Below are 65,427 nucleotides of genomic sequence, written 5' to 3'. Positions count from 1 at the left end.
TGTGCTTCATGTAAACATCGATGCGTGATTGCTATGGTAACTCCATCAATACTAATGTTATCGTGCAGACTAGTACTTCTGTTTGACGGGTCATTTTGTATTTTTCTTGCTGGTGCAGTGTGATTTATTATACTTGTATTTTTTTCAGACATTTTAAAGCACATGCACCTTGACATTTCATTGATTGTTATTTATATGGCGTACTATGTGAAGTTTGAAGAGGATACAATTGCCTGCCTGAGGACTTCATCAATGCCACACAAAACCAATGACTGTACTTCCTAGATCTCAGCTCTTTGCTAAAACTAATGAAGGTTTTGTCTTTGTCTTGCAAAGGCAGATATACATCATGTTTTTATATGTCAAATCTGTATATATGTACATGCCACACTTTAGAGTCATACTGACTGATGTCACACTTTCATTTCAACGTATAGGCAGAGAACCACTCGTCCACTCATCTTAATTAGTTTCTGTTTTCTGTGTCTACTGTATTCAGTTTTTTGGAAGTGTAAAGGCTTTTTGTAGAAAGGTATACAGACACACAAACAGGGTCCCTCCATATACTCTGAGACTCCTAGTAAGCCTCTGAGTTTTAGACTCTGGTGGAAAATGAAGGTGTCAGTATTTGTGCGTGTGTACACCGTGGTCTAGTTTTTCATGTTGCTGATGTTGCTCTAATTTTGTTAATTTACAGCTGTGACAGAGTCTGAATGTTATTGACATGCTTGTTTGCTAAGCAACATTATTTTAATTTACCACCTATATTGCTAGGAGAGAAAGAACATCCAAATTCATGCAAATAAAGCTGGCACTAAATCATTAGATTATTATGAGTCAGAAAAACATGTTACTGCTACTATTTCGTGTATTATGTTACTATCATGTATTCTGCACTTTCCACTGTATTTAATGTACTGTTTCGTGTATTCTGCACTTTCCACTGTATTTAATGTACTGTTTCATGTATTCTGCTCTTTCCACTGTATTTAATGTACTGTTTCGTGTATTCTGCACTTTCCACTGTATTTAATGTACTGTTTCATGTATTCTGCTCTTTCCACTGTATTTAATGTACTGTTTCATGTATTCTGCTCTTTCCACTGTATTTAATGTACTGTTTCATGTATTCTGCACTTTCCACTGTATTTAATGTACTGTTTCATGTATTCTGCACTTTCCACTGTATTTAATGTACTGTTTCGTGTATTCTGCACTTTCCACTGTATTTAATGTACTGTTTCATGTATTCTGCACTTTCCACTGTATTTAATATTCACCACTTTCCATGTAGACGATGAAAAGGTGACGTAAATTACTGCTCAAAAAGCTGTATTTAATGTACTGTTTCATGTATTCTGCTTTTTCCAAGCTGTTCTTAAGTACGAGAAAGGTGACACTATTATTCTGCTCTTTCCACTGTATTTGTATGTATACTTTTCATGTATTTCTGCTCTTTCCCACTGTATTTAATGTTTCATGTTTCAGTATTCTTTCCATTGTATTTAATGTACTGTTTCATGTATTCTGCACTTCCCATTGTATTTAATGTACTGTTTCATGTATTCTGCTCTTTCCACTGTATTTAATGTACTGTTTCATGTATTCTGCACTTTCCACTGTATTTAATGTACTGTTTCATGTATTATGCACTTTCCACTGTATTTAATGGATTATACTTTTTTTTTTTTTTTTTTTTACTGTATATCATGTAGTATGCATTTCTCTGAATTTGAAGTATTATGGAGTTTCTTGTATTTATTGCATCTTGTAAAGCGCTTTGTGATGGTGGTCCACTATGAAAGGCGCTATATAAAATAAAAATTGATTGATTGAAGCGTGTGCTTAGAGCATATATACAGAAATAAAGAGTATGTGTGAATCCTGACAAATGTAACATTACTTCATTTAACTTTGGAGTTAATTTTGCTTTTATTGTTTTTAAAATGCATTTTGCGATACTTTTCAAAACTCAAAAAATGCCACAATAAAGAATAGAGTGCACAAGGATAGATGGTTTCAACTCTTACAGCACGCTGTGTCTCAACAGGAACAGGCAATTGCTGCTGTGCTACAAAAACAACACAAAAAACCCCAGCTGTTTAAACAAGGCCAGTACCATGCAAATTATCAACTGACAATTGTCAGACTAGCAAATAAAGGGTCATTTAGAATGTTCTGGATGATCTGAGAAACAGAATACAAATTCAAATTGAATACATGTTCTGTTTAGCTCATACCATTGTACCTGCCCTAGTGGTAACATTGCTGGTTAATGCAGAACACTCAATGTGTGTGCTAAGAAATATATTTTGGTGGTTCCCCATTGTCAAACCAGTGTTTTTTTTTGTTTGTTTTTTTACATTGCTCCAAATCTTTGGCACACTCTTCCACTTATTATACCTCCAGATGATAGACTCTGCAGTACCTCCTGGCAAGCAAAGACCAGCCAAACTGAACACTGCCTTTAGCCTGGCGTACAGTAGGTCTGTTTAAAAACGAAAATGCAGGTCAGCTGTAATTTGTGTTTCTTTTAAACTGCGTATCTGAGACCTATGAGGCCAATGGAAGTGTAAAATGGGAACGATTTGTGGAAATGTTTTGTCAGCTATCATTACTTCCAACATATTTAACACCCTATATAAACATGTGCTGTGTGTGTGTGTGTGTGTGTGTGTGTGTGTGTGTGTGTGTGTGTGTGTGTGTGTGTGTGTGTGTGTGTGTGTGTGTGTGTGTGTGTGTGTGTGTGTGTGTGTGTGGGGGGGTGTGTGTGTCTGTGTGTGTGTGTGTGTGTGTGTCTGTGTGTGTGTGTGTGTGTGTGTGTGTGTGTGTGGGTGTGTGTGTGTGTGTGTGTGTGTGTGTGTGTGTGTGTTTGTGTGTGTGTGTGTGTGTGTGAGAGAGTGTGTGTGTGTGTGTGTGTGTGTGTGTGTGGTGTGTGTGTGTGTGTGTGTGTGTGTGGGTGTGTCTGTGTGTGTGTGTGTGTGTGTGTGTGTGTGTGTGTGTGTGTGTGTGTGTGTGGGTGTGTGTGTGTGTGTGTGTGTGTGGGGGGGCGGGCGGGGCCACAACACACAATGTACAGACACCCACACACACCCCCAAGAACCCTGTACACCCACCCACACACACCTGGTGTGGTGTACACCACACAACTTGTGGGGTGTGTGTGTCTGTGTGTGGGGGGGGGGGGGGTGGGGGGGGGGGGGGTGGTCTGTGGTTCTGTGTCCACAGCCATATGAAATAATGTCTTTATTCTCTGGATATTCTGTATTGATGTTCGCTATGAAATGTGGTTCTTTTAAACCTGGACCTAATGATATACATCCGCTTGAAGCACTGGGTGTGTGCTTTCCTTCTTATTTGTCATAGGAGGAGGAAATGCAATCTATTATTTTAGTTACACACATATGACTAGAGATTTAGGGTGTTTTGCTTTGACAGGCTGAGGGACTTTTATTTGTGAAATGTCGATTGCATCACTTTATCTCAACATTGTATGGTTGTCATTGAAGAAACAGCTAGGAAAGCCAACTAAGAAACAATAAACACTTTTCTCTCACCATCTGTCAGTAGGGCCATATCTTACTACCACTATTAAAAAGCACACAATTGCACAGACATAAGTAAATAAACATACATGCTTGCAAAAATCTAAAAGTAATCAACTTGATAAATGTTAGACTTTATTTAACGATTTGTTTTAAAAACTCTCATTTGAATGAGCATATGGACATTTATGATTAGAGAATCTTTGGTGTACAAGAGAAACAACAGACACTCATTTTTTATTGATCATGAATATTTCCTAGCTTATGATCATCTCTTCAACACTTTTGTTTATGGGTTGGAATTGTATAGCTATTGTTTTTCATGAGTTTAATTGTGTTTAGCATCTTCATTATTATTACTTCAATTTAGAGTGCCCAATTATTTTATCTCTGATTTTCTGCCCAATTTAGAAGGTCCAATTTTTTTCCCTTGAGCGCAGCAATTCCCCACAGGGCTCAAGAGACCCGAAGGTTCAGCGGGCGTGCTCCGATCCCATGACCAAGCTAGCTTCCTCTTCTACACCCACCAACTCAAGAGCGCATGTCAGCGAGCTACTGACCTCAGGACGACAAAGGCCAGCCCTGCAAGTGTCTGCTGTGCTTACTAGGTGCCTGGTCAGTAGGGGGCGCTGTAGCACGGAACGAGAAACAGTCCCTGTCAGTATTAGCTCCCTAACCTGCAGGAGTGTAAAGCCAATGAATCTCCAGCGAAGAGCGGACCACAAACCACGTGGAGCTACGCTACTCCCCTGACAGGAACTAGTCCCCCTTCTTCCCCTGGACAGCTACTGCTTCCTGTGTTTCCCCCGCCCCCTCCTCCCTGAACCCCCCCATGACTGTTCTACCACCCCCCCCTCCCTTGTTTGAACCAGCTGGAACACAGGACTCCCCCCTCTCTTTCACTACTGCTTGGGTTGCAGTGGAAGCAGTCTGGCACAGCAGCTGTGAGGAGCTGTGCCCAGAGCAGTCTGCCAGGCTGTGGATGCTGTTAGTTGAGTTTGAGAGCTCCATCAGAAAAGACAGGATGTACACATCTGGTTCAACATGAAATTGAAACGCTGGAAATTGACGCGCTGGAAAATCTGAGAGAGGTATTGCGCAGACTCCACGCAGCCGGTCTCAAACTGCATCCTGGGAAGTGTAGGCCGATGCAGAGGGAAGTCGCCTTCTTCGGACACTGTGTGGGGAAAGAGTACGATTTCACCGGGTGGGAGCAGCAACAGTCGGACGCAGCACGAGCAGCACAGCCCGGGGGGCTGGTTTTCATCATCAGGGAGCCCATGTAGGGGCATTCCGATTTACGCCGACCCCCAGCACTACACCTGGCTGGTGTTTCCATCGACCCCCAGTCACTACACCTGGCTGGTGTTTCCATCGACCCCCAGCCACTACACCTGGCTGGTGTTTCCATCGACCCCCAGCCACTACACCTGGCTGGTGTTTCCATCGACCCCCAGCCACTACACCTGGCTGGTGTTTCCATCGACCCCCAGCCACTACACCTGGCTGGTGTTTCTGTCGGCTGTCTCCAGGACTCGCTGACTTTAAGTGTTGGGCCGGCAGGACTTTCGGCCCTGAGATATCTGCCAGTAGTGGAGTAGCGGAGGGGAAGGGAGGGGGTCTAGGGAGAAATGATAGTCTGGAAATAGGAGGGAGCAGAAAGGTCAAGATAGCGAGGAGAGTACAAGAGTTTTGAATTGGATGCGAGCAGCAATAGGTAGCCAGTGCAGAGAGCAGAGCAGCGGTGTAGCATTGGAGAAACGAGGAAGGGAAAAGACAAGGCATTGATACATTGATGTTTGAAACTAACAAACCAGACCAAGTTTGAAACGGACTCAGTGTGAATGCAAAAATACATTTCCTAATCATTAACACATAATTGCAAAGTGATATTATTATTACTATTATAATTATTATTATTGATGTTGTTTATATGCCATGCTTAGTAATGATTACATTAGTTGTAGTGATTGTGCGAGTAATGATTGGAAACAGAACCAGCACAACAGATTTGTGAGCTAGTTTTTCTCCTAGTTTAGGTCTGTATTTCAGACAGGTTTATTTGTATCTGTTGTTGTTGCTGTGGACTGTTTGGCTGTCAGTGTAGTTGCTGTTCTGTCTCGAATGAAGCACGCTGTGTTTATTTATTTAAATAGAAACGGTGATGCAATTTGATTGCACTTTTCTAATGTCAGTATAGGTGTTGTGAAACATGCAGCACTCTGATTGGCTGAAACACTTTGCAGCATGTTGATGCAGAGTCGTTATTGGCATGAAGTGGGATGTCGACGTGGTTCAATTTTACTTAACATGTGGAACATTTCTGGGGGCGTTGCTAGATTAATGTATGCCATTAGGAACTCTTTATTTCATTTTTGATTAAAAAAAAATTCTGGAGATGGATGTGATAGAAAGCAGTTTATTACTGGCCATGATTTGCAGCCGGAGGGATGCCAGAGCCCGTTGTTTTTTCTTTTTATCAACTGGTCATTAATAAAGCACTTGCAAAGCATGAATCTGTTTACTACACCCCACTCTGACCCCTGCTAATATGATATGACATCTGACACAACATTGCACATTAGCATGATTATACAGGTCAGGTGTTTCTGATCATGGCAGTGCAGTTTTTCTATTAACCCATATACCACGTTTTTACTGAGTGTTACATATAGTGCCACCTAGTGCCTCAAATTATTTTGCACAAATGCAGTGCTGCCTGGTTTTCTTGGGAATGAATGGTGCAGCTCTATGACCTGGTGTGAGGAATTAGCAGTCAGTCAGCTCATGCTGTAAAGCTCATGGTCTCGATCACTTTCCAGTTTGTCGAACACATTGTTAGAACATGACTGTGGAATTGATGCTGGCTGAAAAGGGATCATCACTCCCTGATTGTTCTTTTCTTGCAAAACTATTCCAAAGGATATGTTATTATTTCAGTTTTTTATAATGAACACAAAGGAGTTCAATTGTTTGTAAACTTGCATTTCTGTGTATTCCTTTCATTTTAAAACAGAATAGCATTCACAGAGACCACTTTTAAAGAGTTTTTTTTATTTTTTTTATTGCATTTATATAGTACTTTTTATACAGAAGTATCGCAAAGCACGGTACAGTACATAGCAGAAAAAAAGAAGAAACCACAATACATTTGTATAGCATGTAACACATCCACCCCCACGATCAGACCATTTAAATAATAGTATACACAGAATAATACAAAAGCAGTAATTTTAAAGTTACATTAAAACCCACTAAGATAATAAAGCCCTTTTATAAAAGTGCATTTTTAGCTTTGACTTGAAAACTGTAACGGTCCCAGCTCCCCTGACAAGCGAAGGCAGAGCATTCCATAATTTAGGAGCTCTACAAGAAAAAGCCCTCTCACCCGTGTTGCTTTTGTTGGCCCTGGATTAACCAGCAGCCCTGCATCCTGTGATCTCAGAGTGCGGTTTGGAAGATACAGGGTCAGTAACTCCTGCAAATAACTAGGTGCTAATCCATTCAGAGCCTTGCAAGTTAACAGCAAAATCTTAAAATCAATTCTAAAGAGGCCAAAACAAGGGTAATATGTTCACTTTTCCTGGTTTTAGTCAGAATTCTAGCAGCGGTATTCTGAACAAGCTGCACGTTTTGGAACACCAGAACAAAGTGCATTACAATAATCAATTCTAGATTAAACAAAGGCATGCATTAGTCCCTGTGGCAAAGTGCCTGCCCCTGTATGTATTTTGTGTTGTGTGTTAATGTTGGTGTATAGTCATTGGTACACCGGATATAAACAGGTCTGTGGAACACGAGTGTTTAAAATGTATATTTGTATTTAGGCACGAGGATTGCACAGCACTTCACGTGCAAGTAAAAAGTAATAATATGTGAGCACAGGGAATTGCACTTTATTAATTCACGTGCAGCTGTACAGAGACTCCAACTGAATGATTGATTAGCAATCGAGTCTCGGTACAGCTGCATAAAAGCAGCATGTTTTCAGGGGTTGTGTGTTCAGGGCGAAGGAAAGGTAGAGAGACGGAGAGAAAAAGTAAGCAATTGCTATGTTGTGCTGGAGGACCAGCACGGTGTTTGTTTGTTTAGTGTTCGTGCCCTGTTTATTAGTGTCTGTTCGTTTTGTTTGTCTGTTTATTTTGGCCTCAAATGCCATGTTCTGTTTTGCTCAGCATCTTTATTTTCTGTTTGTTCATTTATTAAATGCTGAGCGCAACCAAGTGCTCAGCTTCACCAAAACTCCATGTCTCTGTCCTGTGTGTTATTGCTCCAGGTCTGACGTCACCACTCAGCCAGCCTTGTGACATTCTCAAATGGTAATAAGATACTTTAGTAACTTCCCTAATAGAGTCTCAAATGAGAGATCAGGATCAAAGATGACCCTCAAACTCTTCATTTCTAGTTTAAGTTTTGATGAGAGACTGCAAGGGTCGAGCTCATGTGATCCCATATTTTCTTTTAGTTGGGTCTGTGAGCCCACTGGCATAACTTATGTTTATATGAATTCAACATTAGAAAATTCTGTAACATCCTTTGCTTGATGTCTGTAAGGCAAGTAGCTAATAACACCCAGGCAGAAGAAATTCCTGGCTTTAGGGACAAATACAGCTGGGTATCATCAGCATAACAATGGAATTTCACTCTGTGTCTGCGGATAATGTCACCTAACGGTTGCAAATATAATGAAAACAACAAGGCACCTAGAATGGAGCCCTGTGGAATACCACAGACAGATGAACTGAAATAGAGATGAACTGAAACCCATCGGAAAGATAAGATTTGAACCAGGATAGAACAAGGCCAGACAGTCCCACTGTGCTTTCAAGATGATTCAGTGGGATGGAATGGTTTACTGTATCAAAGGCAGCACTTAGATCTAGAAGAATTACTACTGATGGAAAGCCTGAGTCAGAGCTTATCAGCAGATCATTCACGACTCTGACAAGGACCGTCTCGGCGCTGTGTGCAGCATGAAAACCAGACTGAAACTTCTCGAATATACCATTAAGAGTTAGAAATGTTTGTAATTGAATTGCTACAACTCTCTGTAGAACCTTATCTAAGAATCCTAGGTTGGAGATTGGCCTATAGTTATTGAGGACTTTAGGGTCCTGTGACGGGTAATGATTTATTAATTTCATTTGTATTATCATTATTGTTATATTGTGCTTATGTGCGGGCGGAAGAAGACTGTCATCATTATGATGATCTAGCTAATGCCATAGCCTTCCTATATCTAACCAGGTTAAAATTCCATGAGATGTAATGAACATGCAATTTAGGTTCCTGCCATCTCTGTTCTAGTTTACGACCCTAATATTTCATCTTACGAGTTGCATCATTAAACCAAGGTGAGCTTTTTTGTAAAAGGCACTCTTTGAGTTTTGATTGGTGCTACAGTATCTAAGACACCAGTCCAGGTGATGTTGTCGGTATTAACCAGCTCATCTACTGATGAGGACTCAGAGAGAGGTAATGAGCTCAATACATCAGAAGGCTTATCAGCAGTTGAAGAATTAATTACCCAAGATTTAAATGGACAGTCCACAGTCTTTGTAGATACTGGCAGATTCACCATGGCCATGATTATGTGTATGACATGCAGAATATAATCTAAGGAATCCAGTAGAAAAATTACAAGGAGTTATAATCAGAATCAATGTCAACATGAAGGTTAAAATCACCCAATAAAAGAATCCTATCATATTTGACTGTCAATATAGACAGCAGATCCCCAGATTAGACAAACTTGCACAGAATGTGTTTTTACTGTTGCCGTCAGAGTGATGTATGTTGTTCAGTCCTTATGTCTTGTGAACAGACTGGCTGGTGTTGACGTCAGGCCAGGCAATGCAGGACACAGACAGGAATGGTGAGTGAGTGTGCTGTTGTGCCGGTTCATTATAAATTAACAAAATAAAAGGTTTAAACACAAAACACTTGAACCAAACAAAATGGCACGTTGGCCAAAATAGACATACACTAAACAAACACGTGAGACAAACCCAGAAACAAGTTAGTTCAGCACGAGTAGCGATTGTAATTTCTTATTTAATTCTCCTCCCGACTCTTGTTCTCTCCTCACAAACACACTATCCCAGAGTGAGTGATTCATGCCTCTATATATAAAGCTGTGCCGGGATTGAATTACTAATGAATCATTCACTTGAATTCCAGCACATGGGAAGAAGCCCAGAGTCTTGCCGAAGAGCTGGAAGAACAGCGGGAGCCCACAGAGACCCGTCGCTCCTACAACAACAAAGAGCAGCCGATACTGGGAAGACTGACCCCCGCCTCGCCATGGTCAGTCGCGGCGATCCAACAGGAGATAGGGCAGCTGATGGAAGACGAAGGGGGCCACTGCGAGCCTGCCGAGGCCGAGGGCTGGAGGCTGGCAGAGACATCCCTGCATGTTTTGCCTGGCGGGGTAAGCTCCAAAGCCACCCGACCCATGACCGAGGCCTCAGCGGGCGAGCAAACTGATGCCTGGAGGCCGACAAGGAAGACGGTCAAGGCAGCAACATTTGATGGCAGTGCAGCCTGGGAGACGTACCAAGCACAGTTCCAGCTCGCCACCTGGGTGAATGACTGGAGTGCAGAAGGAATGGCTGGCCAGCTCGCTATGGCTCTGGAAGGGAAATTGCTTCACTCTCTATGAGACATTTCCCCCGACCAAGGCCGAAGTTATGACGCCCTGGTGGCAGCTCTGGAACGCCGTTTCAGGTTGGAAAAGACTGACTCCAGAGAACCTACAGCAACATGTGCGACCCGGACCTACAGGGCAGGAGCCTCAACTGAGGAAGACAGTGAGGACGAGACAGCCCCAGACCCAAACTACTGGGCCAGGCGCAGCACCTGCTGCTGGCGCTGTAGGAGGCTAGGGCACCTGGAGCACAACTGCCGTACCCCACCGGGGATCACTGTCCTGTGCACCTGCTCTCCCCCTTTCCGACGAAGCCATTGCTGCTGTGGACTGCATCGGCCAGGGCCGGAGCCTGTACCTTCCGTGCACCTTGGAGGGAGTGGCTTGTCGGGCTCTGAGCGATACAGGGTCCATCATCTCCATCTCCCGAAACCTTGCCATCTACCAATGGACTGGACCAGCTATCCTGGGCACCCACCAGAGTCTGCCTGCAGACAGTGATGGGCCAGCACACACCCATGCTGGGGGTGACCCTCGACCTGCGACACAGCCATCACACCGTCAGCCCAGAGAGCAGCCAGCAGGGGAGGCCCAACAGCAGCGCTGGAGGGATGGTGGCCAGTCCCCCCTTGAAGCAGATAACAACACCCCACCGACCGGAACGCAACCTCTGTGTGACGCGGAGAGAGCTCCTGGCAGTGGTGCAGGCAGTCCGCCACTTCCACCGATACCTCTACAGCTGCCCCTTCAAGCTCCAGACCAATCATGCATCCTTCACCTGGCTTCTACACTTCCAAGAGCCGGAGGGGCAGATGGCTTGCTGGATCGAGGTACTGCAGGGCTAGCACTTCATCATTGAGCATCATGCTGGCCGACTCCACTCCAATCATGCTGTAGGACACTTCGGCATCCTCCAGGACAAGTTCTACTGGCTGGCTGTCGGCAGGATGTGGAGCTACACTGCTACTGCTATGACACTTGCACCGCAGAGAAGGGACCCACGGACCGCACACATGCACCTCTTCATCAGTACAAGGTGGGGGCTCTGATGGAGCGGTTACGGGTCGATGTCCTGGACCCCTTCCCCCCGACTGAGGCTGCGAACTGCTTGGTACTCGTGGCCATGGAGTACTTTACCAAGTGGCCCGAGGCATATGCGCTTCCCGACTAAAACACCATCACCGTGGCTAACTGCTTTGGTCAACAAAATGTTCAGCCATTTCGGGGGCCCCCGAGGAACTCAACAGCGACCAGGGGTGGAATTTCAACCCGGGAGGACCTCCTCTCCTCCTCTGAAACAAGACCCAGTGGCTGTGCCAGAGTCCAGACTCTGGAAGACATTTGCTACGCTGATGGGGGCGCACTAGAAGGTTCCTAGCGGGCTTTAGAGACCTATTTGAATCTTGAAGCCAACGGGACGTTCGGCTGCTAGGTAGGGGCAATGTAGAGCGCCTGGTGCTGTCGTCTTCAGGACTGAGACAGGGCTGCTGCAGCGGTATCCCAGCATAGTAAGTGGGACTGTGACCTGTTTGTGTTTCTGTTATTAGTGTTTATTAGTTATCGTATGTGTTTCTCTTACCTGCTGTTGCAGTAATTGTTTTTGTCTCTCGTGCCCCAAACCTTTTCCGTGTATTTTCCCAGTGTCGTGCATGGTCACCCTCAGCTGCTTGGTTCTGTCCAGAGATGACTTTCTTACCCCCTTTCTCCCTGTGTGTGTCTCTGTCACTGCCTGGTCCTGTCCAGAGATGACCTTCCTTCCTCCGCCCCCCTTTCTCCTTGTGCGTCTGTGTCACTGCCTGGTTCTGTCCAGAGATTACTTTCCTCCCCTCCCCCCTTTCTCCCTGTGTGTGTCTCTGTCACTGCCCGGCTCTGTCCAGAGATGACCTCCCCCCTTTCACCCTGTGTGTGTCTGTGTCACTGCCTGGCTCTGTCCTGAGATGACCTCCCCCCTTTCACCCCGTGTGTGTCTCTCTCACTGCCCGGCTCTGTCCAGAGATGACCTCCCCCTTTCTCCCTGTGTGTGTCTGTGTCACTGTCTGGCTGTGTCCTGAGATGACCTCCCCCCTTTCTCCCAGTGTGTGTCTCTGTCACTGCCTGGCTCTGTCCAGAGATGACCTCCCCCCTTTCTCCCTGTGTGTGTCTGTGTCCTGCCTGACTCTGTCCTGAGATGACCTCCCCCCTTTCACCCTGTGTGTGTCTCTGTCACAATTTACTATGCCAGCGCATTGGGCGCTACAATATATATATATAAATTTGTATTATGTATAAATATACAGGGTGATTAGGACATAAGTTTACCACATTGATGTGGTAAACTTACTTTCTAATCACCCTGTATTTAACATGCTGCTCACTGTATACAACACTTTACTGCAGTCTGCAACACATCCCTAGTATACATTCTTGGATTTATTATAGAATATGGCACTTAATGTCAATATGTTTATAAGGGGAACTAAAACAGAATTCTAGTAAAATATGTAGCAGCAGCTATAATAGCATCACATGATAACCAAGCTACCCATTTTAAGGAGATTTGAAAGTGTTTACCCAGAACACACACACAAAAATGTACTAGTTGATTAAGTCTGACAACATCTTCACATACAAGAGCTGATACATTTTTATTTCATCTAGCAAAGCAAAACGTTTCAGGATGTATTCAAGATTTGTTACTACATTTACCAAGAACTGTTTTCCAAAACTGCACTAAGACCCATGCAAAGACGAGTTACAGTCAGACTCATAGCAGCACAGGTCTTTGTGGCTTTTCTACAGAACAGCAGGGTGGCGATACAATCCAGTTAACAGGAACACAAAGACACTGAAGCTCAGCTGGTACAGCTCTCACTGTCTTTGGAGTGGCTGTTCCCAGTGTAAGTTTGAGTAGCATCTCGGCTGGAAAGCAAGAGCTGCCATTGAGTTTCGGAGCTGCTTTATCACCAGGACGAGCAGCAGCACAAGCAGCAGCAGCAGGGCAGTGAAAATCGCTGTGTAGATGACGATGTTCAGATCCCAGTCCACCTTTATGGGCAACGAAGTTGAATCCACAACAAACCTCCGTGGAGAAGGCATAGAGACAGAGCCAGGCTGCACTCGAGGAAAGCTCTGAGAGTTGTCAAAGGATATCCTGATCGTAACCCACCATTCAGGTTAAACCAAGAACAGCCCAAACCTGTCCTCTTTCACTTCTTCCACACGCTGCTTTCTGGTTTCATTCCTCTCACAAACAGTCCAGCCTGACGCCCAAGAGTTACACTAAAGTGACACCCCTTTACCCTGGTTAGCTTGCAACCCGTTTTGTTTTTCTAAGGTGTAATCTCCTGGAAACTGTTTCCTTGTCTTCGCTCACATTGTTCTCTCGGTAAGGTTCCTAACAGGGAGAAATATATCCCATTTATCACATCACACACACACACACACACACCCCGGATTGGATTGGTCGGGTTGGTCACCAGACACATCCTATTTCCAAAGCAAATCTTTTTTAGATAAGCTGCAGGGGGCTGTTTTTATGAGTTTTTAATTCTTTGACAGAGACAGAGCCCTATTTTTTCTTTAAGAATATATTTTTCTTATTCTTTTGCGCTCTCAATGCCTGAATATAGCTGCTGTGGTTGATTACAGAGGATGCACGCTTTCCTGAAAACGGGTCTTTGTTATTACATATGAAAAATGTATAAAGCTGTGACTGTGGCTTATGGCAGCAGGTTAACATTGCATCTGTTCTCTGTTTGCTGATGTCAGAAATCACAGGAGCGAGAAATAAGAGTTTAATCCTGCATGTTAAACTGTAATGGAGGTGTTATCTTAAAAACTAATCAAAAACCTTCTCTGGCAAAGATTCCACTCCTACAGCAGAAAGGTTGAGTTTCTAGACAGAAGTAGATTACCGGTTTACAAAAACTTTATACTGGGAGAAGGTTGCAGACTGGAATATTAACAGAAGGTTCTTAATTCACCTTTCACGTCAGCATAAAAGAGACGGTTCTAGGCACATCTTTACACTATCTAAAAGCTCAAGTGGCATTGTTTATTATTTTTGTATTGTCAGTAATGTTAGTCTAGGGGTATTGTGTGTTTTCAGTAATGTTAGTCTAGGGGTATTGTGTGTTTTCAGTAATGTTAGTCCAGGGGTATTGTTTGTTTTCAGTAATGTTAGTCTAGGGGTATTGTTTGTTTTCAGTAATGTTAGTCCAGGGGTATTGTTTGTTTTCAGTAATGTTAGTCCAGGGGTATTGTTTGTTTTCAGTAATGTTAGTCCAGGGGTATTGTTTGTTTTCAGTAATGTTAGTCCAGGGGTATTGTTTGTTTTCAGTAATGTTAGTCCAGGGGTATTGTTTGTTTTCAGTAATGTTAGTCCAGGGGTATTGTTTGTTTTCAGTAATGTTAGTCCAGGGGTATTGTTTGTTTTCAGTAATGTTAGCTCAGGGGTTTTGTTTGTTTTCAGTAATGTTAGTCCAGGGGTATTGTTTGTTTTCAGTAATGTTAGTCCAGGGGTATTGTTTGTTTTCAGTAATGCTAGTCCAGGGGTATTGTTTGTTTTCAGTAATGTTAGACCAGGGGTATTGTTTGTTTTCAGTAATGTTAGTCCAGGGGTATTGTTTGTTTTCAGTAATGTTAGTCCAGGGGTATTGTTTGTTTTCAGTAATGTTAGTCCAGGGGTATTGTTTGTTTTCAGTAATGTTAGTCCAGGGGTATTGTTTGTTTTCAGTAATGTTAGTCCAGGGGTATTGTTTGTTTTCAGTAATGTTAGTCCAGGGGTATTGTTTGTTTTCAGTAATGTTAGTCCAGGGGTATTGTTTGTTTTCAGTAATGTTAGTCCAGGGGTATTGATTGTTTTCAGTAATGTTAGTCCAGGGGTATTGTTTGTTTTCAGAAATGTTAGACCAGGGGTTCCCAAGTTTTCTTGGCTTGAGTTCCCCCATAACATTAGACTTCCTGATTTAGAAGCCCCATCTTATGAATACTGTATAATGGTACATCCTTCTAGTGGGGCATTGGAAATGAAGATTATACATTTACGACAGACTGGTTATCCAGCTATGTCACATCTATTCTACTGTAGCTGAGACCGCTCACTCAGTGAGTTAGCCGAGTCCCATACATGGGGGTGATCAAAGCTCCGCTATACCTGCTTGTGTAATGAATCATCACTAGGGCCCTGCTGTCCATCACTCCTTGATACACGTCTTTGCCTTCAAGACTCTGCTGAAAGCCAGTTCTCACGCAGATGATCTGTCAAACAGTTTGACTAATGTGAGTTGTAAGTGATTAGGAAATGAAAGCTGCCGGCAAGCAGGGAGGCAAGGTCATACTCATAACTGTGCCACAGGAAGCAGTCAGCGATTACCTCCTTCCCCACAACTCGCATCCACAAACTGGGTGAGATGGTGACAGCCACATACCTTCACCTCTGTAGAGGTTCACGTCCCATCTGTTCAATATTTAGAGCCCTGGGCCTTAACTTGTATGCAGCCTGCTGGGTGCTGTCTTCACCTTTAATATTTAGAATATATGCAGCCTGCTGGGTGCTATACCTATATATATATATATATATATATATATATATATATATATATATATATATATATATATATATATTGATAAAAACAAAATCAAATCCCCCATCTCTTTTACATGAGAAATCTTTGCCTTGCTCTCAGTATATGCAACATGACTAGAATAGGTATCCATATCTGAGTTCAACCCCATTTTAAAATACCACCCTATTCCTTTCTGCTGAAATGCTTTCGTTTAAACACTTTGTAAACACAGTACAATGTATTGCAGGTGCATTTAATATTATTAAATTCCTTATAATTGCACATTCTTTTAGGCACATCAGTCTTGAACAAAGAAGACTACGTGGCGACCTAATTCAAGCATTCAAAATTCTAAAAGGTATTGACAGTGTCGACGCAAGGGACTTTTTCAGCCTGAAAAAAGAAACAAGGACCAGGGGTCACAAATGGAGTTTAGAAAAAGGGGCATTCAGAACAGAAAATAGGAGACACTTTTTTACACAGAGAATTGTGAGGGTCTGGAATCAACTCCCCAGTAATGTTGTTGAAGCTGACACCCTGGGATCCTTCAAGAAGCTGCTTGATGAGATTTTGGGATCAATAAGCTACTAACAACCAAACGAGCAAGATGGGCCGAATGGCCTCCTCTCGTTTGTAAACTTTCTTATGTTCTTATGTTCTTATGTTCTTATGATATGCAATTAACAAGAACCTACTGTATGTGCATTTTCGTAAGAAATGTGCTTCACTTTTTTAAAGTTAACAGGAATATGCCATCAACTGGAATACACTGTACTTATTTCATTGTTAACCCTGTAAATTAACACAATATATTGGCATACCATGGCTAAACTGTAAAATCATTGATACAAAAACAAGCTAGAGAACAATACGGACAAGTTACCTCTCATCAGCAAAATAACTTTCAAGCAAGTTCAATATGGACAGTTACCGTTTTATCAATAAAGTTATACTATTATATATATCATATATATATATATATATATATATATATATATATATATATATATATATATATATATATATACATACACACACACACACACACACACACACACACTTTTTTCATTTTCCAGAATGTGTATTCATTGACCAGCACCACACTGTCGTCAAAACTACGTTCTCGCCCTCAGATTGCCCTGACGAAGAAACATGACACTACATCGAGAGAAAACACTGACACTGTCGCTGGTTGATGTCATCGTGCTACAGCGAATAGCCATGCTGTGAGTGGAAAGGGGAGTTTGAGTGTGTTTTCAGCTGCAAAAAGAAAAATAAAGATTATTTAAAAATGAGGCAAACGCCGCTATCAAACTGCGAGAGACAGTTTTTGTTACAGGCCATCTCTGAGAAAAGGGTAGGTATTCGTATAACGCGCGAGTGTGCACATTTTCTAAACGCCATTACCATGTAATTGTTTCTGTATTTTTAAAATAAATCATTCAAAATCACTAGCCAAGCACAATGAAGCTTCACAGAAAAAACAATTCTGTACATTACATTTCATTTTGTTCACAATATGTCCCTTCAATCTATGGATGCTCACGACTGCAAATATACTGTACTCGGTGATTTATCTGTGCAAAAACAATGTATACATTATGTTGTATTGGACACTCGAAAACAAACCGTGTTTCGTAATGTGTTGTTTATGCTGTTGTGTAGTTTCTATGTCATGTTAATTATCATTTAAAACTCTTTTCCAAATACCGGTGTAACTTCAATTGTTGCAACTTTGTCAAAATTTGCTACCCGTGTAGTGTTATAAAGTGGTACATCGTCACAGTGTGGTACGCGTACCAAAACTTGACCTGTGTAATGTTAGAAAGTGGTACGCTGTGAGATTTTGGTACAGGTGCGTTCAATTGCAATGTGACGTGTTTTCCTATTGTCAAACAGAGGCACATTTGCCATTAATTATACATATTATTATTATTATTATTATTATTATTATTATTATTATTATTATTTGCAAACTTAAATTGGAAAAAGACAATCAATTTCTCTAAAAAGAAAAAAAAAAACAATTCATGACGAACAAGACAAAATGAAAAGCCCACTGCAAAGTTGCAGGAGTAAAAAAAATGTTCAAAATGTGATAAATAGTCGCATACTGGTTTTTTTTAATGGTGGAAAAAATTGATACATTCAATTAAAAAAGACGAAGACGGAAAGCAGCATAAGGTCCCAGATTTGATCGGACACTAAGGTGTTTTCTAAGTGGAAGTTGTTTAGGCATGGGCGTGCAAGCGCAGTGCACTAGGTACCACTTTTTAACCGCATATCTGAAAATAATACTACACTGGTAGCAAAAAATGGCATGTATAAGCGTCAAATTTTGCCACCTTGTCAAAATCTGCCACCTGTACCAACATTTCATCTGTAGCTATAAACGTTTTTTTTTTTTTTTTTTTTTTTTTTTGGTCAAGCTAAAACCATCCAACCATTCATCTTGGTGGTTATATAGAGCGCAGTTGGAAAAGATTCTAGAAAATATATAGCCAATCTAAAATAATGTAATAGAATTAACATGACTTATTTTTAAACTAATATCAACAACATGATTGGAATTCACACCAAGATATGTCTCTAATAATAGTAATTATAGGAGGCTGTGTGGGCAAGTGGTTAAAGAAACATCCCTGTACCCAGTTCAAATATGTACTTTATCATCCAAAAAAAAAAAAATAAGTATCAGTTTTTGATGAGCATCTTCAGTCATAGGAAAAGAAAATCTGGACATGTGCATTGCAGGGTGAAAATAGTCTGGACATGCCCAGTACGCAAAGTTTGATAGGTTGCATAAATTGCCATAACACCCAAATGTTTTGTGCAGGTTGGTAGAGTCTCACTGTTGACCCTACATCACCTATTATGTCACCCAAGGAAATCAGAGCATTTACATTAAACGTTTCTGGTGAGACCGTGCGTATTAAGTGATCTGTTTCTGTTTGTGTCACAGCGCCTTGACGGAAGACAGACGTATGACTACAGGAATATCAAGATTACATGTGGTACAGATTGTGGTTGCTGTATTGTTGATCTTGGGAAAACGAGGTAGCAACAAATCACTTTTACAGTAGCTTAAGCTTTTATCATTTTTCTAGTGAATTGTACAAAAAAAGATATGTAGAGTTTTATACAGATGGAAAAGCAAATTGCTCGGTGATTTAAAAATGCTACTGGTATCTGGTTACCCTTTTCTGTATAAATGTTGTGTTCTAAAAATAACACCCAAGTGCCAGTTTAAAATAAAAAACAAAGACTAGGAGACAAATGTACAAGAGAGTGAGAATCTTAATGTTGAGGCGGACAGTGGAGCTTCAGGATCAGGGTTTTCTGTATGTGAACTCAGGACAATGGGATGCATGTTTCAGACAAGACGCATCAACATGTGAAGCAGATGTGCCCTGGAGAACATGTAGTACAGACATACCCATCTTAAAGAGGACCCTTTTGAGGGAAAAGTAAAGAACAGGCGACAGTTTAAATTGAGACAGTAGTTTAACATCTGCTGCTTAGGGTTGAGAAGGTTTCTCAATGATAGTTCTAGCTACCTGTATAGGCTCAGTGATGTTGGTAATAGTGTCACCTCATTCATTTGATTACCTGTAATTACTTGGTTTATTTTTTCTCTAAAAGGGTGTTGGCACAAATTTTGTGTGAGCTTGTAGCCCCTAAAATGAATAGGCCTACAGAAGGAATTCTCTTTTTTAACCTCGAACTTTGACGGATGGCTTCTCCAGCATTTGAACCTGGCAGGTACAGTTAACTGTTTTTCTTTTTTTTTTATCCCAGACTAGAATTTTAGTGAGACACTTATTATAATGGCATCCGTCATCCTTCCACCTCTTCTCCAGTGATGAAGCTTGCTAAGAGACCTTGTTTACTGCAGGCTCTTGAGGCTGTGAGGTTATCCACAGACACCCTTACATTTTGACAGATGTGAAGAGAACTGAATGTCCAATTGGGTGGAAACTTGCTAAGGATGTTCTCCTGCACAAGCTGTTGACAGTGTCTTAATCTGGTGGCATTTAAAGGAACTGTCTATTTACACTAATAGCTGTAATTTTGTATTTATAGCAGTGGCTTGTCACTGGCATTCTTGTTAAATTGTGGAAAGAGTTTGATTTCTCCAGCAATTTCCCTCTGTTATGTAGTCCTGTATTTTAATTTCATATTATGTTTGCTACAACAAATTTCAATTTTACTAAAAATAGCAACAGAGATGACTTAAAATGAAGATCATAAAATGAATACAAATACTTCAGTGTTAATAAACAGTACATCATAGAGCAGGGGTGAACAGTCGTGGTCCTGGAGGGCCGTTCCACTCCAGGTTTAACAGGTCAAATTATATACTTAACTACTTCATGGTCTGGATGGAGGCTTAATGAGTTCAATTAAACAAATTAGAATAGGGTTGGAAAAAAGACTGGGAGTGGGAGGGGCAGCTTTGAACACCCTGTCTGAGAGACACTGCTTTTCTTTAGGCATAATCCATTCCATATACCCTGGAAGGGTCCTTTCATAAATGAATTATTTGTTTTCTGTATGTATGTATGTATTATTGCATGTATTAACTCTGAGATGATGCATTTTGATTTTCAGGCAGTCAGAGCTGGTAGTAAAGTTAAATCGACTATTGGAAAAATGTCTATGGAATTCAAAGTGTATAGACACTGAGTCTGTTTGTGTTGCTTCTGGTGAAAAGGTGAGAGAGTATCAAAAGAAAAGTTTTCTCAAATGAACTTCCCCTGTCCCCCTTGGGTCCAGTTCATTGCAGGTACGATCAAGTCATTCTTTTCTACTGTGGAGTGTGCATCTCTTTACTTGGCATACTTTCCAGCAGATCTTGTGGAATTTTTTCAGTGTTCGTATCAAAACCACCACCAGTTTGTGAGGCTGTTCGTCAGGATTTCAATTTGGTAATGGCTTTCATACAGTAATGCAGGGATAAACATGAGCATGTCCAGTCCCGGGATTTGTTACAACCATGTCCTTAATTATTAAACTGAACCAATAATAGGTCATGTTAGTCCTGTACAGGGCAGCAGCTTCAGGACCGGAGTTGCATCCCACAGACTGGGGCTTTCCAAGAGTTAGGCTGACAGTTTGACCTTGTAACCAGCATATGGGCGAATCATGAAGCCACCATTCCATTCCACACTGCACTCAGTCGTTTGATCACGTGTATGGTGTAGTACTAGATTTGCTCGATAGATGGCAGTGAAGAGGGGTGTGTACACATGCAAATAGTAAAGGATTTTTCACAATTCATTTTGCATTGATGAATTGTGATTCTTCCTTCACACAATGTGTCATATTGGAACGGAGGTGTCTCTTGTGATACAAGACCAGACACTACAAAGCTACTTTACAGGCGGTTCTTGAGTGGTTGGTAATGTGGTGATGTCTGTTGCAGACATTTTGTGATTAGTGTCGTTCCACCCATAGCTATATCATTTGAACAATGTCATGCTTTTAATACTTAAACTAGGGTGTGCAGTTGTGTAGTCTGCTGTAAATACACTACAAAATACAAATTGATGAGAAGAGTTTTCAACAGTCAACTGTAAGCAAACCATGTCCTATTAATGACTGGAATTTAAACTGTTCTTTCCCTCCATGGTTGAATGGTTTTAATGTGTTTATTACAGCACTGTTCCCTTGCTCCGCATGACTGCACGCTAATGGAAATGTGAAACTTCAACAGTTGCCTTGCTCTAGAACCTACAGTATTGCTGAACTATATCTTCTGCTTCTAAAAGATAGCATTTCAGTGTTCTCTTTCTGGGAGAGAACAGCAGTCTGAAAAGTTATCAGTTTTGGACACAACTACAGTAAATGTCTGTTTTTTTTAGCTTGCTGTAAAGAAAAGACAGGCCATTTTGAGAATACGTAACATTTTAATGTGATGATTGATTGATTTTAGGTGTGGCAAATCCGTGTGGACTTGCATTTGTTAAACCATGATGGCAATATCATGGGTGCTGCCAGTATAGCTGCGATAACTGCGCTGTGCCACTTCAGGCGCCCAGATGTGTCTATCCAAGGGGAAGATGTCACTGTGGTATGTGTTACTTCATTGAGTTCTACTTCAAGATGAAATGGGATTAAGGAGGTTGCCTTTCTACAATATTAAGTAGACACTTTCAAATAGAGGTGTGCTGTATTTAAAGGAATCCTGTGAACGGAAGAGCGTGGCAACATGATGCACCAGATGGCAAAATGACACTGTTCTCAGACAATATAAACTATGAGAAACGACATTAAATTACAATTACAAGTACTTACTTGGTTGATTTGTGACCCAGGACTTTCTGGATTGTAGTATTTAAACAATGTGCTTTTGTTGAAAAATATATACCATATTACTTCAATTTGGCGCCGCCCTCGTATTGACACCACAGTCATATATCAGCTTTATAATAGAGGCCGCCCTCGAATAAACGCCGCTATCAATAAAGACACAGTAAGGTATTTTTTTCTCCCCCTACTAAAAAAAACACACACGGTAAACAAATAAACACACAACACTGACCATGTACATGTAACACACCGAAGAGACGGGAGCCTCAATCTAGCACGTACATTACAAACTAATGACTAATGTACACAAACATATTGTAGGGTGCATGGGGGAAGGCAGCAGCAGGGCTGGTAGGTGACATAATCACATACAGAGACAAAAACCCGATATATGCTCCTTGGCTATATAAGGAACGTGGGACAAAAACCCGATATATGCTCCTTGCAAAGGTGCCGGCTCTTTTGTACAGCGGTATCGGAGAGGTCCCGGGTTCACGCCCGCCCTCTGCCTGTGTGTGGATTGCCTCGCCCTGTGTGATGCACCTGCCTGCGGGAACTGAGATCGGGCACATTTTATTTTATGGTAGTACTGTTCTGAAAGAAAATGCAAGATAAACTACATACAGAACAGCGGTCCTTCTGAAGCTCTTATAGGTGGTTTTGTTTTTAGTTCTGTTGTAATTCCCGTAAACAATGTGCTTACTATCTATGAGAAGATTTAGTTTCAGTTTCTCTTGCAGAGAAATTGCAAACATCAAGTTACAGTGATTAAAAAAAAAAACTGAGTAGGATACATTGTAGTTTTTACAGAAATCGAGATGATATTCTGAGGTCATTTTTGGTGCAGAAAAACATCTATGTCACACTCTTGGATTTAACTGCCACACCAGCATTGTCCCGCCCCTTAACAACCAATACACACTCCTGATTTGCTGGAACAGTACCCCCTGACCTTTCAACTCCCACTTAATAGGCTCTCGGTAACTGTCACCGATAAATGTACTGTAGTCAAAGTAGGTTAGCCACACACGCTGCTACATACAGGTAGGCTACCGTATTACAGAAAATAAGCAACCGCGATACTTCTAAAATGTCACACATCATGTCATAAAATATTGCAGCGTTTGAAAATCGTAGTATTATTAATAAAGGTCGTCCTCGTATAATCACCACCCTCTTTTAAGCACAGCAGTCATTTTGATCAATTTACAATAAACGATGCCGTGCCAGATTGAAGTAATACGGTATGATTAATATATGGTATATATATATATATATATATATATTAAGAGAGAGAGAGAGAGAGAGAGAGAGAGAGAGAGAGAGAGAGAGAGAGAAGAGAGAGAGAGAGAGAGAGAGTAAAATCAGCTACAGTAAGTAACATGGATTGAAAAAAATTGGGGAGGAGGGATGGATTATGTTTTTGTTTTGTTTAAGAAAAGAAAAAGAAGTATAATGAACTATTTGTTGTGTAAAAATCCAGTTCCAAGATTAATTATTGATCAAATTAGCTCCTGGCTTTCATTCTTTGATGACTAAAGCTGAAACTAATAACGGCTGCAGCAATGAATCAACAAGCTGTATTACACAGCTCTGAAGGCCTAGTGATGTCAATAACTGAACTTAGGCAAGGCCCCCGGCCAAGCTCAGACATTCTTCTAAAAACTCATGGAGATATGTCACTATGGAAACCGTTTTTGTACCCCCATGTGTTTTAATAGCTATTGATAATGGCTGTGCCTGCAGATATTCGTTGCTTCAACTTTCTTTCAATTATTTACCATATGACAAAATAAACGAAGTAAAAGGTTGATTAGCATTGGTAAATGCGTCACCCTGTTCAAACAGTGGGTCAGCAATAAACCCTGCTAGATTGTTTCCTCTAGTTTGGGAGTATTTTACCACTTCAGTTGTGAATACACTGGAGGTACCAGCAGACTAGTTGAAGTGATACTGTTTTCTCATTACACTGCAAGTACACAAACCCAGTTTGTTTATGGTTTGTGTAATAAATTATTTGAATTCAAAATTGAAAGAAAAATCTTGAATTAATAATTTATTTGATTTTGTTTTTTAAAGAAAACTTTTCTTCAACTTTGCAGGATGACCCATAAGGGCCTAGCTGCAAAAGACATGTTGGGGTTTAAAATCTCAGATTTTCATCAGTAATTCCAAAATGAAACCGATAATAATATTAAAAAAAGGTGTCGGTTCACATGCAATGTTAAACAGGCTACAACATTAGGAACGTTCAGTACAGTATGCCGTTTCCTCAGAATTCAAAGCTTGCTATTGAAGTCTATAATGAAACTGGCTGTAGGTTTTTAAAAGTTCTCTGTAGATGCGCTGAGGAGCCAGTAGTCAAGTGTATTCTAAATGTTTTTACATTACAATGGCAAATTATCATTTGTGATTTAATTATAACTCAGCATGTTACAGTATATTAACATTATTTTATGTTCACAACGTGAACTGTAATATAATTTCTCACTAAATAAGTGACTTTAGAGTTGCACGCAAGAAACATAGTTTACACATAGTATATGGGCCAATCAAAGGCAGGTTTACAGGAGGGTCTTTGACCCCCTATTTTAGATTATATGAAGTGGGGCGGCCAGGTTTTTATGGATTAGTAAAGATTGATATTAATGAAACTCGGTTGTTGCTGGATTATTTAACACGTTCAGGCTTGTGAAAGGGGTCCAGTACATCCTAGTTCCTATGTTTGATAAGATCATTTTCTGGTGTTTGAGTTGCTGTTAATTATAGTATTCATGTTAAGGAGGAAATGTCAGTTTTTAAGAAGTTCCAGCAGTCATACAGAATGAAGTCAGTAATTTATTTTATAAATTAAAAGAACTGCCAAGAAGGTTAATGCACTGTAGTCTGACTCAGTGAACGCCTCCAGCAGCATTTGAATATTTAATGCATTGCTTTATGATTCTGTAAAGGTCCTTGTAACACTGCATTTGAAATTGGTTGAATGAGTACTAAAAAAAATATTGTACGTGGTATTAATTCCATAGAGTATACAAAATCACCTAGAAATTTAGGTTCGAAACGTAGTGAGAAAAAAATAAATATATGAACATAATTTTGATATTTTATTTAAAGTCATGTAATCAAAGACATTACAAAATCATTTCACAAAAGTTTACGAGAAGCCGTAATAGTGAAACAGCATTTCATGTTAGATTTTGAAATGTCACATTTTTTAATTTGTCAGTTTTCAGTTAAGTATATGGAACACTACAAGCGGTATTATTCAGCAGGTTTCATTCAGCTTTATTAAGGAAAGTTAGTTCATTCTGTAGGGTGATGCAAAGTGTTTGGCCACAGCTGTACTATCAGTTATTATTTTCTGCAGAGGCGACATTACTTAATTACACCCCGGGGAATTACGCAATTACGCTTAAAATGTATTAAATAATACCGTCGTTAACAGAGATGGGTGGAGAAACATCTTGTATCACACTGAGGACAAAGGGAACATTGGTTGATTTTGTCATGACAAGGTCCCACGTTGCAAATGTGTCAGCAAAAGAGAGCGAGTAAAAGATTTTCTTTGCTTTGCTTTGTACACTGTGAAGGTGACACCTGATGTGTTCCAGAGCTCTCTACCGCCAGGGGAAATTGACATCGACAGCTGACCGTCTTCCTAATTTGAAAACATTAGCTTTCAGATACATAAATGCAGTAAATGCAGCTGATCCTGAGTGCAGCAACTCGCTGTATAATCTTGTCCTGTCCAATCAGAGGCATTCTCTTTCGGAAGACAAACTGAAAGAACCAGTGTTTTTATTTTTTAACTTATACTAGTATTTTAATATCCAGTATGAGAGAAGAACCCAATACAACTGGACAATACTTTTTTTGCTTTGTACATACTTGTACAGAGATACCGCATCATTTTGCATAGTTTTGATTTTGTTCTGTGCAGAATTCCCTGGGGTGTAATTAATTAACAAACTGTGTGTAATTTAACAAAAACAATAGGTAACCCTTCCATCGATTGTTTCTCGGATTATTGACCATGTTGCTTTGTTGACAGTACACTCCAGAAGAGCGGGATCCAATTCCATTAAGCATTCATCACATGCCTATCTGTGTCAGCTTCTCTTTCTTCCAGCAAGGGTAAGTGTGTGCTTTTGATGCAATGGAACTGCAACCAAACAATACAAAAAAATGTATCCCTTAAGGCATTATTTGCAAGTACGCCATCTAAATTCGGAAAAACTGCATGCATTCAGCTCCATTAAAAGATCTGCATTGTTAAAAGGTTTGATTGTTGTCCCTGTCCGACACACACGTTTAGATAGACTTAAGTGTAATTTATTTGAAAAAACAAAACAAAACACTGACTGCAAATCTTAAAAAACTGAAATGTCTTTTTCTGAAGGACATTTCTGTTGGTGGAGTGTGAGGAGTGGGTGATGGATGGGCTGCTGGTGATTGCAATGAACAAGCACAGGCAGGTTTGCACCATTCAGTCCAGTGGAGGGATAATTCTTCTGAAAGACCAAGTTAGAGCTTCACAGTTGCCACTTGTATGTTTTGGTATGGTAAGTTTTCAGTGACAAAAAAAAAAAATCTGGACTCTCAAGACCCCCCTGTTTAGATCTCTTGATCTACCCCTCCTACTATGAACTAGACTCGCCAGACCTCAGCACCACGTTACTGGATCCTCAGCTAATTCCCTACCTTACTAATATGTCATTGTAGATCTAACTTCTCGGAATCCTAACTTGTTGCATCCTAGTTTATTTTGTATTTTAGTAGTATTGTTTGCCCTTACTGTAAACTATACTATATTTAAATATGAAACTTGCATTGTAACCCTGTGCTGCCCTGTAACACCTGCAAGTCACCTTGGATAAAGGCAGCTGACAAATAAATAAATAATAATAATCTGTCGCATGGCTGATGAATTAGCCTTAATTGCTCCCCGTTCTGATTAATACGCCGTGCCATGTAAGAGTGATGTTTGAACGTGAAAGGACGGAACGTAACATCCTGATGCTGTACTTAATCAAGTACTAAATGATATCCTCCATGTAGGCTAAACCTGGGTTGACAGTGAGCCAGCTGATTTTTTCATACCCACAATAGCCACTCAGAACACTTTTTTTAACACATTGTTTGTTATGTTGTTTTTTGCAAGTTCTGAGGTGCAGTAAGATTGCCAGTGTGAAAGTGACAGAAATTTCAGAGCTGATCCAAAAAATTCTTAAAAATAACATGAATGTCAGGTAAGAACTTGGTGTTGATCAGAAAGGAACTGGGTCTGAAAAAAAACCCAGTGAAATAAGGTTTTATTCATTCATATCAGTTAGTCCTATTTGTTTATAACTAGGCTTGCTACTTTTCAATATTAATCGGTAAAGCTCGTTAAACATCGAAGTCCGAAAAATATGAGTTCAATTAAAATACATTTACATAGGATAAATGTTGTTTTTTTATTTTCTTACCAAAAATAATCATTTAGAAATTATCTCTAGTTTGTGTTGTTTATAGTTGCTGTCTGTCCCGTCTCCGTTCAGCTCTGAATGGCTAGGGGTCGCTGCAGTCATCTCAGTGGTCCTTTAGTAGGCTACTGTAGTTTCACTGTCAGTAATTGCATCCTGTTCTGACAGATGTCATTGACTGAAGCAGCGCTACAATGCTCTCATTCATTTAAATGACAGTCAATCATCAAGACCTGCACTGACTGCACTTTCATTTGTCAGCTACAGCGCCTGTCATTCTAAGCACCTACTTTGAATTTAGCAGGTTAAGGTATTACTGGTTTGATTTGAAAATTGGGCACAAGAGCAAAAACACTTATTGAGTATTGTGCACAATACCCTGGCCGATGGCTGAAGTATCCGTGGCAGGGTGAAGTGGGCCTGTCTGCCTTGCCTTCCAGTGACTCCTAAGTCCAGCTGTGCAGAAGCAGGAGTGGAGCTCAGACTCCTAATAAAAAGTCCATGTTACTTCTGTTCAACTATCTAATGTTTTGTTCTGTGCATATTATTTTTACCTGTAAATATATGCTATAAAAGTCTGTGTAATACACTTTTATATGCTGCAGTTTATTTGAGACCATTTTTTAATGTGTGAAGGATCTTTATCTATACATATAGCTCCTCTGTGATTATTTCAATCAGGATGTTGGTAACCATGGTTTTGTTGCATGTTGAATATGGTAAAGGGGTTTCGCTAAGTGAGTTTTGTTGCATGTTGAATATGGTAAAGGGGTTTAGCTAAGAGAGTTTTGTTGCATGTTGAATATGGTAAAGGGGTTTCGCTAAGTGAGTTTTGTTGCATGTTGAATATGGTAAAGGGGTTTCGCTAAGTGAGTTTTGTTGCATGTTGAATATGGTAAAGGGGTTTCGCTAAGTGAGTTTTGTTGCATGTTGAATATGGTAAAGGGGTTTCGCTAAGTGAGTTTTGTTGCATGTTGAATATGGTAAAGGGGTTTCGCTAAGTGAGTTTTGTTGCATGTTGAATATGGTAAAGGGGTTTCGCTAAGTGAGTTTTGTTGCATGTTGAATATGGTAAAGGGGTTTCGCTAAGAGAGTTTTGTTGCATGTTGAATATGGTAAAGGGGTTTCGCTAAGAGAGTTTTGTTGCATGTTGAATATGGTAAAGGGGTTTAGCTAAGAGAGTTTTGTTGCATGTTGAATATGGTAAAGGGGTTTCGCTAAGTGAGTTTTGTTGCATGTTGAATATGGTAAAGGGGTTTCGCTAAGTGAGTTTTGTTGCATGTTGAATATGGTAAAGGGGTTTCGCTAAGAGAGTTTTGTTGCATGTTGAATATGGTAAAGGGGTTTCGCTAAGTGAGTTTTGTTGCATGTTGAATATGGTAAAGGGGTTTCGCTAAGAGAGTTTTGTTGCATGTTGAATATGGTAAAGGGGTTTCGCTAAGTGAGTTTTGTTGCATGTTGAATATGGTAAAGGGGTTTCGCTAAGTGAGTTTTGTTGCATGTTGAATATGGTAAAGGGGTTTCGCTAAGTGAGTTTTGTTGCATGTTGAATATGGTAAAGGGGTTTCGCTAAGTGAGTTTTGTTGCATGTTGAATATGGTAAAGGGGTTTCGCTAAGTGAGTTTTGTTGCATGTTGAATATGGTAAAGGGGTTTCGCTAAGTGAGTTTTGTTGCATGTTGAATATGGTAAAGGGGTTTCGCTAAGTGAGTTTTGTTGCATGTTGAATATGGTAAAGGGGTTTCGCTAAGAGAGTTTTGTTGCATGTTGAATATGGTAAAGGGGTTTCGCTAAGTGAGTTTTGTTGCATGTTGAATATGGTAAAGGGGTTTCGCTAAGTGAGTTTTGTTGCATGTTGAATATGGTAAAGGGGTTTCGCTAAGTGAGTTTTGTTGCATGTTGAATATGGTAAAGGGGTTTCGCTAAGTGAGTTTTGTTGCATGTTGAATATGGTAAAGGGGTTTCGCTAAGTGAGTTTTGTTGCATGTTGAATATGGTAAAGGGGTTTCGCTAAGTGAGTTTTGTTGCATGTTGAATATGGTAAAGGGGTTTCGCTAAGTGAGTTTTGTTGCATGTTGAATATGGTAAAGGGGTTTCGCTAAGTGAGTTGCTGCATGTTGAATATGGTGCAAGTGAGTGCTGCATGAATATGGTAAAGGGGTTAAGCTAAGTGAGTTGCTGCATGTTGAATATGGTAAAGGGGTTAAGCTAAGTGAGTTTTGTTGCATGTTGAATATGGTAAAGGGGTTTCGCTAAGTGAGTTTTGCTGCATGTTGAATATGGTAAAGGGGTTAAGCTAAGTGAGTTTTGCTGCATGTTGAATATGGTAAAGGGGTTTCGCTAAGTGAGTTTTGTTGCATGTTGAATATGGTAAAGGGGTTTCGCTAAGTGAGTTTTGTTGCATGTTGAATATGGTAAAGGGGTTTCGCTAAGTGAGTTTTGTTGCATGTTGAATATGGTAAAGGGGTTTCGCTAAGTGAGTTTTGTTGCATGTTGAATATGGTAAAGGGGTTTCGCTAAGTGAGTTTTGTTGCATGTTGAATATGGTAAAGGGGTTTCGCTAAGTGAGTTTTGTTGCATGTTGAATATGGTAAAGGGGTTTCGCTAAGTGAGTTTTGTTGCATGTTGAATATGGTAAAGGGGTTTCGCTAAGTGAGTTTTGTTGCATGTTGAATATGGTAAAGGGGTTTCGCTAAGTGAGTTTTGTTGCATGTTGAATATGGTAAAGGGGTTTCGCTAAGTGAGTTTTGTTGCATGTTGAATATGGTCAAGGGGTTTCGCTAAGTGAGACGTTTCTCAATTAGTCTGTTTTTTTAAAAAAAACATACATTCTGTGCTTGAATTGAAAATTAAAGATCGAAAACCAGTAAATTCTTTCTAAAATAGACTTTGATATTAATCATAAATTTGGCAAAAAAATAAAACTTGAATAGTAGCAAGCCTGTCTGTAATCTACAGAAGCCATTCAGTACTCTGTTAATCTGTTTTGTTGGATTTCCTCAAACTGAAAAGTCATTCAGACTAAAACGGCTTCCAGGAAACCCTCAGTAAATTTAGTAATTTTCCCACAACAAAAATATTACAGGAAAGAAGGAGGGAAGTTTGGTTTTGCAGAGTCCATGCCAAACCAGAGGATCACAGCTTATAAAGTGGTAGTGGCACCAGCTGACATGGAGGACATCGGAAAGAAAGCGGAAGAGCTTCTGTACAAGACACAGCCACCACCAGAATCGTGTCCTGTGTTTTTCATAGTATAGAAACATCGAATTGAGTAGAGCAGTAAAGACAGGAAAGCCAGCAGCTTTATGTTATTTCATAAGGCATTGTCAGCAAAAGCAACAATAAAGTCTGTAGATGCTGCTGACCCTGTACAAACCACAAAAAGTCCTCTGCTTTTTAGAGCTCCATGCTGAAACTCAGCATTCAAAGCGTGAGGTGTTAGGGTAATTGTGTGTTAGTTTTTTAAGATGCCCTTTTAAATTATGAATAGGAGGAGTTATCCACCATCAGCAACTTTTCCTTTACAAAGACAGCATCCCATCCCCAGTGGTACGTGCTCCGGGAACAGCTCAGATCAGGGCGGGGCTGCAGAATTCCTGGGGGTTCGAGGAGAATGAAGAGGGTGAAGAAGCGGAAGACCAAACCAGGGAGGAAGAGCCCCCCCCAAGCACTGCACGTGAAGGTCAAAAGGGTTAACAAAGGCATGTATCTGCATTTTGTAAATATTTTTTTTCTCTTTTAATAAATGCAGAAATGCTATGTTTTATTTGCCCCCCCCCGAAGAGCCAGTCGTCTTCTTTGACAGTGAAGAGGAGGATGTTGTCATACTAGAACCAGAGACAATGAAAAAGGATGTCAAATAAGTAGAGTGAATACAGAGCAAACTTCCCCCACCCCTTGGTATTGACCATTGGGATACAGTGAAGACTTACGTATGTATGTCAGCATCAGCGGTTAGCTATCCAAATTCCATGGATGGAACATTGCTAATATTACTTTATATGTTCCAAAACTGCAACATATATATGGAACAAATTGGGGAACCACTAAATCAATCAATCAGTCAATCTTTATTTTATATAGCGCCTTTCATAGTGGAAGACTTCAAATAGAGAAATGCATAAAATATGATATACAGTGGAAAGTACATAATATATGATAGTAGCATAATACATGAAAAAGTACACTAAATACAGTGGAAAGTGCAGAATACATGATAGTAACAATACGTGAAATAGTAGCAGCAGCTAATAGTAGATTTCAGGCTTAAGGAGCATGGAAAGCAAGAGAGAACAGGTGGGTTTTGAGAGTTGATTTAAAGCGAGCTACAGTCGCAGCATCACATACCAAAGCTGGGAGAGAGTTCCAGAGAGTCAGAGCCATGAAGCTTGATGAACGTTGTCCAAGAGACTTGCAGTAGTCGAGTCAAGAGGAGACAAATGCATGACAAAGTATCTCCGTATCTGGGAGGGAAAGAGGTGCAGAGATTGGTACATGTAATAATATGATTCACTGTGTAGAGACAAAACTTAAACCCTGATCAGATTTATGAAATATATATATGTGTGTGTGTGTGTGTGTGTGTGTGTGTGTGTGTATATATAATGAAGGGTTTGGAAAAATGGGTTACAGCTATGCATAATAACACCAACACTGGTTTTCAAAACATGAAATGCTACACTGCAGGTACAGTGCTGTGTTTTTGTATTAAGGCTTTCAAAGCTCCTGTTTTTCTGTGTTGAATGTGTATTCTTCACTACAATGGCATTTGTTTTTTGGTTTGTTTTACAGGATTCAAGCTAGCAGCACAGCAGCTTCTAAGAGAAAGAGAAAGAAGAGACCAGCACATTAAAGCAGCTGTCCTCAGTGCTGGGCTGTGCATTGCTTTGTACGCACTGACTATTCCAGCAGTCCTTTAGCAGCACATTTACTTTGTACCATGCTTTAAATGATGGGTCAGTCCAACTCGACCAGGTTAATTATGTACCAAAATTCACTATTGAATAAATACATTTTTTTTTTGTACACATGAATGAGTATGGCTTACTAAACCAACTGGCAAAAACCTGGAGCAAGGTGTTCATTGGACAGTGAGTCACAGGGATAGAGGCACAAACCAATAAATACAGTACTAAGCCGTCCATGTGTTTCAGCCACCAAAATAAATACATGGACTTGTGGACACAAAGGTAGAAGCACCTGTCATAACACTTTCAATGAAGAATCCAAGTCTACACAGGAATCAACACTCAATCATAACACTGTCAATGAATCCAAGTCTACACAGGAATCAACACTCAATCATAACACTGTCAATGAAGAAACCAAGCCTTCGCTGGAATCAACAATCATAACACTGTCAATGAAGAAACTACACAGGAATCAACACTCAGTCACAATACTGTCAATGAAGAAACTACACAGGAATCAACACTCAATCATAATACTGTCAATGAAGAAACTACACAGGAATCAACACTCAATCATAATACTGTCAATGAAGAAACTACACAGGAATCAACACTCAATCATAACACTGTCAATGAAGAAACTACACAGGAATCAACACTCAATCATAACACTGTCAATGAAGAAACTACACAGGAATCAACACACAATCATAACACTGTCAATGAAGAAACTACACAGGAATCAACACTCAATCATAATACTGTCAATGAAGAAACTACACAGGAATCAACACTCAATCATAACACTGTCAATGAAGAAACTACACAGGAATCAACACTCAATCATAACACTGTCAATGAAGAAACTACACAGGAATCAACACTCAATCATAATACTGTCAATGAAGAAACTACACAGGAATCAACACTCAATCATAATACTGTCAATGAAGAAACTACACAGGAATCAACACTCATTCATAATACTGTCAATGAAGAAACTACACAGGAATCAACACTCAATCATAATACTGTCAATGAAGAAACTACACAGGAATCAACACACAATCATAACACTGTCAATGAAGAAACTACACAGGAATCAACACTCAATACTGTCAATGAAGAAACTACACAGGAATCAACACTCAATCATAACACTGTCAATGAAGAAACTACACAGGAATCAACACTCAATCATAACACTGTCAATGAAGAAACTACACAGGAATCAACACTCAATCATAATACTGTCAATGAAGAAACTACACAGGAATCAACACTCATTCATAATACTGTCAATGAAGAAACTACACAGGAATCAACACTCAATCATAACACTGTCAATGAAGAAACTACACAGGAATCAACACTCATCATAATACTGTCAATGAAGAAACTACACAGGAATCAACACTCAATCATAACACTGTCAATGAAGAAACTACACAGGAATCAACACTCAATCATAACACTGTCAATGAAGAAACTACACAGGAATCAACACACAATCATAACACTGTCAATGAAGAAACTACACAGGAATCAACACTCATTCATAATACTGTCAATGAAGAAACTACACAGGAATCAACACTCAATCATAATACTGTCAATGAAGAAACTACACAGGAATCAACACTCATTCATAATACTGTCAATGAAGAAACTACACAGGAATCAACACACAATCATAACACTGTCAATGAAGAAACTACACTGGAATCAACACACAATCATAACACTGGAATCAACACACAATCATAACACTGTCAATGAAGAAACTACACAGGAATCAACACACAATCATAACACTGTCAATGAAGAAACTACACAGGAATCAACACTCAATCATAACACTGTCAATGAAGAAACTACACAGGAATCAACACTCAATCATAACACTGTCAATGAAGAAACTACACAGGAATCAACACTCAATCATAATACTGTCAATGAAGAAACTACACAGGAATCAACACTCAATCATAATACTGTCAATGAAGAAACTACACAGGAATCAACACACAATCATAACACTGTCAATGAAGAAACTACACAGGAATCAACACTCATAATACTGTCAATGAAGAAACTACACAGGAATCATAATACTGTCAATGAAGAAACTACACTGGAATCAACAATCATAATATTGGAGAACATTTAAGGTCCTGGCACCTACTATCAGCCCTAAATCAACTAAAAAAGTAAATTGTAGTTTTAATATATATTCTAAAATTAGATCTGTCATTTCATGAGCATACAAATTTGTCATAAGAAGTAGTTTCACAGAATTGTGTAGAACATAACACATGTAAATGTTTTTAGTGAAAAATATTGTAGCCCATGTATGTCTTCAAACTTGCATGTATAAAATATTTTGGGAGAAACCTGTACAAATAAGTGATTTGATAAGCGGGTGTAGGATACTATGCAAGCAGATAAGAGGGAAATGGAGGGAAAGGGCAATGCTGGCAGTGCTGGCCAGACCTCAAATCCTACCAGTGTATAACCACCTGCAAAGAAAGGCACAACATGCAATGTGATTTCCACTGGGCAGAAACAGATCAGCACGCTTCAATAGAGTAATGGCTAAAATCTTAAAACAGAATGAACTCAAATACAAGTGCATGCCGGTAGAGAGCGCATTTTGGCCGGTAGTTATGAAGCACTACAGGCCCGAGTGGGCCGGTTACATTTAACTAGTATTATATAGTATATATATATATATATATATATATATATATATATATATATATATATATATATATATGCATAAAATTTGCATGGCTTCCGTTTCATGAATCCAGGTGAACGGGCCAGTGTCTCAAAAAGTTGAAAATTAATTTACAAACCATTTGTTTAAAACATAACTACGAACTAATCCTAACTTTCACGCCGCGCGTCATATTTGTTGTACAGTCAGAACCCGTGCTGTGTTGGTACTCATTCCCGCGGCACATCTTTTACAAACCGGGTTTTCTACAACGAAGCAACCAATAACCCAAAAGGAAAGAGCAGAAATCAATAAATCATAAAGAATGTAATCATGAAAAAAATGAAGACGATCATGCAGAGTGGAGGCTTCATTATGACAGAGAAAAAAAGTAACGTTTTGCCTTGACGTCAGTTTTCCAGATGTGCAGATCAAACAGCAGCTTTATTTGTTGGGAATTCAACATTTCGTTCACATCATATCCAGTCTTACAGTAAGATGTCCCGATGGATACCCAGATATGCGATCAAAATGTCTAACTTTTTGATTCGGGATCCGATGTGTTCAGGTCAGCCATTCCAGGACTCGCTGGTATCACTCACTTGGGAGAGGCAACACAACGACAGCGCTCTGAGGCGGATTGCTATTATTTTGTATTATGAATATTGTTTTAATAGTGTTTATAATTAGGATTAGGGGTGGGAATTTCGAATAGTTTCCTATTTGAATACACAGGGGTCAACCTTTTTGTGTATTTGATTACCCGAACTCTGGTCCCTTACGCTCCCAAGAGTAAATGGCAAATGCGTGCGCACAAGCTGACAGCATAACAGTGTAAGCCGGTAAAGTTTAGCCGGGTTCACAAAGTGTTCAAACAATGTACAAGACGAGATTTCTTCGCTCTGTACCTTATTTCCTTAGTCACAAGTTGTTTTTTTTCCCCTTTTGTTTACTGAATTAAAATACACCGAACTCAAGCGCGTAGGTTATCCAATTAAAGCAACAGTAGCATAATATTGCGCAAACCACCAAATAATATTTTTTGCTGTATTGTGTTCAGAATAAAATAACACCTATCATATAGCAACCTAAATATTGAATAACACCTAGCATATAGCAACCTAAATATTCTATATCTGTTTAATTCTAACAAATAATATTGGCTGAAGTAACATATATTGAAAGGCTTTGTTTAACCACTTTCATTGCCAGGTGGGCTCTCTTTGGTTACCATACACAGTTAGAAACATACTGAAAATAAAAACCATCATGAGAAAATATATAAATATATTGGGCCAGATAAAATTGCATCCGGGCCAGTAAAAACACTAGCTCAGTTTTTTTTTTTTTTTTCAGTAGCTCAGTTTTTTTTTACTCAGTAGTTAAAAGTCTAAATACAGAGCCCTGCCATGTACAGTAACTCTTTTTGGGTTACATTTACAGTAACTTTATGCCACAGAAAACTTGCTGCAGTACTTTTGCTAGAGAAACTTTTCAGGCTTTGATAAATGCAGTTGATACAATCTTGGAACACTAACCTGTGAAATCCATATAATTAACATAAGAACATAAGAAAGTTTACAAACGAGAGGAGGCCATTCGGCCCATCTTGCTCGTTTGGTTGTTATTAGCTTATTGATCCCAGAATCTCATCAAGCAGCTTCTTGAAGGATCCCAGGGTGTCAGCTTCAACAACATTACTGGGGAGTTGATTCCAGACCCTCACAATTCTGTGTAAAAAAGTGCCTCCTATTTTCTGTTCTGAATGCCCCTTTGTCTAATCTCCATTTGTGACCCCTGGTCCTTGTTTCTTTTTTCAGGCTGAAAAAGTCCCTTGGGTCGACACTGTCAATACCTTTTAGAATTTTGAATGCTTGAATTAGGTTGCCACATAGTCTTCTTTGTTCAAGACTGAACAGATTCAATTCTTTTAGCCTGTCTGCATATGACATGCCTTTTAAGCCCGGAATAATTCTGGTCACTCTTCTTTGCACTCTTTCTAGAGCAGCAATATCTTTTTTATAGCGAGGTGACCAGAACTGCACACAATATTCAAGATGAGGTCTTACTAGTGCATTGTACAGTTTTAACATTACTTCCCTTGATTTAAATTCAACACTTTTCACAATGTATCCGAGCATCTTGTTAGCCTTTTTTATAGCTTCCCCACATTGTCTAGATGAAGACATTTCTGAGTCAACAAAAACTCCTAGGTCTTTTTCATAGATTCCTTCTCCAATTTCAGTATCTCCCATATGATATTTATAATGTACATTTTATTTCCTGCATGCAGTACCTTACACCTTTCTCTATTAAATGTCATTTGCCATGTGTCTGCCCAGTTCTGAATTTTGTCTAGATCATTTTGAATGACCTTTGCTGCTGCAACAATGTTTGCCACTCCTCCTACTTTTGTGTCGTCTGCAAATTTAACAAGTTTGCTTACTATACCAGAATCTAAATCATTAATGTAGATTAGGAATAGCAGAGGACCTAATACTGATCCCTGTGGTACACCGCTGGTTACCACACTCCATTCTGAGGTTTTTCCTCTAATCAGTACTTTCTGTTTTCTACATGTTAACCACTCCCTAATCCATGTACATGTGTTTCCTTGAATTCCAACTGCGTTCAGTTTGAGAATTAATCTTTTGTGCGGGACTTTGTCAAAAGCTTTCTGGAAATCTAAATAAACCATGTCATATGCTTTGCAATTATCCATTATCGATGTTGCATCCTCAAAAAAATCAAGCAAGTTAGTTAGACACGATCTCCCTTTCCTAAAACCATGTTGACTGTCTCCCAGGACCCTGTTACCATATAGGTAATTTTCCATTTTGGATCTTATTATAGTTTCCATAAGTTTGCATATAATAGAAGTCAGGCTTACTGGTCTGTAGTTACCTGGTTCAGTTTTGTTTCCCTTTTTGTGGATCAGTATTACGTTTGCAATTTTCCAGTCTGCCGGTACCACCCCTGTGTCAAGAGACTGCTGCATGATCTTGGTTAGCGGTTTGTAAATTATTTCTTTCATTTCTTTGAGTACTACTGGGAGGGTCTCATCCGGCCCAGGGGATTTGTTTATTTTAAGAGCTCCTAGTCCCTTTAACACTTCTGCCTCAGTTATGCTAAAGTTATTTAAAACTGGATAGGAACTGGATGACATGTGGGGCATGTTGTCAGTATCTTCCTTTGTAAAAACTTGTGAAAAGTAATCATTTAATATATTTGCTATTTTTTTTTTCTTCATCTACGATTTTGCCATTTGTATCTCTTAGACATTTAACCTCCTCTTTGAATGTTCTCTTGCTGTTGTAATATTGGAAAAACATTTTGGAATTGGTTTTAGCTCCCTTAGCAATGTTCATTTCTATTTCTCTTTTGGCCTTTCTAACTTCCTTTTTGACTTGCGTTTGCAGTTCTGTGTACTCTTTCTGCGTACTTTCTTTTTGGTCCTTTTTTAATGCTCTATAAAGTGCCTTTTTTCGCTGAATATTTTTTTTAATTGATCTATGAAACCATTTTGGCAATTTAGTTTTACATTTAGATTTGTCTACTTTAGGGATGTAATTGTTTTGCGCCTCTAGTACTACATTTTTGAAGAACAACCATCCTTCTTCTATGGGTGTTTTCTCTATTTTACTCCAATCTACTTCTGTTAGTCTCTGTTTCATACCTTCATAGTTTGCTTTTCTAAAATTGTAAACCTTAGCTTTAGTCATTACTTTTGGGGTTTTAAAAAACACTTCAAATGAGACCATGTTGTGGTCTGAGTTTGCCAGTGGTTCTCTGACCTCTGTTTCAGTTATTCTGTCTTCGTTATTTGAAAAGACTAAATCAAGGCATGCCTCCCCTCTAGTCGGTGCCTTGACAAATTGTGTTAGGAGGCAGTCATTTGTCATTTCCACCATTTCTACTTCATCCTTCGCGCTACCCACCGGGTTTTCCCATTTTATTTGGGGGAAGTTGAAATCCCCCATTAGTATGGCTTCTCCTTTGCTACACGCATTTCTAATGTCATTGTATAACTGATTATTTTGCTCACCGTCTGAATCTGGCGGTCTATAGCATGCTCCTATTATTATGCCCTGTGGCAGAGCACAGCTCTGCTCTTTAGAAATTGGCAGGGATGGGGTTAAATTCCCCTACCTGCCTTGGTTCATTGTGTTCAGGTGGCTGGCGCTGATTGATCGTTAATTAAACTAATCATCTAATCAACCCCAGCCACCTGAACACAATGAACCAAGGCAGGTAGGGGAATTTAACCCCATCCCTGCCAATTTCTAAAGAGCAGAGCTGTGCTCTGCCACATGCCCTTTGAATTTTTGTCCGTTATTCTGACCCATATTGATTCAGTTTTATTTTCTTTGTCCAGGTTTAACAACTGGGCTTCAAGACTATTTCTTATGTATAGCGCTACCCCTCCTCCTCTTCTGTCCTGCCTGTCTTTCCTATACAGTGTATACCCACAAATATTATATTCATCTCCATCACTGTCAGACAACCACGTTTCTGTAACACCTATCACATCATAGTTACCTGTTAGTGCAGTAGCTTCAAGTTCTAGAATTTTGTTTCTGATACTTCTAGCATTTAGATAAATACATGTAATGGTTGTTTACCTGAGTTGTTGTTCTTGTTTTGATGCGGTCTCCCTTCTGTTTTTTTTTATTTCTCCCCCCTTCCTTTCTAGTTTAAATGCTTCTGAACCTGCTCGAGGATTTTTTCTCCAAGTAGAGTGGTTCCCTTGTTATTTAAGTGTTATTGTTATTTAATTAAACGTACACAAATTCTTAAGAAAAAAATACAGTTTTTCACACTTGTCTATCCAGCTTTGGTAGTGTCACTAGACAATTGTAAATTACTGCTGGTGCTGCAACAGTTCAAAATATCTCCGCTGATTGGCAGTTTTCTGCTTTTACTCAGTGCTCCATGTAACTTTTTTTAAAAATGTTTTAAAGCTATTAACACATTTCTGAAGTTAATGAGGTTCACAATTTTTTTTTTTACTATATCATAAAACAGAATAAATATGGCACAATTTCATGAAGGCGGTTGTTTTTTCATTACGTACCCTATTGGTGCTTGCAGATGTCTGTATTGGCAAGATGCTATTTCATTGGTCCACAAACAAGTACAGACCTGTGAATTAAACACTTATGGTGCAGTTCTACAGTACACAGTGCTGAAAATGGTGAAAATAAGTGATTAGAAGGAAGGTGCTGGAGAAAAATGAGTAATCTGCATGAGTGCCTGTGTACCAGTTCTGTGAACCCCTCATTACAGATCAAGAGGGTCCAAGGCATTGGAAGCCCTATTCTCTGCAGAAAACATGTAGCCATAATAAATACTCACCGCAGTAACTACAGCCTGTCATCTGCTTTTTCTTTGTGACCTGGTGTTGATGGAGACAAACATAGTGATCCCGCGAATTATAAAATACACCCCGTGTTTAAACAAGCATCTCTTGATAAGCTGCCACACATTTGATTCCCAGAGAAGATAGTGGAAAATCAAGAGGTTTTTAAAAACTTTTTTTATTAACAGAACCTTAAGTTTTTATTTTTTTAAGTTGTACACAGACCCTTTTTAAGTTTAAACATTTATTTTAATTAAACTTGCATGACATAAGCAATTAGTGTTTGTTTTTATTAGCACAAGGTTTTCTTTTTTTTTTCCCCATGGTAACATAAAATGAAGAAAATGTGCTTAAAATAAACATTTACTATATTAAATGCATAGTATTGCAAATAAGCCCAAATTAATGGTGGTTAGCTGAAAGGGATTAGTGTGGCTTCTTTTGTAGGTTTAATGTTTATTATTATTATTATTATTATTATTATTATTATTATTATTATTATTATTAATAATCAATAAACAGGAGGGGAAGGAAGTTGCCACACCAATAGAAATGCACAGTGACTTTCTGATGTAAACAAGTTGCATTTGAGATCCAATGGAACAAGAACATTCTAAGAAAAGACATGGACAGCATTTATTTCAGCCCTTGTGCACAGGTAAGAAAAAATAGATTTCACTTGAAACTAAATATATATAGTTTACCTGAACTTTATTTGACTGGATGCTTGCACCAAGTTTCACACACCCTATTTTAAAACGCCACATTGACCTCATTTTGCTTGGCAGATGCTGTTTTGTTCGCTCTCAAGTATTGGCATCTCTGGGTTTGTGAAACCAGCAGTCAAAGTTCACTTATTTGGTATACATTCTAATTGAGGTTTAATCTGAATCTTAACTTCATTCAAATTGGGTTCCTGAGAAAAGAATCCAGCACGGTCGAGGATCCCAGATTCCTGACGCTTTTTTTTTTTAACTTCTCACTTTCATCTCAGATAAATATAATATAGGAGTAAAATGGTGGACAATATTAAGATAATTGCCAACCCGTTTCTCAGTGTCAGGGGAAATGGCCTGTAATAAATGGAGTAGCATGTAATGATATTATACACAGAAAAACATGTCAATGTGTGATTTCTTTTTATCAAGTTCCATGTACACTGTATGGGTTACTATCCCCATGTATAAACAGACCAAACCACTGTTTATTTAACCTTGGAAAGCTAGAACACAATCTCCACATCTGCGATTGAGTCATACCTGTCTGTAACTCCAGTGGGTCAAACTGTTTTTATTTAGCAATAATTCACCAGAAAGCCAACCTTTTAATGTTAACTGAACAACAGGCTATGTAGCCTTCTGTCTGCTGCTTTCCGAGGTTCTTCGCTGAGGAGGAAGAGAGCGTGGTAGATTCCAGAGGAATGGAGATAGAGAGATCAGAGGAGGGGGAAGATGAGGAGGGGAAGAAAAGGAGGTCAGATTTAGAGAGGTTCAGTTTGAGGTGATACGAGTGCATCCAGGAGATAGCAGACAGACAGATAGAAATACGGGAGGGGATGATGCGGTGAGAGGGGGGAAGATCTGAGCTTCATCAGCATAGAAATGGTATGAGAAACCATAGGATGTCATGCCCAGGGAGCAGGTCTAGAGAGAGAATAGGAGAGGACCCAAGACTGATCCTTGGGGGGGGCTCCTGTTGAGAGAGGGTGAGGTGTGGAATAGGAGAGGACCCAAGACTGATCCTTGGGGGGCTCCTGCTGAGAGAGGGTGAGGTGTGGCGGTTGAGCCACACCAGGTTACCTGCTCCTACTTCCAGAGGTAGGAGAACCAGGCCAGAGCAGTGCCAGGTTCCCAGGTTAGCGAGAGAGATAAGAGAATACAGCGGTCGACAGCATCAAAGGCAGCAGAGAATATTGAGAGAGAAATTTAAATTAACTGTGTAACACCATCAAACACCAGTATTCCCCAAGAGCACCATGTTGAGAATTAGGGCAGAGGAGAGAGGCAGCACAGGCAGAGTTTAGCGAGTTGGTGACAGACAGGAGAGCAGTTTCACTGGAGTGAGCAGAGCGGAAACCAGATTGGAGAGGGTCGAGCAGAGAGTGGTTAGACAGGAAAGCAGAGAGCTGGCGGGGTACTGCGCGCTCGAGGGTTTTAGAGAGGAAGGGTAAGCGGGAGACAGGCGGTAGTTCTGGAGAGAAGTGGGGTTGAGGGTAGGTTTTTTGAGGAGGGGGGTGATAGACGCTTGCATGAAGGCAGAGGGAAAAAGACCAGAGAGAGGTGTGTTGAGAAGGGAGGAGATGAAGGGGAGTAGAGCAGGAGCAGCAGCTTGAAAGAGGGGAGTGGCAAAGGGGTCCAGATTTTAGAGAAGAGGCAAAGTCATCAGAGGAGATAGAGGATGCAGGAGGAGGAGGAGGAGGAGAGGAGGGAGCAGTAGAGGTCTAGTGCAGCAGGGAGTTTGATTCTCTTCCATTTCTTTTCAATATAGTGCAGGTTGGTTCTTGCTGAGCGGAGCACAGAGGACAGCCAGGGTTTGGAGATAAGAGGGTGAAGGCAGCAGTCTACAGAGAGTTGGGAGAAGGAATCGATAGTAGGGAGGTGAGAGTGGTGGAGGCAAGGACAGAGGCGGAGAGAGAGCAGAGGTTACGGTGGAAGGTGACAGTGGGGGGTATGTGGAGTAGTGAGGGGAGAGAAAGAGATGAAATAGTGATCAAAGCGGTCCAGAGGGGTGACAGAGGGTGGAGGGGCAGCAGGCCCTGGAGGTGAGGTCCAGTTGACAGCCAGCTTTGTGGGTAGAAGGGGATGGAGAGAGTGAAGGTGAGGAAGGAATCCAGCAGAGTGGGTGGGGTTGGAGAGATGGATATTGAAATCACCTAACAGGACAGTTGGGGTAGACAGAGAGGGGAGGGAGGAGATGTCGCGTTCATCTGGAAAGTGAGAGGTCCAGGGGGATGGCACAGTACAATCAGCAGGAGTTGACAGGGAGAGGTTAGTTGGACAGCATAAAACTCAAAGGTGTTAACAGAGAGTGAGGAGAGGTCAGAGGAGACAGAAAAGAGTAAGGAGGAAGACGACCAGTCCCACCTGCCAATCAAGTGAGGCGTGGAGTATTGGACAGGACGTAGAGACAGGACAGGGCAGCAGGAGTTAGTGTTATCAGGAGAGACAGGTTTCAGTGAGAGCAAGGAAATCGAGAGGTGGGATGAAATCAGCTTTGTTAGCAGAGGAGTGACAGTTCCAGAGGGCACCAGAGAGAGTGTGGGGGAGGGAGTGGGTGGGGGGGGGGGGGGGGGGGGGGGGGGGGGGGGGGGAGGAGGTTAGGGGTGCAGCGACAGAGAGAAGACAGGAGAGGACAGAATAACAGGGATGTGGGAGACAGATAGGTACGGTAGTAGTGGGAGCAGGAGTGCTTGGGGGGGATCTGTCTAGTAGTTGACGTCTTCCAGAGCACTGTTAGGTTCTGATTTTCTCCCACAGCTACTCCCAGCTCTTTGGTTGGCTGGCGCACAAATAGGCTAGCTATCTATTATACTAAACTGCACTAAAGACAATACTTAAGCAATACAATAATTTCAATGCACTTCAGTGGGATCACACAACTACAAAAAGCTGTGTGGAAAACAATCATATTGCAGATCAACTTCTATTTAATTGAACTACAGTCACCTGGTACTAATCACAAACAGTAGATCACCTGATTACAAACACCACCACCCTTCTAAAGTTTAAATACGGCTAATGTTAGGGTATGAGGCCTCTAGTAGCCACTGGGAGAGATTTGGAAAATGTTCTCATTCTATCTGTCCTTGCTCTGACTGCCACAGCTGTTCTAAGACACTGTTTGCCAATTTATTTTAATATAATTTGCCATTACAGTATTTTTCAATATGCCTACTGGGGCCTGGTCATCTGGAAAACTGAATACATGAGGAGACTGTAATTCTGAGTGCTTCGAAGCTGTGAATGATATACAGTGATAAAGTCTAACACATGAACTGAAACAAGTACTCCTTAACATTAATATCATTCATATTATTTACCGTATCTTAACGTTAGTATATTTCGGTGCATATGTACATCATGATGCACCGTGCCGTCTCTAAGACACGGTTCCCACTGAAACATTCATTTGATGTTCATACAATTCTATACTGGGTAATCAGATTTTTGAAGTTTTCTTTCTTGCAAGTAAGAAATGTATATATATATATTTAACTTGTGAATCTGGATGTACTATCAAACACCGAAAAACAACTGCGCGTAATACCAGGGTCGAGACCAGTTCCCACAACGAACGGACCTAGGCGAGTGCCGAGGGCGTGGTTTCAACAGAAACCGTCGACATCACAGGAGCGCCTCTGTTGAAACCACGCCCCTACCTTCTGCTGTTGTGAATCTGCTCAATCGAAATCACGCATGCGTACAGTTGGATGGTAGTTTTGAAATTACTCAAATTTTAACCCCTGAGCTACTAAACAAAAACGAAATATTGGTTTGGCGGTAACATACAATACTCCATTCATGATCATTTACTTTTATTTTTGGATTCGAGTCGTTCTGTACATTACATTTTGTATTAACCAGATAGACAAACAAATCATTTGATCAGTCAGATCGATTTTTTGTTTACCTGCCGCCTAATGTAATATTACTGTTAATAAATTACTCATAAAACAGAATCATGTTGAGTAAACGTTTACGTATTTCAGAGATTAATATTTTAATCCCCCAAAATACATGCGAACAGGGGCTTTTAAAGTATACGCAAGACCTGCTTTTTCGGAGTTTTACCCCGAATTGTATAACTTACCATCATTTCATAATTAAATTGATACCGGTTAAGCCAGTCGTATATCAATCCACTGAGAATCGGGTTAATCTTTTTTTCCCTGTGAACCTAACGCGCTTTCAATCGGCCAAGCCTCCGTTTTTCATTTTTTAAGCTTCATTAAAACTAAAACGAAAAAAAAAAAAACTTTTATGCTGGCGACACTACAATCGTTATGCGTAACTATTCATTTATAAAGAGGAGTCGCTACTGAATTTAAATGGAAGCGTGAGCCTTACGACTTAAACCCCACTTCTTTCAATCACTTGCACTACGTAGGAAGGCAAGCCGTGCTGTATTTATTCCCTCATTCGAGTGCGCTCTTGCTGGCTGAAATGCGATCCTGGATGTCGCCCTGGCTAGGACTTCCAAGAACACGCGAGCGGCTTAATGGGGAACAATTTCACTATAAAACGAGAGACAAAGTGTGGTAAAATACTAAAAATCAGAAGCTTCAATTATGTGCAAGCCCATTATTTTAATAAGCTACATCGATGCTTACAATATAAGGTGTACAAAGCTCATTACTACCAACTGTCGAGTTTAACTGCCAGCAAGCACCTGGGGACTCGCAGCTTACCATAGCATAGGGAAGCCGCTTGCTTATTAACGGAGGACAAGTTGAGACACAGCCGCGTGGCTCCCAGGCTTATTAACCAATAAAGCCACAGGTGACCTTCCTGGAGGTCGTTCATGCTTTATATAATTCTCATAAGTACTATTTTTAAAGTTACAGTACCTACTCACAATAGAGAGAATTCCAGACATTGTGTTTTATATAGCTCCAGGAATTTCCAATGGAACAACTCCATCTCACCCCAAGGTTGTTCCCTAAAACAAAGCTGCTCCTGGAATTGCAAAATGGGTCATTTACTCATTCTAGCACTGGTTAGATTGCAAGTTTGCACACATCATTATACTAATTTGAAATTATATAATAAATCCATTATCAAAACATTTGATGTCAAAGGGATTTATTTTAAAAGACATTATAAACAAATGGCATGTTCTGTATTCCCAGTAGAGCAGGCTCAAATCAAAATGTAGTGTGGCAGCCCTCCAACAAAGAGACCATCTCATGAGTCTTGACATGATGGGGAGGCAAGTACAAGCAGGTGCTGTTTAAACAGGGAATCAAAGTGGGGGCAATCCAGAATACTGTTACAGGTTAGACAAAACACCTTTGGTTGGAGGCTCACTAGTAAAACAAACAAAAAAAAAAAAAAAAAAAAAAAAAAAAGACCACTTTATTTTGCAGTTTAAAACAATGCCTGAATTGGGTTAACTAGAATACACATTCCTAACATTATTAGAACAACTCTTCATAGGGAAGGGCTGCATCATGCAAAGAGCTACAGCATTGCACACAAGCACTACAAAATGTACAGGTATGTCTTAGAAACAAGTCACTCCTCTTCATCTTCGCAATTCCCATACAATTATGCAATATGGTCTTCAGTTATATTCTGGTCATAGTTGTCATTTGTATAAAAATATAAAAGAAATTAAAATACTGTACAGAACAAAAAGTCCTAAAACATCTCTGCATGGATTACAATAAAAAGGCAAGTCTTTTAGCCAAGGTTGATTTCTTGGGTGGCTCGATAAGAGAGACTCCGTGGTACCTGAAAAATATCAAATCAATAATAAGATTGACAATCCTGACATCAGTATTTTATCACTGGCTCTTCTCAATTCCACATATCTGCAATGTGCCGCTGGCAACCACAATGACCTTCAGTTGAAAGCATGCAAAACAGACTCAGGGACAAGGTATGGTTTTGACAAGGGAAACTGCAAGAGCATAAGCTGTCAATTACTACATTGTTAGTGTTGAACTATAGCACTCAGCATAGGGAATACTTTCAACAGGTTGAGAGGTATGGATGACAAAACTGTAGGCGCCACGTTGTAGCTATGTACACATCCCGTGTTTGAAGCCCATGTGAAAGCAGGCACTTACTTTGCAGCCTTGTATTTCTCCCGTACAGACTGCTGAGCGTGCTGAGGTGCACAGAGGTAGGTTTGATACAAGTCCCTTATGCAAGGCTCCAAGCTCTCCAGAGTGTAGCCAGTCAATTCTATCAAGGACTCTGGCTGCAAAAGAAAGGGGAAAAAGTTAGCATGCATACATTTCTACCAAGCACAGCACGCAGATTGGGGTCACAGCAGATTCAAATTTAAAATCCCATGCACAGCAATTCAAACATTAAAAAAAAAAAAAAAATCAATTTCAGGGACAAAAGTTATCGATTTGTTGTATCCACACAGCTGCTAACCTTTACTGCTTGTTTTCACTGAAGGCGGCAGAACTTTACAAAGCTGTTTAGGAAAAATAATTAGGTCAGCAAATAACCAGTGAAGTCACACCCAGTTCAGCTAGGCAGCTTTGGGTTTCAACCAAACACTCAATTACTGTTTGCAAATAGCAATTTAGCTGTGGTACTTCAGATAAATGACAATATCATGGGCATTTGCAAGACAACGAGGCAGATAAGCCAATAAATAAAAGTCAACAGAACACCAGCCCAAAGTACTCTGCTTGTGCTACTGAAATCAAAGTAGAATTAACCTTAGATGGCATTCTCCCCAATGTTAAAGCCTGATTTGGCAGTTTAGTATGGATTAAACTTCAAGAATGTCTAATTAACCATCCATTAAATTAACACTTAAGCCAACATATTACAGTCTAACTTCACTATAAACAAACCGTTTTTATAACAAACCCCCTTTAACTATTTAAGCTGAAAGAACCCCCCTAGAAAGATCACAAAAAAAATACAACTCTAGTGTGAATGTGTTATTCTCTCAGTGAATAACTGAAGACCTTGAAGTTCACTTTTCAATTTAAAAAATGAAAGTTACGTAGCCTTGAAAGAACTACTATATACTGTATAAAGATGAGCAATTTAATGTGGGCGTTTATTCATTATTCTGATACAGCAAATTGCCAAACCCTATTATAGTGAACACCCTGATATAACGAACATTTCTCCAGGTCCCCGGAGGGGTCGTTGCAATGAAACTGTGTGAATGTATAGATCGGATACACTGTCAGTTTACATACCCCAGTTAATAAACATTTCTCATTATAGGAAAACATTTTGTAGCAAAAGTACTGCTTTTGTGGATGAGGATTTTTTTTTTTTTTGCAAAACTTCAAATGCCAATTCAAAAGTATTCATACCCTTTGATGCTATGATAGTATTGGCTAAAATGTGCTAGAAGTTTCAATATGATAATGCAGAACCTAATTCTAGAAAATGCTGGATTGTAGGTAAACAGAGTATAAATGGGGTTAGGTATGGGATGATTGCTGTCATTACCAATAAGTCAATATGGGAAAAAGTAAAGCGCTATCTGAAGACCTTAATCTGTCAAAGCTGGAGAAGGATACAAGATTAGATTTAAGGGGGTTTGTAACTCAGTTTTAGCTATTGTTCCCATTATCAAGTACAAGACTCACGGTACTGTCACAACGCTCCCTCGGTCTGGAAGAAAGGTTCTTTCTCCAAGAACAAAAGTAGCAGAATTGTGAGGAAGGTTAACAATCCGAGATTGACTGCCGAAGATATTCAGAGTGAACTGTCTGCAAGTGAGACTGGGGTTTCCATTTCAACCACAGACTGAGTGTTGCATGGTGAAGGGCTCAATGGTCACAGGCCAACGAAAAAGCCACTCTTAGGAAAACACCAAAAGGACAATCGCTTAGTTTGCAAAAAATGGCATTTGAATGATGGATAGGAGTTCTGCTCAAAAGTTTAGTGGAGCGAGGAAATAAAAAGCCATTTGGTCACGCTGATAGTCGTTACGTTTGGAGAAAGTCTGGCAAGGCGTACAAATTAAAAACACCTTACCTACTGTCAAGCTTGGAGGTGGCAATATCCTTCTATGGGGCTATTTTTTCTCTAATGGCTCAGGAAATTTAGGTTCCAATACCTTGTAAAACGGACTTCACAGCATACCAAAAGAACGCCAATCTGAATGCCTCCATTACAAAACTTGTTTTAAAGTGCAGCTGGACATTCCAGCACAACAACGATCCAAAGCACACATCAAAATCTATTTACGAGTGCTTAAAGAAGATTAAAATCAAAAGGTTCTGGAATGGCCTAGTCAAAGTCACAATCTAAATCTGATCGAGTCTTTGGTATGAGTTGAAGGCGGCTGTGCACAAGAGAAGTCCGCGGAATTTGAATGATCTGGAACAATTTTGAAGAATGGTCAAAAGTCATTAAAGAATCATGCTCATGCTAAATATCCTAATTTTTTTAAAGTAGTTATTGCTAAAGGCGCATTAACTAGCTATTAATTGCTTTGTCAGGGTATGAATAATTTTGAATATATAGTTGTAGACATCTACTTTCTTGTAACTTGTTTTCCTCACTCACAAAAGCAACACTTGCGCTACAAAAAGATTTACTATAATTCCTTAATTTCTAGAAATGAGTTTCCATTAGGGTATATAAAACTTGACTACAACTGTAAAAAAATATTATATAAAAGAAACACAAGGGTTAACCACTTCCAGACTGTTAATGCTATGAAAGACACTTGCAGATTGACTTACCCAGGTGGCGCCTGTAATTGTAACATTTGATAAAGTCATTGCTGCTGCAGCAATGGCAGATGGCAGGTACTTCAGGAAAGGATCAGAGTCGACCAGGCTTAATTCTCCAAGGAACTGGGAAGAAATTAGAAAAACTAGCACATGCTCTATAAAAGCTAGGACTCCTGCATAGCAGAAAAATCAGGCTACACAGAACCAATGTTTTACACACCTTCTAATGACATTTAGTGTGATTTCTCAAATAAGGGTAGCTTTGAGTTTACTTTAATCCTAAATCTGCCGGCTGTAGGACTAAAATGGTTGTTTCTTAAATATGTTTGGGGAGAATATTTAAGTATCCATTATTGCAAAAAAACCACTATGCAGCTGTGTACAGTTTTACACATCAACAACTTTATCCAAACATCTCTATGTGCCACTACGAGTTGCTGGTGCTGTATAGAGGTTTGCAACTAGGTTCTCAAGCAAGTGACAGCAGAAATGGTTTGGTACGCACCAGAATTAGGGGTCATCACCCAAGTTGCTGTCTAGCACCAACAGCTCAAACAATTGAGGGCAAGGATCACTAGTTTCTTACACCAGTAGATGTGTATTTATTCATTAGCAGAGGAGAGAAGGTTTGTGTGGTTCCGAGGGGTGTTTGATTAGGGCAGGATTTCATTTTGCACCAGTAGGCTCTGATTCTAAGCTTACAAAAGTTTAATCACCATTTTCTAAAGCAACTTGCACCCATCAAGGCTGCTGGGTTTAGGATCATCAACACTCAATATGCGTCAGGACAGAAAAGCCTATAGGCAGCATGGAGATGTTCAAAATGTGAAACACCACACTCAAGCAGCACTGCTTAATGGCAGTATTTGACAAAACCACACCAAATTATACTACACATACAAACTGCTTTAAAAATAATACCTTGAATCTATTTCATTATTCTGACAGTCAGAACAGTTAGGCAGGTGTGGGTCACAGCCATAGAATGCTTGACCTTGTTGCCTACATGAAACTGTCCTGTTAATTTACCGACTATTTCACCTTGGTTAGGAACATCAACCTCAAATTGCACACCTATGAAGGGAGGAATCACGTGTCAAAATGTGCACTGTGCCAGGCCATGTCCAAACCTGACAATCAAGAGATTATAAAGAGTCTCACCAGTGACAAGCTTTCCACTTTTCTGTTCACTTGCTGATGCAGAAAGTATTGTGTAAGAAACTGGTTTATCGTCGGAGCAGCAAGATCAAAAGAAAGGACTTTCAAGACCAGGTGCTCCATCCGTAGAACCTGCTTCTTGGTGTAAGTGTCATCTGTAATGTAGACAAACTCTGCCACTTCTGGTGGGTAGATCTCCTCAAATTTTCTGAAATGAGAAAAAACCCTCAGTAAGGTTGCTTTGAAGACATAAGGATGCCAGCATTTAAGTACATTTCGTAGGCCTGCTTGCAACACTCACGATGCTAGAAGCATGGCCGCCGTGCCGACGAGCTGCAATTTCCCTCTCAGCACAGACATGGATGAGAGGAATCTGTCGATGTAGTTAACAGCCAGGTAAAGAGTCTCGCTGTGCAGCTTGTACTCCTCCCCGACTTCCACCAGCCAGTCCACGAGGATGGCTCGCATGCTATTAGTGATGTCTGGCTGTTTCGACATGTAACCCGCCTTCGGCCTGGACTTCACCTATTTCAGGAACAGAAGAGATGCGTTTCAATATGTCAAACCTTTTACAAAATGTAAGGCAGTTAACTTTATTGGATTCTATTCTGTATTCCAAATCTTAAATCACACCGTGATCCAAACTTCATTCCCTCAAGATTAAAGCCCTCAATCCTGTACTCAAGCGATACTTAAAACTTGACAGTTAGAAACAGAAATCTGTCACTTCTGAGAGACTGGTGTCCAGTTGGCCACCAACCTACACCCACCAATATTCTTTGGCCTCAAATCTGCCAAGAACCCCAATCATTTAAAGTGGGCCATACATACCTCCATTTCTCGTAAATATTTGTGGATGTCTAATGCATAATCAGGGACTTCATTAACAATAGACTTATTTTCTTCTGCTTCATTAATGGACATGTCCAGAACCATAGGGGAGCCTGGAAAGATTTGACAAGGACAGGATTCAAGTATGCACAAATTCAAAAGCCATAGTTAAGATATTATTCTGTGTAAGCACAGGGTGTTACTGGATACAGTTCCTGGTTTTAATTTAGGACAACCAGAGATGTGGCCCCAAAACCACTGGTGGCAATTTAGCACACCAAGATCATTAAGCTGGTGGGGGAGATTTAAGAGTAAAAATATTCCAAATTGCTGTGGCAATTCTCTAGTGCCTTTATGCAACTAATAACCAGCGCACTGCTAATCCAAACTGTCATGCAAACCATGCGTGCCACTAGATGTAGCCTTCCTGACTGATCAGAAAGTACAGAAAACCTGGTAACTGGATTCAAGATCTACCTACCAAAGCTGACATCCATCGAACATTCAATGGTAGAGAGAGGCTGTCGGTTCACAAGGGAGGGTTTCACCGATGGGTTAAGTGAAAGAGGCTTTTCCGACTCTGGTTTTGCCGTCGAGACATGTTGCCTCTTACTGCAGGCACCATCAGGCTGGTCCACATGGATTGTGAAAGCAGGCAGTTTCGTTCCCACTTTGCCAGCAGGGTCCTGGCCATAGTTCTCACTGCAGGACGCAGCCTAGAAAAAGAAACCATGAAATAGTTTCGATGCTGCAAGCATGCAAAACACTTGTGCAAGAAAAGACCAGGGCAACACCTAAAATCCATTCGAGACCGCAGGGTTAAAAGGAGGCTTAGAAAGCCAAACCTGGACGTAAAAGCATTAATGTAGAAACTGAGCAATGCCATTGTAAACTACATCAGCAAGAAAATGGCGGACTGTAGGAAATAACTGAAGTAGACATTAAAAGCAATTAACATTGAAGTGTGCTTTAGTGTCACCACATTTCATTTAAATTTAGAGGACATAATTAGATGTTTTCACGCGCCTTAACTTGTATAAAATGTGTTTGTATTTCATTGACGAATCTGGAATCAGCCCGTTTTATACTAGTCAGAGCATTACATTTAATACAGGCCACCACGGCGGGACATAAAAGTAGTACATTGGCATTAGCTATAAATGAAAGCTGGTTAAACATCACCTGTACACATTTAAATACGAAAATGTAGCGATATTGCGTAGTACCTTACAGTAAGATTACCAACCTGTTTCGTGGCGCGTTGTGATTGAACTCGGGTGATGCGCTGGTTACCGGTATTCAGCAAAACTCCCAAAACCATTCGGTTTGAGGCTTTGGGATTCGTATTCTCCTGGTTTTCCAGCACATTTTTCCCAGCTACACTTTGCCTTGAAAGCAAATTTTCCTGGTTCTGGCTACTATCCCCCGCCACAGTCACCTGACTGGCACCAAACATTTTCAAAATAAAATTGGAAGTCTAAGAAGTTAGAAGCCTAAGTGAACAATTGCCACGTCTAAAATAAAAGCGGGACTTGGAATCAAAGCAGGAGTGTAACAAAGCTGCAGACAATAACATCGGGGGCACCACAGCTACTCGCAAAAGCACGAATTAAAAGCACAAGCTAACACAAACGCGAGCTAGAAGCATAAAATAAATCGGCGAACAGGGTTTTCTTCAATTCTCCATGCTGGCTTTATTTCCCGTTTAAGACCGCTTTAAAAAGATTTCTCCTCTGCCTGACCCTCACTCGCTGCTTCTCTTCCAGTTACTGCTGAAACCGCTGCTTTCTCTATTCAAGTAGCCCGCGACTATTGAAATGGTCCAATCACAGACCTAGGGATTGAAAACGTCACAGGACTACGGTGGCCGCCGAGTCTAAATCTGAGCACTGCCCCCTTTGCAGAAGTATTTAAAAATCTAAAACTAGCAGCCAGTGAAAACCGTAGCTGCATGATATGAAACGTGTTTTGGAGATGTGTTGGATTTCTTAAATACAATTTATATACGTGACAAAGGTTTTTTTTTTTTTTTTTTTTTTTTCCCCCAAGCTTAGAAAAAAAAACTTTTTGAAATAATAATCTTGTTGTTACAGTGGTTTTCAAATATTATATATAACCTGACTACAATAAGACCAGTCAGACCAAACACGCGTTATAAAAACGGAAAGGCTCATGGTCTGGTCATGCCACTTTATTCGTAACATAATCTGGTGCGCAGAGGCTGCTGTTTGATGGACGCTGATTTTGCAGCATATTAACTGAGTTCGCACTTCAAAAAACACCTTAACTGTTGGGAATCCAGGTCCATGGCATTTTATATAAATTATACAACCTACCCAACGAGAACACAACATTACACTTGTATAGATAGCGCCTTTCGTGGACAAAACACAAAGCGCTTTAAACAGTAGTCACCATTTTAAACGTTGCAACTGGGACCGAAGCTATTGTTAAAACCAAGCAGTATTATAACAAGGGTTTCTAGTTTGGGGTTTTATTTTCCATCTATTTCCCTCCCTTTAAACCTTACTTAATAGTTGTTAAACCTTAACTGAATACTACATTGTTCAAACATAAATAGAAAGAGAAAAAAATAGGTGACATGCCGGTTGATATAAAGTTGCATGTGTGCTTGGACTCGGGTTAAAAGCAAATGCAGAAACATAGCTTCTCCAACACCCCTCCTTCCCACCCAGGGTTGATTAGGCTTTAGGAAGTGATGATGACCACTGAATGTCTTTGAAAACAGTAGCATATTTATTTGCTCTGATTGGTCATTGAAGCTGCCCCTCAAGCTTCGTTTTCAGTTGGCCCTGTGTGTTGTGTGTCAGCAAAGCCCTGGCTGTACCAATGCAAATGAAGATCTCATTCAGTTCACTAACCCCATTACTAGGACCTCTTATCACCTCAGAAATGGACTCCCAGCTTTAACCTGTAAACTTGATTCACAGCTCACTGGCTTTGTAGTACTGAACCACTCAGTTAGTTATGAAACAATGCTGAGAATGAATTGCTTGCGTCACCAGCATTGTCAAGTTGAGCTTGACAGGCTGTAACATGTAAATAAATCTACTTGTCTTATGTTTCCTTAACTGTTTATTATACTTAAATTGAAGGCAATCCACCACACGCAATTCCAGGTATTCAAATGTAAATCTTAATCTTTGGTTTGTTACTAATTCTTCAATAAAAAGAATGTTGTAAGATCTTAAAAAGACTCCTATAATAGTTTCAGTATATTTAAGTTCCAAAATGTGTTAAAAAAAAAAAAAAAGAAAAACGTGTTCTAAAACAGTTGGGTTTATGCAATCAACAGGAAGAGGAAATGTAGATGCAATACATTTTAGAACTACTTGATTTCCATGCAATTAACAGATAACACTATAATAGACAAATTGCAAATTAGACTCACCCAGGCATGAATGATTCACAGCATGGCAGGGTGAACCCTGATCAACATGCACATGTATTTGTTTGCATCAAGAACTTCACACAGATTCATACCTAGAGGGCTTCACTTCAGTTGCGCTTTCTTAAACGAACTGAAGCTGCCATCTTCACAGGTAGAGCATTCATTTATAGGGCCAAAAAACTTAGCTTTGTAAGGGAAGCCCTAAACATTACTGCTTTTAAAACAAGACTAAAAACACACCTTTATAAGGTAACGTTTTTATTCTCTGCCTCGTGTTACTGTTGTTTTTGTTTTTCTTGCTTTTCTTGCATTCTCTTATTAATATTTGTCAATGTTTTTATTCATGTGAAGCGCTTTGCTGCAATTTTTTATTGTGAAAGGCGCTATATTAAAAAGATTATTATTATTATTATTATTAAAATCTTCATTAGGGTAATGATTTGAGTTTCTTTGTTGTGGAAGCTGGTGCAGCAGACAGTACCGTCAGGCTTCCATAGAACATTAACAAGTGTAATCACATGGAGCCTCATAGTAGGTAGCCTATACAACAACTTCTATTGAAGAAAGCCATCCTCTCAAGGAGAAAGTGCTAACATGCTACTGAAGCTATTGTCCTAGTTAGAAACCATAACCACGAGACTAAGGAATTATACACATTATTACTGTCTGAACTATAGCGGTTACACCTGTTACTAGTTATTAACATTTCAAATCACAAGGCCATTTCCTCTGAAACCAATTCATATTGCATTTTGTAAATGAAAAACACCCTTTCGAACCTCCTCCAGTTCTATGTTTTTCTGTTATACATAACATTCATGTATAACAATAAAACAGGCACCCAGACTTAACATGCTAGTTGAAAAAAAGAAAAGATGGTATGCCTCCCTTCCATTGATCTTATTACACTGAAGACAGACTTAAATGTCTGAATGTGATTGGTGAACCACAACTTCCAGAAAAAGTTTTATTTATTTTGTTATTTACCGAATACTTTAAAGATTAGAAGTGACAGATAAATTGCGACGTAGAAAGAAAGCTGTACTGACAAAAAAAACAACAGCTGAAGATTTTTGCATGCGAAACAGGTGTGGTTCCTGGAGTACTGGAAGTTCAAGCATGGGAATCAGCTGAACAAAGGTAGTATTGCACAATACACATTGTTTAGATTTAGAACATTAGTACATGAGCAACAGCTTCTTTCTTCTGACTTCGTACATTGCTAAGAAACACATATAGCCCAGTTATTGTCTCATATAGAAATGTTTTGACATACATTGGATGAAGTAATGATATGTAGTAACAAATGCTGATTTCAGTCACAAACTAACTTGGTTTGTGACTACTTTTTGCCTCTTTGAAAATATTCATTCATCTTTTACAAGCAATTGCTTTCTTAGCCTTTGTAGAACATACTGTAGGCAGTGTAAAATAGAAGGCACCACAAGTCCATTTCAAATACCTGCTTTAAAATCTAGTTGTGTGGGAAGATCATGCCACTTCCTGTTTCTACCTGAACCCAAATTTGGGGTGCCCCAGTTTCCTAGATTCTCCCATTGGTCTGAGATGCAATGCTTTAAAGCAGGTTGGGTGATTGATGAGTGGCAGTGATGTTTAGTGCAGTATGCAAATAGGATTAAATTATTTTTCTCCCAGCAGAAAAGTAAGGTCTCTTGCAACAGCGGCCTAATCCCACATTACTCATATTACAAAGCAGCAGTCTACTCCACTAATTTAGCAGACAAATGTCTGTGCCACAGAAGCTGGCAGATGTGTATCTTGATCAGCCAGTGTTACTTTTGAAGCAATGTAGAATGTAATTATAGCACTGATGGAAGTTTAAGAGATCATTGCCATTTACAAATCTAAATAGTTAAAAAAAAAAAAAAAAAAAAAAAAGTGCAGTCACATCATTAACATTACATTAATTGTATGCAAATATGGCTAAAATCAAATTAATATACTTTTAAAAAATCACTTTGGGTCGTCCCATCCTAACTTTATAGTTTTACTCTACACACGTTCAAGATTAAATCGGGATTTATTTTGTAAAGTGTCTATAAAATAATGAATGACAGATAAAGTGCTTACATCATAGGCTTTTCAACTTGTTACTGATTTCTAGTTTGCCAAATTTGGGTTTCATCTTTTTAGTCAAACAATGACAAGTGATATTTGTATTATGAAACAAAAAAACAATGAAAAAAACATTTTCCGGGAATGATCTATTCAAAGCAGCATGTTACATTAACATTTAAGTTCTTTATAAAACATAGAATTGTAACAAGTATTATTTTATTGACGACTAAGACCAATCTTTAAAAGGACTAAAATATTCTCATAAAATATTGTTCAATATACATATATACTAAATGTTACTTTTAAAAAGCATCATAAAACATTTGCACATTTCACATAAATAACATTCGAATAAAGATAGTATGCATGTAAACATTAGCCCTTAAAGGGACAAAGAATATAATGCTGAAGACTGTGTCTTAAAATGAACTACACGTGTCTTTAATATACCTGGATTGTGAAAAACTAGAAGACAATATATCTAACATTGTAACAATTAAAATGTCTTGAACATAACACCCATTTCAATGTCTTTAATATACTAAGCAAACATTAAGCATAGTTTGGCTTGTTATATAAAGATGTACAGTACTAGGTCATTGTTGCTTTCTCCACAGGATTAAGCAGAATCAAAGAAAGCAATTAGAGACTCTGAGTCGTAGTTATCCAAAACTTCAAGCAGCACAGGAACCTTGGTTTTCACATTTGTTCCCTTGAATTTGAACTTGTCAATGAAGAGGTCTGTAATCATACCTACAAGAGAAGGCAACTGTAAAGTAAAATACATATAACACACACATTTCTTTCTAAATTAAAAATTCTTATGAGAAACGAGTATCCTGTACAGATTTCATCCTGTACAAACAAGATACAGCACGATTAGAACATTATAAATAACCTTTTTAAAAATGTATTAGCAGTTCCTCAGCACAGTCTTCATCTTTGTGACATGTAACAAGGTCATTCTTATAAGAAATGTGGTTTCACACAGCGTGAGCAGCACGAGCCAATACACAAGGCAGGAACAACTCCATTATACAGAAGTACCAGGATGGGTTTCAATAGTGCATTACGCACCTTCAAGAGAAAAGTACATTTTGGTTCCTCAGCTAAATGAGCTTAGCAAAGAAAAAGTATTTCACTCTGGGGCCCTATCACAGAAATGACAAAGTGGAATTATGGGAAAACATACCATACAATCTTTCTAGATGTGCAGGCTGCTTCTTGTACTCTTCTAGGAGGTGATCAGCCTCTTCCAGAATACTGCGGTACTCTGGAATCAAGAAGTCCACATTCCCTTCATGAACCTGCAGCTCCTGGGGGATACACAGAGGAAACACATCAAACGATGGAAAAGAACCATTCCTGTTTAATAAGCACTTCTTACACCTCTGTTTACTGTGTCCATGGAAAGAACCATTCCTGTTTAATAAGCACTTCTTACACCTAAGCCATTCCTGTTCAATAAGCACTTCTTACACCTTGTTTTACTGTCCATGGAAAGAACCATTCCTGTTCAATAAGCACTTCTTACACCTCGTTTTACTGTCCATGGAAAGAACCATTCCTGTTCAATAAGCACTTCTTACTCTGTTTACTGTCCATGGAAAGAACCATTCCTGTTTAATAAGCACTTCTTACACCTCTGTTTACTGTCCATGGAAAGAACCATTCCTGTTCAATAAGCACTTCTTAAGCACTTCTGTTCACACCTCTGTTTACTGTCCATGGAAAGAACCATTCCATGGAAAGAACCATTCCTGTTCAATAAGCACTTCTTACACCTTGTTTTACTGTCCATGGAAAGAACCATTCCTGTTCACTTCTTACACCTAATGGAAAGAATCATTCCTGTTCAATAAGCACTTCTCACACCTCGTTTTACTGTGTCCATGATGCAGAAGAGGGGGCAAAAGATGTTTTGTGTACTAAGGTTAGAAAAACAACATTCATAAAACTTCAGGGAAGTTCCTATTTTTATGATCTTAACTGTGGTGTTATTCAAAGAGACAATGTATAACGAATGACAATCACTACAACTTTATTATGTTAGAAGTGACTTTTTTTTTTTTTTTTACAAATATAAAATGTCACTTCTAACATAATAAAGTCCTCAGGATTTTAACACAGACAAATAAATGACTTGCCTTAGGGGTGTACTACCTCTGTTCTAGAGATTTAACAAACGCATTTAACACCCTGGAAGAGAGAGGGAGGGACGGAGGGAACCACCAACCTTGTCATTGCATTCAAGCTGGCAAACCGTATTCTTCACTGAGCGATCCTGACTCTTAAGATACCAGCCTCAGCGTCACGTAATACTGTATATGTAAACTGATCTCAGATCCACACACCCATGCTTTAGAGTCACTCCCCTTACCTTCAAAGCATCAATTAACTGCACCTTTTTAGCCAGAATCAACTGGTATTCTAGTTTGGGGTGGATTAGCTTCAAGGTGTGATTTACCGATTCTTCATTAACATCTGTAAGCAGAAGAACAGAGGATCTGTTATTAGCTGTTGTCTAGAATTGCTATTGTGCTTGACACACACATCCACAATGTTTAGAATTCCCATCCTAGCCTTTTAGTTAATGTATTTGCATTGTTTATTTACTGTTCTATTCAATGTACTATGCCCTGTATTTCTCTGTATTTAATGTGTTATGCATTGTTCTTCACTATCTTGTAAAGCGCTCTGTGAAGGTTGTCCACTATGAAAGGTGCTATATAAAATAAATACTGATTGATTAGGAGTTGAAAGCACTGTACTTACAGTAACACAATCTCAGATGAAACAGGAAACAGAAAGACGCTTACCATAGGATATGTTCAGGTTGATTTTCCTTTTGGTTGCTTCTTTTGAGAGGACATCTTTTAGAATGGATATTGTAGAAATGTTGTCAGATTTAAATACACCTTCTCCTTTGCTACAAACAGAGAAGAGAGATAGAATAAATAATTGTTTCACTGTACCAGTAAAAATCTGAAACAGTAGTATTATTGGTAACAGATTTATTCGTGAGCCTGCCTTACCTGTATGTGCATTGCAGCAGTGTTTCGAGGAAGGTGCTCTGAAATAGAGTGCCGTACCTGTATGTGCACTGCAGCTGTGTATCGAGGAAGGTGCTCTGAAATAGAGTGCCGTACCTGTATGTGCACTGCAGCTGTGTATCGAGAAAGGTGTTCTGGAAGTAGAAGGTTACATCATCCCCTGCTGGAGTCTTTTCAGGGACTTCAGGAAGACAGAAAACAACCCAGGAGTGAATCTCAGCAAAACTGAACTGGCCAGTCAGTGTCAGAGTATTCATTGGTCTGTGCAGAGAGAGAAAGAGAGAGAGAGAGAGAGAGAGAGAGAGAGAGAGAAATATATTTATACAACACGCGCAGAGATATCTACCATCAAATTACGTTTTCTTATACAAGCACTGAGATATCTACCATCAAATAACGTTTCTTATACAGTACAACAAACATTGAGATATCCAACATCCAATAACATTTTAACATTTGGTGGTCCTGGGCGAATATTTTTCTTATTTTGGAATCTATCTTGCATGCATTAAAATCCAATGACAGAATGCAGTGTTACTCTTCACAGATGAGAATGGCTTTGGTACAACATACTAAAAGGAATAATTGGTTTAATAATTTAATAATTGGGATTGGGTGAGGAAAGTGAATTATTATAGGCTACATTTAATGGAGAATTCTCTCTCCTCCCCCAGTGCATTTCAACATGGTACACCAGCCAGAATGATTTAATTTTAGCAATAAACAAATATATAGTTTTTATTTTAATTTTGGTTCATCACTGCTAATTATCTAAACTAAATAAAACATCTGACACTTGCATATTTAATATTGTATATGCCATTATTAAAAGCTGGCGTAAGAAAAACATTACCCAGTCAGCAAGTAGAATGGTAGCCAACATGTTCTGCTCACCTAATGGTTCGAGCGCTGTTTAACAAACTAATGTACTTTTCCAATAGAATCACAAGGCCAGTCCTCTGAAAGGCTTTTTAAGATTTGAAATCTTGAGAAACAAAACATTTTGAAGGCTTACCTGTGCTCTTCACTGGCATGGGTTCTTTGGTGGAGAGACAGGGGTTTGATTTGATGCTGACGAACCTGACAGGTTTTAGGCTGCAGACGTGGAGTAATATAGGCCTGAAGAGTCCCATATTGGCCTTCGATTGACCGCACCTCAAAAAGACACAGTAAACAAAAATCTAAATTCTTAATACAGCAGTCGCTGTATTCAAATTCAAACTTCACCGGTTACACTTTCAGTGAGGTTATAATACGCACAAGTTGATTGCATTTGTTCAGCAATTGATACCCATGCGTTCTCCTTTTTCAGTCGCACTGCTCTTCACAGACAGTCAAGCTATGTTAAGTTAATTTACCCACCACAGACCAAATTAATCTGCGTTTGGCGGGTGTTAATTTCAAAACCTGTGACATGGCTAAATACTGGTAGTTGTGAGATTGGACAGTCATTATAGTGGTCAAAATAGGGATGGGAAAGACAAAAAAAAAATACCAATGGATTACAAGATACATGTCCACTATAGGTAAAGATTAATGATTACTTAAACAGTTCTTACCTTTAGCTCAAGTCTGGTAGTGTTTGCTTGGCATCTATATGTAGCAAGAAGAAAGTTTCCATTTGGCTGTGAATAAGAAAATGTAACTTACTTACAAAACATAGGACATAAACTACATAAGCTATGTATGAGTTATGGACAGATCAGTGAAATATCAGATGTACCTTTAACCAGCAGCATACGTGCATTGTCTTCTATTCCACAGAACATGAAACTCTGCTTAGAGTAACAGATGTCAAAGGTAACATTTAAAGTTTGACCTAGGACAACAGACAAGGCTACTTTTGTCTTGCAGATTGACTTACGAGACAGACTTATAAAGGATGTAGACAGGGGACATGTCCAGAAATAGGTGGCTAATAGTAATTTAATCCTTTAAATGACAGGGATTGTGTTAACACGAACATACTGAAGTGGGCTTCTAGGACTGCGATCGTGTGTCGTCACGGAGAGGGGCACTTAGTGTCTAAAGGGCGAAGAAAGCTTACAGCAGCCGGCAGAGACAAAAGCAGAAACAGAACATCACAGGAACTTGTTTAGAGTTGATAAAAAGGCGGAAACACTGTACATCTGATGTATTTGAATTATAATTAGAAAATAACATTTATTCTGTCTCATGTATTTTTTATAAAAGCATATACTATTTCATGAAATAAATGATCTGCTAATAATGAAATGAATAACTTATTTTATTTATGAATATTTATTTTAAGAAAACAAAATCAAGAGCAGGATCCATTATTGTTTACGAAGACCCAGAGAATGAACATGTACTATGTCATTGCAGTGAAACAATGTCTTTTAATTTGCCCAAAGATCAATATTTTTTAATTATTGTAAGGTCCCTCGGGTCATAGAATAATACATTTTTATACATGTATCGAAGTAGAATACAGAATAAAATATCTAAAAATATATCTATAATATATATATCTATATATATATATATATATTATATATATATATATATTATATATATACACACACACAACACACATGTATATATATATATTATATATTATATATATGTGTATATATATACTATATATATGATTATATATATATATATATATATATATATATATATCTATATAGAGTATATATCTATATATATATATATATATATATATATATATATAATATACACATATATATACACACACACACACACACACACATATATATATGAAATAGATGGGCTTCAGTGAGTTACAGGAAAATAATTACATCTAGGGTTTCTGTGATGTCATAAAAGGTGGAGTTTATAAACTGTCACAGAAACCTGAGATGGAACTGTTTTCCTGTAACTCAAAGAGGCCCATCTATTATTTTTTTATAATACACGGATTCCCGTGTGAGCTAATATTAAACACGACGAGGTTCACAAGTACAGCTGGGGTTTTTAAATGTAGTGTTTCAGTGCTGTACAGACACTCTACGTCATTATCTGTTAGTGCCTCAGCTTTATTTGAATGATTGCCTTTGATGATTGCATAACCACTTCACGTGCAGATAAAGTATGTAATAGTATGTGAGCACGGGACTGCACAAATTAGTTCACGTGCTGGGATTCAAGTGAATAATTAATTAGTACCGGTAATTGAATCCCAGCACAACAATATATATAGATGCACATTTTACTCACTCTGGGTTGAGTGTTCAATGAGTGGAGAACAGGTTTGGAGATAGAAGGAAAAAATAAAAATAAAATAACGAATGCTACTCGTGCGAGAGGACTTGCACGATACTTGTTTAGTATTCGTCCTATCTGTTTTATTTTTCTATTTATTTTAGCCTCAAGTGCCACATGCTGTTTTTGTTTAAATCTTTTATTTGTTTCATTCAATAAAACATTGAGCGCCGCAGCATCTCAGTTTCACCGGCCAGTACTGCCTGTCTGTGTGTTTCTTTCTGGCCTGATATCACCCCTACAGCCAGCCTGTTCACAAGCCTTCGTCTATGTATTGAAAAAAAAAAAAAGCTAAAAGTTTGCATGGATTCTGAAGTACTTTATAATGTTCCCCAGTGTTCTGAAAAAAGACCCCATTTCCAAGATGCTACTGTGAGAAATAGGTTTGTAGTGAATTTTTATAGGAAGAGTCAAATACAGCCAAAAAATGCCTGGTCCTGTGGGTGCATCCCTCTGAACAGTGCTTGGTCCAGAACGGGTTAAAGGTAAAGGGCTGTTAGTTTGCTTGCTCTACTAACCTGATGATTGCTCCAGTTATTTCATGGTGTCAGTTTTCTTGAAAAAAAGATTTTCCGTTTCCCCAGTCTAGTTTAAGATTACACCTTTACATACCTTAGACACTTAACAAATAAAACAAACAAACAAAGACTCAAGGCTCACTGGAAAATAGAATATAGTGGTACATCAGGTTACAAAGTATATTACCTCTGAATCACATCCACTGAAACTGACAACTGCAGAGTTTTTGTCCACATCCAGCAGGTCTATAGGAACATCACTCTGGTAAGAAAGTTTAAGACACGTTAGTTCCACAGGGTTCTTGAAATGCTCTAAATTCTGCAAATGTAATGCTCTTAGCTTGGTTAATACAATACAAAAACACTCTATAGCTCATTCAAAAATATATCTGCTTGCCCAGGAGAAAACTTCTGTAGAAATCCCATAAACCCAGAGGGAAAATAAACTGTGCTACTTTTAATAACCTCACTGCAAAAAGGCTAGAACACTATTTTACCTTACTATATACTGTACAGAAGGAGTAACACATAAGTGGGAGATGGTTTTTAACTTAATATGTATTGTACTTTAGAAACCTATAACACAGGTCAAATACATCCATGTAAAAGCTTGCCTTACCTGAAGTAGAACGTTATCTATGGCGGTCTGCACCTCCAGGGTAAGGCTGTAGCTGGCGTCATCTCGACACAGAGTAAACTTGTCATTGACACTGAAGACAGGTACTGATGAGATGGCTGTGCTGGACTGGGCAGACTGCTGGTATTTCTCACGTTCCTGCAGAACCTTCACCTGCAGCTGCTCCAGTTCGTTTCTGTAATGTATTACAAGTGAATGCATTACAGAAACGAACTGGAGCAGTAATGCATTATGAAGATTAATCTGAACTGTCCAAGTACCTTGATAACAAGGCCTTTGCACTGAGTTGCTGACCTGCAGGACTGTACAAACTCCCCAGGATTATAATAACCCCCCCTAGAAACACACAATGCTCTCACAATCTAAAGCACACAACGTTCAAACATCACAGTGTGCCCATGTGTTGCATCGGACCAGAAAAAAAAAAAGTACATAGCTAGATTCGAGTAAGGAAGAGAGGTAGAGAGCCTGTTGGAGGACAGTAGGGGGAGCTGCAGTGCAGTTTTTCGAGTGAAAAGGGACAAACAGCAGAGGTAAACCTGCATGGAGGAAGGTTTTTTTTTTTTTTTGTTTTTTCAATGATTCTTGTAGTACCGAGTTA

At 39.4% G+C, this 65,427-nt stretch overlaps 2 protein-coding genes and 1 pseudogene across 2 annotated transcripts in view; 1 reads left to right on the top strand and 2 right to left on the bottom strand.

Moving 5' to 3' along the window:
- Nucleotides 1–16,907: 16,907 nt before the first annotated feature.
- LOC121328730 lies at nucleotides 16,908–32,486 on the top strand (annotated as a pseudogene).
- A 13,799-nt stretch (nucleotides 32,487–46,285) lies between these two features.
- On the bottom strand, nucleotides 46,286–53,642 carry ccna2 (cyclin A2). Its single transcript, XM_041274234.1, has 8 exons — nucleotides 53,125–53,642; nucleotides 52,360–52,594; nucleotides 51,879–51,991; nucleotides 51,349–51,572; nucleotides 51,051–51,255; nucleotides 49,899–50,012; nucleotides 47,292–47,425; nucleotides 46,286–46,953 (listed from the first exon to the last, which is right to left on the bottom strand). Exons 1-8 carry the CDS (start codon nucleotides 53,332–53,334, stop codon nucleotides 46,881–46,883), a joined length of 1,308 nt encoding a protein of 435 aa, XP_041130168.1. The 5' UTR covers nucleotides 53,335–53,642; the 3' UTR covers nucleotides 46,286–46,880.
- Nucleotides 53,643–56,318: 2,676 nt separating this feature from the next.
- The window catches only part of bbs7 (Bardet-Biedl syndrome 7), a 23,969-nt gene continuing 14,860 nt past the window's right edge, over nucleotides 56,319–65,427 (bottom strand). Inside the window, exons 11-19 of the mRNA XM_041274220.1 lie at nucleotides 64,809–65,001; nucleotides 64,377–64,451; nucleotides 61,982–62,047; nucleotides 61,438–61,577; nucleotides 60,519–60,683; nucleotides 60,189–60,298; nucleotides 59,750–59,853; nucleotides 58,562–58,685; nucleotides 56,319–58,122 (exon numbers count right to left, since the gene is read on the bottom strand). Of these exons, the coding sequence (XP_041130154.1) occupies nucleotides 57,989–58,122; nucleotides 58,562–58,685; nucleotides 59,750–59,853; nucleotides 60,189–60,298; nucleotides 60,519–60,683; nucleotides 61,438–61,577; nucleotides 61,982–62,047; nucleotides 64,377–64,451; nucleotides 64,809–65,001 (1,111 nt within the window). The 3' untranslated portion in view covers nucleotides 56,319–57,988. The remainder of the gene's footprint in view (nucleotides 58,123–58,561; nucleotides 58,686–59,749; nucleotides 59,854–60,188; nucleotides 60,299–60,518; nucleotides 60,684–61,437; nucleotides 61,578–61,981; nucleotides 62,048–64,376; nucleotides 64,452–64,808; nucleotides 65,002–65,427) is intronic.

Source organism: Polyodon spathula, chromosome 2, assembly GCF_017654505.1.
Source record: "Polyodon spathula isolate WHYD16114869_AA chromosome 2, ASM1765450v1, whole genome shotgun sequence".
NCBI lineage: Eukaryota > Metazoa > Chordata > Actinopteri > Acipenseriformes > Polyodontidae > Polyodon > Polyodon spathula.
The sequence above is the reverse complement of the archived record's forward strand: the minus strand, read 5'-3'. Positions and strand labels throughout refer to the sequence as shown.

Excerpts from the sequence above, each read along its gene's own strand:
- ccna2 (XM_041274234.1), bottom strand. The coding sequence starts at position 53,334 with ATGTTTGGTGCCAGTCAGGTGACTGTGGCGGGGGATAGTAGCCAGAAC. Across the intron at positions 51,573-51,878 it reads AATATTTACGAGAAATGGAG|GTGAAGTCCAGGCCGAAGGC; the intron begins GTATGTATGGCC and ends TTCCTGAAATAG. Across the intron at positions 47,426-49,898 it reads CAATTACAGGCGCCACCTGG|CCAGAGTCCTTGATAGAATT; the intron begins GTAAGTCAATCT and ends TTTCTTTTGCAG.